The sequence below is a fragment of the Amia ocellicauda genome, chromosome 21 (assembly GCF_036373705.1).
Source record: "Amia ocellicauda isolate fAmiCal2 chromosome 21, fAmiCal2.hap1, whole genome shotgun sequence".
Taxonomy (NCBI): domain Eukaryota; kingdom Metazoa; phylum Chordata; class Actinopteri; order Amiiformes; family Amiidae; genus Amia; species Amia ocellicauda.
Window position 1 is genome coordinate 12966569 of NC_089870.1, and position 53992 is coordinate 13020560.

At 37.4% G+C, this 53992-nt stretch overlaps 4 protein-coding genes across 5 annotated transcripts; 2 read left to right on the forward strand and 2 right to left on the reverse strand.

Annotated features, from left to right (window-relative positions):
• Window positions 1-101: 101 nt before the first annotated feature.
• Window positions 102-9726, reverse strand: pth2 (parathyroid hormone 2). Its single transcript, XM_066694612.1, has 3 exons — window positions 9682-9726; window positions 4609-4718; window positions 102-554 (listed from the first exon to the last, which is right to left on the reverse strand). The coding sequence occupies exons 2-3, from the start codon at window positions 4713-4715 to the stop codon at window positions 158-160; spliced, it is 504 nt and encodes a 167-aa protein (XP_066550709.1). The 5' UTR covers window positions 4716-4718; window positions 9682-9726; the 3' UTR covers window positions 102-157.
• Window positions 9727-26176: 16450 nt separating this feature from the next.
• Window positions 26177-31931, reverse strand: gmfb (glia maturation factor, beta). Its single transcript, XM_066694465.1, has 7 exons — window positions 31779-31931; window positions 30375-30471; window positions 29650-29699; window positions 29270-29321; window positions 28848-28928; window positions 27897-27970; window positions 26177-27625 (listed from the first exon to the last, which is right to left on the reverse strand). Exons 1-7 carry the CDS (start codon window positions 31779-31781, stop codon window positions 27554-27556), a joined length of 429 nt encoding a protein of 142 aa, XP_066550562.1. The 5' UTR covers window positions 31782-31931; the 3' UTR covers window positions 26177-27553.
• Window positions 31932-34361: 2430 nt separating this feature from the next.
• Window positions 34362-42451, forward strand: lgals3a (lectin, galactoside binding soluble 3a). 2 transcript variants are annotated; one of them, XM_066694466.1, is made up of 6 exons: window positions 34362-34524; window positions 36317-36334; window positions 36537-37592; window positions 40164-40252; window positions 40537-40693; window positions 41001-42451. In XM_066694466.1, exons 2-6 carry the CDS (start codon window positions 36320-36322, stop codon window positions 41154-41156), a joined length of 1473 nt encoding a protein of 490 aa, XP_066550563.1. In that variant the 5' UTR covers window positions 34362-34524; window positions 36317-36319; the 3' UTR covers window positions 41157-42451. The 2 variants fall into 2 exon arrangements, with proteins under 2 accessions (XP_066550563.1, XP_066550564.1); XM_066694467.1 differs by lacking the exon at window positions 34362-34524 and adding an exon at window positions 35109-35269.
• A 1472-nt stretch (window positions 42452-43923) lies between these two features.
• Window positions 43924-51876, forward strand: lgals3b (lectin, galactoside binding soluble 3b). Its single transcript, XM_066694468.1, has 6 exons — window positions 43924-44092; window positions 49034-49053; window positions 49375-49875; window positions 50367-50455; window positions 50946-51114; window positions 51525-51876. The coding sequence occupies exons 1-6, from the start codon at window positions 43939-43941 to the stop codon at window positions 51681-51683; spliced, it is 1092 nt and encodes a 363-aa protein (XP_066550565.1). The 5' UTR covers window positions 43924-43938; the 3' UTR covers window positions 51684-51876.
• Window positions 51877-53992: the final 2116 nt, after the last annotated feature.

A 53992-nucleotide genomic window follows, 5' to 3' on the forward strand; every position in this document is an offset into this window, starting at 1 on the left:
AAACATACCGAAGGACAGTTATATGTCTGGATTTCATTAGGCAACTCAGTGATAAACTGTGCTTCATTTTATTAGTTGGCGAGGACATCACACACTAAATCAATAAGGACTGAACATTTTTTTTTATCAATTTTATTAAAATGGCAAGGCGCCATTCTCACTGGGAATTCACCACAAGCAGTTTCTGCATGTAAGAATTGAGCCATTTTTGTCGCTCCATAGCGGTCAGTAGTTTACTCTTTTCCCGAAAGGCTGCGTCATCTGCTACAACAATATTTCTCTTCTCTTCGTTAGTGGTCTGCTCTGACCAGCTTAAGGGCCAGCTCCCCTGTAGCTCCGCCTCCTGCGCCAGCGCCTCCATCTCAGATTTGCTAATTGGCAGCCAAGCTCTCTCTGGCAGCAGGCCTGGTTTTCGTTTAGTGGTGGCGAGCTCTGGAGATGACATCAGCTTCATGCTCCAATCTCGGAGAGAGATAGAGGGGTAGAGGACGTCCCATTGGGGGCGTTGTCTGGAAGAGTGCTCTTGACCAATTGCTGGAGAGGCAAGTCTGGAGCTAATGAGAAGAGAAGGCAAGATATATTTCCAATTATTTAGTGGTAGAAAGATGGGAAAGTCAACTTTAACACACTGAGGTAGCAGGAAGGGTTCAAAACTCGAGTTCTTAAGATATGTTGTTTAATATTCCAGTAAAGCAGATTACAGTGATATAAATGGAACCTTAGGAAAAAGTCTGATCATTTTCAGAAAATTTATGTTTTCCTAACTGTCACATTGGTTATGATAATGATTGCAACCAATGGCAGCTTATATGTGAGTTTCAGTCGTGCCAAATGTTTTGCTTGAATTGACAAATTGATATGGGTAACGCTGAATTACAATAGTGTTACATAGACAAATCCCTTACCATTTTTATCCAGATGGGCTTGCCGTACCACTCACTCATACTCAGGCATAAGGCATTAGGCTCAAACATAAGCATAGTAATATATCACCATGTTCTATGTATAAACACTTGTAATTCAGCCTTATACATTTCAATTTAGCAATTAAAGTACTACATTTGGAATGAAACTTGCATGTAAACACAGCCATTGAAGGAGATCAGTATTATAATCAGTTATAGAAGCAGAAATTTAAACTGACGCAAGCTAAGACAAATGGGTTAAAAATTTAATAAATGTAAACATAACTTACAAGGGGAATGTGTTTTTATTGTTTTCATAGGATCATTCACAACTTGAGCAACAGTTTGCTGTTCTTTAACCTTAAAGTGAAAGACATTTTAACAAGTATACTGAGCTTTGGTCATTTATATAAACTGAAAGAAAAAATAATAATAATAATAGCTTAGCAATACAAAATGAAATTAGAAATGTTGGCTGTATTAACTGGGAATGCATTTTTATTTGCTCTTGTTTTGTGCTTGGCACACAATATTTTTGTATTCATGAGACATCCAGAAAAATCCAATCTGTTTTTTATAAGAAATAATTGCTTTTTTTCCCCCTTATTATCTTAAATTGTTAGATTTTGGATAAATTGGTGTCTTCAACCGTTGCTGTTTTTTTCAAGCAAGAATGATATTGGAAAAAGGCTAACTTTATGCAAAACATTTCAAATAAGTCTGAATACAGCAGATGGGACATTTGTGTTTATCTAGTTACCAACAGAGACTGCATAATTCTTTGTAAAAAAAAATACAAAAATAAAATGTCTTATTCGTGAGTGACATTAATCTAAACCTGCATCATACAGCTTCATATATTCAACATCACTGTCATATACTTATTATTTTCTACTTGACAATAGTAGATATATAACAATGTAGCTATACAAGTGTAGCACAGTTTTGGTCTTGGAAGGCCAAAATCATGCTCAGATTTTGATTCCATCCAACTACCGAATTCCACTAAATATTGGCTTAATTCAACCAATTATACAACATTTCTGATTCAGTCAGGTTAATTAAACCTGTCATATCACTGATCAATCACTTTTGCCCATTCTAGGCATTTTCAACATTTTCCTGAAACTCTCCCCACATAATCACCTTCTCAAAGAAAGGTTTTCCTTCCTCCTTTTTCCTTTAATGTATAATTGAAATTAGCAGCAACCTGATTGGTGGTGGGGAAAGAATGAGATTTTCAGATATTCACAGTATCTGTTTTGTTAGATGATTTTTTTTCAGCCACCTTTGACTGCAGAACTGCTAGTTGTTCTTTATCTGTGGACTGTGTGTATTTCATATTGCCAAAGGCAATTTGACTTTTATGGCAATCACCCACCATTTTCTTGTGAAGGTTAAAGATTGATACATGATCATCATATTTGACATTTTATAGAGCTATGATAACTAATTAATATAGCATGCTAGTAATGTGTCTGTAGTACAAGAGGGAAGCGGTTTGCTGAAGTAAATAATTAAAAAAGAAGGTTATTGTTTAAAGGCACAATATAATTTAATTATTTGTTATCGCTTTCTTATTTAATATACTCTTCTGGCTGAAGGGTGTTAACAATTTGATGTTAACCCAAACACAAACTGACTAACTTACATTTTTCAAATAATCAAGAATAAAAAAAAACAGCTACAATGGTGTCATTGGTTCACCTTAATTCAATCTATGGAATGAGTTTGGTGAGATAGTGGGAATCACTTTATAATAAGGTTACATTGATAGAAGTTAATAAGCAATCTATATACTAGTATGCATGCAACCATTAAATAATAATAATAATGTTGTAATATGTAAATCATATACACTGCTGTAAAAGTCTGTTTTTTATAGCAAGATATAATTTAGAATTGTTATACACTGCATACGCATTGAGGTTTAGTTTCCTTATGCATCAGAGTAGAAAAGTACTAAATGTATCAGTTTTGCATAGTTGTGAATGCTCTGAGGAAGCTGTAATTGATCACAGAACCCTCATCTTTGTGTTTTGATACTTCAGCTACTCTAACCTGACTTAAAATTCAGAAACTATTTTTGAAACATTTTTAATTGTGATTTATATGTTGATTCTCTGTCCGTATTAAGAATAGACAGTGTCTGCAGTGAGGGGAATTTCACCAGGACCCCTTTGACCTGGGTCCCTGTGTTCTTTGCAAATGCAATTTTACAAGCACTCCCAAAATAAGAGCAGACTATATTACTCATCAGCTCCAAGACAAGATTACTCCCTATATGCAGCTTTTCATCTATTCCTAAACAACTTTAACTACAATAGTATATATTCCTCTGTTAAAATCTGCTTTGTCTGCATGCACAGAGTTGCTTTTATTAAACTTTCTGTATAAATGTGTGTCAAATGATTATCTAAATTCCAAGTTAGGGAGGCAAATTCTCCTCTGGGCGCCCTGGGTCTCCAAAAGCCTGTTTAATAAACCTGCTGGTTCTTGACTGTGGACTCTGACTCTGTATTTGAAAAGAAAATATGTCTACACACCATTAGCTTACTGCCTGGAGGGGAGGCAAACCATTGGGCTTTGGACCCCCAGAGATGTATTTTTCTCCTGTGGAGTTTTTAGTTTTCTCTCCTCTGTGCTTGATGGTTATATATTGACTCCTATGCTCACAGTGACTGCATTGTAATTGTCCTTGTCTGTTTTCAACCTCAGAAAGTGTCCTGTGACAACTCGTCGCGAAGGGCGCTATATCAAATCAAATGTGATTGATTATTACCTGCTATGGATGTAACCTTATTATAAAGTGTTAATGGAAAGCGAAAAAGAGGTAAATGTGCCCTTGGAGTTTACTAGGAATAAATACATAGAGATAAGATGCTAATACTTCCCTCAGGTTATGTAATAGAATAGGAAGGGTATGCAGAGTTGTGATGTGCATGGGAAGATATTGTGATGATGTTTGCAATATGTTAAACAACCTATTTCCAGAATTTGAGAAAATGTATACATGTATGTTTCCATACCTGTAAGGTTTATGCTGACCCTTTCTCATTTAAGTTCAATAAACATGCCCCAGTGTATTCATGTTATGAATTACAGTAATTGTAAAATATGTGAAGGCTATGCCCTGTGACTCTGTGATAGCTATATACAGGTTTTTAAGCTCAGTCATTCTCTAATTGTCTAGAGTATTGTGTGATATTTTGCCATTACATCAAAAGATATTATTAATTAGCATTGAGAAGAATAACGCTACCAAGCTAAGTCATCTGAATTATTCAGATGTCTTGGAAAATTGCAGTATTAATATCACCACAACAGAGAACAATGTAAAGCACCTAAATGCTGTGTTAGTGTCTGCTCTGGGTGTTATTAATCTGAGTGGTGATGATTATACATTGTCATTGTATGCAAAAATATGAAAACACAAAAATATAATTAAGGACTATACATATTACAAACTGTAGATGTTTTTAAGTTGCTGCATTTTCCACAACATAGCAGTTCAATATCATAAATGTATTGACTATAATTTGATTAGCACAAGATTTTTTTTTTTTCTTTCCTGTGATACACCTGATGACAGGACGCTCAGCACCCCCAGTTATGTATGATAGTTGGGAATAATGTAAATGGTTGGGAATCGAATAAGAAAGGACACACTTGTGATGTTCAGCACACTATGGGATTTTGTTACCTTTGCAATCTGTGTAGCTGAGGTAGGGTGTAGCCAGAAGACAGCAGCGGCGATGCTAATAGAGCCAGGAAGAGCAATGCTGAGCGAAACAGGGAAACTGGCTTCATAATCTACAAAAAAAGGTATATATGATTTAGGAAGTACCTATCCAGTGAAGAGGAGGAGCTGTTGAACAAGAGACACATATTTTATAACTCTACTTTTTTATATGTTTCTATAATCCCTTTCATCACCTGCTCTTATATGTAATGCCATCATAAAGCATGTATATGTTAATTCTGTCAGGCAGGTTTTAATGACACAGCAGGAGACAAATGGTGATCCAGTGTCTGCATATATTCAGTAAATGTAAAATGGTACTGTAATTCATACAAAAGCAGGGTCATGTCATCCCCAGGAGTTTAATTTATTTCAGTGGATTGCTGAACAAAGGACTATAGCTGCAAGAATGGTCTCCATTCACCATAAAATGCACTCCTTCAGTTGCAGATTCTCTGCATTAAATGCCACAGCCACAGAAATCTGTGAATTATAGAAGTCAACCTTTAGAAAGCTTACATCTGTGTATGTTGTGTATGTTGTGTGTGTGTGTGTATAATATACAGTTGTAAATGTATGTTGTGCAGTAAAACGAGGAGGTGGAAATTTGAAGGAGTGTAATTTAGCAAAGGTACAAAAATATTATAAGTAATTTAATTGAAAACATACTATATCCTTGTATGGAAGTGACTTGTTCATTTTTCAACCCAACCATGATTACAAACATACAAGTGCATACTGTTTAAATAAGAAGAGGGAAAGAAATAAAAAGTAAAATAGCAGTTGAAGTAATATACACTAGCCCTGTTGTGTGACCTTAACCCAACTGAAATGTTATGATATGACACTGTGATGAATACAGTTTGCAGTAAAATACCAGCAAAACAACTGTCACAGTGTCTGCATTACACATGCGTACCCCGTGCCTTAATAATGCATGGGCACATTAACCTTGCAAGATTTCATGACAAATTTTGGCAATGGACTTTATGTCCAATGTAATTGCATGGTATAAAGGTCAGTCTGCAATTCTGGCAATGTTTTGCCTTTGCATGAATGCATTTGGCAAAACAAATATATATATATATATATATATATATATATATATATATATATATATATATATAATATTATTATTATTATTATTATTATTATTATTATTATTATTATTATTATTATTATTATTGTAAAGGATCCATGTCAAATTATTTAAATCTGAAAGATCATATATGTATATTCATTTAATGAATATACCTATGCACAAAGAATATACATATGCACATGTCAGATGTTTATTTAGTTATTTAACAGACCACATTCTTAGCAGTAGGGTAGGGCAAAATACATAGTTACATTTTCAATCATTTCTAGTAGCTCTGATTGAAACATATGTGAAAAATACCATTACAAGTTTGTTCCACCTTTGCAAATAGTTTCCAAAGTAGTATTCAAAAGCAAAGTAACATTATTAGGTTTTCTGCTATAAACTATTCCTGGAAGACATCCACACTTATTAAAATGTATAAAAAAGTTTAATAATACATTAATCAAATCTGTTATCAGTAACTGACTGCTCAAGTTTCTTCAGCCATCAATATTTAGGTGTATCGTTTTGCAGGTATTCCTTTGTGAAGCAAATTCTCTCCTCCAAAGATATTTTCTCTGAACTAAAAAAAGGAGGCACAGTTGAAAGGCAGCTCAGGTTCTGCCTTCTTATTTTGCCTTTCACAGACCATGCTTAATTCATTTTTAGAGAACAGCAAGTGTCCTAAATCTCATGTATTTTCATTTCATTGTAATTTGTCCCACACCTAAAAGCTGTGCTGAACTTCATTAGCATTTTCCTGGTCCTTTGAATATCAGTGGAAAGCACACAGTTGGACAAGGTGTTACCTTTCCAAATCCCCATCTCCCAATGTCACTGTGTATCAGACACAAATACCATAAAGCAAGGTTACACAATAGTGTGTACTAGCATAGCAGTAAGATAAATAAAGAAAAATATACACTGAATTATTGATATTTCGCATAATGTCAGGCTTTGAAAAGAAGAACGTGTGAGTAAAGAAAAGCGCAGCTAATATTTCTGGTTCAATACTAAAAACCTGTCAGGCTGCATTCCTTCTTCCACTATTTGTCAAAGACCAGGTTATTATTGTTGTCCTTTATTTTTGTTCAGTCTTATATTTATTGGAAACTCTATTTTTAACATAAACCATGGGTATATTTTTTAAATATAATTTAAAACAGTGGTTCCCAACCATGGTCCTGGAAGACCCCTGTATCTGAACTTATTTCAACCTTGTCAGTCATTTTCAGCTCTTAACAACATGGAGATCATTCAGGTAAGTGGCTGAAAACTGGGCTGGAATGAAAACCAGCAGACACAGGTGTCCCCAGAACCAGAGCTGGGAACCACTGATTTCACTGTACAATACTTATAAAATAAATAAATAAATAAATAAATAATAATGAATCTTACCTTTTGAAGTGAGACTTGTCCCCGCTTGTAACGTTAAGCTGCAAAAGTGTGGCCAAGCGCAGTACCAAATAAAGTGTCTGTCTTTTATAACTCCTCTTATATACGCTACCTACCACACATCTGTCAAAGATGGGGTGACGGGAAGTACTGAGATTAAAAGATTGAATGTGCGTGTGTGTGCGTGTGTACGTGTGTGTTTTATATTTATCTTTTTAAGGAATCGGTAATGAAACCTGTGGCCGTCTTGTTTTCTCCTTCATTTAGAAATGAGACTTGGAGAAGTCAAGGGAACCAAAGAACGGACTAAGTTTGTGTTTGGGAAAGTTCATGCATTTAATGAGGTCTTGGGCAAAAAAAAATGATTCCAGTCAATCAAGAAGGATACTTGTCAGACTTTTTTCCTTTTATATCAGAAAATGAAGTGTTAATGATTACATATTGAAATCTCCCCCAATTCCCCTCCTATGTTTGTTTGTGACACACACATGCGCAGACCAAATGAGCACATTCTGTCAAACCCCCTTTAAACCTGTGAGGTTAAATGTCAGCTACTGCTTAGTGTGGATTAGGCTTTAAAAAAAGTGCCCAATTTGCAAGTAAATTGATCCTGCCATTGCCTGTGTCTTCCTACGCACGCACTGAGCAGGAAAGGAAAGGAAGGAGGCCTCGTTAAATTTGAAAAGGCCGTTAAGAAACCTGTCACAAGACTGATATACATAGGAATCAGTGGAAGACATCAGAATGGTTGGCGCATTTTTTTTTTGTATATATATATATATATATATATATTACATACACACACACACACACACACACAGTATATATATAATGATTACTGAGAAACATCTTTTCGCGTAGAGCTCCTGAGGTGACACACAGCAGGTAGCGAGCTTCTTGGAAGTAAATTTATTGCATCTCAGACGGAATTGAAAAGTTTAAACTGCTTATTAAGAGATACGTCACAAGCATTTTAGTTTTAATGTCTCTTGGTGAATGGTCATACTTACAGGCCCTCAGGTTAAAGAAAGACCAGTCCCCTGCTTATTTATTGAATAATCATTCATTTACAATACTGAATTATTGCAATGGGGGTTTGTATTCATGGATTCAAAAGACACTAAAGGCTATATTTTCACAAAAAGACAGACAAATCTATATCACAGTTATATATGTAAAGCTATGGTGACATCCAGGTTTTACTGAACATAATCTGGTTGGTGGTGTTGGGGGCAGCCGAGCGTCCAATAAAAGTGAAATGGACACAGTAGAATACGAAACAAGTCATTCAATTTTAAATCAAACCTACAATAGCAAACTCTTATTATTATTACTGAATTCTTTATTCTTTTTCTTTTACTTTTTTTTCACTTACATGATGTAATGTTTTTCACTTTATTATCTCAGCAGGTTTATTGTTTTGTCACAACGAACATATCCACTTGTTTGGGTTGAATTACCTTTGTTCACTTTTTATTATCACGTATTTACATTTGGTTTTCTTCAAATTAAACTTATTATTATTATTGATTGTATCATTTTCACATTATATGTATATAATTGCAGAGTTATAACCAAGTCACTAAAACTGAGACTGGAGTCTGATTATCTGATTATTTTATTACAGGAAGTCATCTATCTATATATACAAATATCTGTGCTAAATTGGGTTGGATGTACAGTAATGAATAATTGCAAAATTAAAAAAAAATTCAAGTGACACTAACCTATAATTATTTCAGACACTACATGAAAGGAAATTTGGTGGCCAAGAAAAAATAGAAAAATCAGGGTTGTACTTATACAACATATCTTTTTCTCTCAAACTTCTTCCCCATCATTAACTTTTTTTGTACAAGACTGTCAGTATGTGTGTCTATTACTGTGTGTGTGTGTATCATCATGTGTGTGTCTGTTATTATTATTATTATTATTATTATTATTATTATTATTATTATTATTTATTCCTTGGCAGACACCCTTATGCAGGGCAAATTACAGGATACAAGAGCAATACAAAAGTGCCATAATACAGTACAAAATTAAAAATTAAACATAATACAATTACAGGTTTTACAGAAGTGCATAGGTGAATGCAGTTAATATAAAATACAAGTCCTACCTCCTAGTTTCAATACATTACATTATTTGTCATTTAGCAGATGCTCTTATCCAGGGCGACTTACATTTGTACCCATTTATACAGCTGGGAATTTTACTGGAGCAATCTAAGTGCAGTACCTTGCTCAAGGGTACAAGCTTCCTAATAGCTAACAAGTGCAGACAAGATCCACTGAATATGTTTGTATCAGTAGTGCGAGTGTGTGTGTATATCAGAATCTCTGTGTGTCTGGAGTAACAGAAGTGAATGGGAGCTGCATAGTAAGAGCCAGTTAATTTTTTACTTATGCGCCTGCTCTTTCTCTTTCTCTAATGTTAATTGTTATTCTGCACGTTGGTAGAAGCTATTCCCGGGTTCTGGAAAACAAAGGAGACTGTATCAGTATACGCAACCACCCAGCAGGATCTGCATGCCCACCCAAGTGGCAACTTACCTGCAGTTAGCACTCCTACGGGCTCACCCATCTTTAAAACGGTTGCTCTATTGATGAGCAAGAGAGAAGGGAGTGTCGAACAAAAGAGTGTTGAACAAAGACACGCCCTTTGGACTGTAGGAGGATGGTCGGTGTATAGCTGTGGGAAAGTTATTACAAGTCAGCATTTTGTTTTGTTTGTCCTGAGTACATCTGATGTATCAATATGTGGAAGCAGGGCTGCTCTTTTTTTATATAACTGAAGAAAAACTATCAACATAGCAAAGTCCTGTTGTATACAGCATCTGCAGAGAGAGAGAGATAAATCATTGGTGCTGATAGAGGGCATTAATGCATGCAGAGATGAAGACTCACCTGTTCTTCCAGTCTGGCGTGGCTCTGCTGAATCTGCTTTTCTCCTGGAATCCTAAACTGGAGTCCCAGTTACCCTGAAAGAAGCTCATTAGATATGATAGGAAGGGACCTATTCCACACATGGAAGGTATCTGGCTCCTGGTCAAGCAATACTGAACCCCGATGGGAGAGAGGTACCTTGGTCACAATAGGAAGGGATGTATCCAATCCCAGAAAGGAATGATCACATGAGTGCTTGTGTTGCATGTCTGTAGCCAGATTGATGATTTTGTCCTGCTGTAAGAGTGCTCTAGACATGTGGGCCTCTTCTAAACACTCAAGTGAGACATGGCTACAGTATTTGAAGAAACCCTCTTAAAAGGACGAAATGGCAGCGCAGGAGCTGTGGTGCAAATGGAAAAGAAGTCTTTATTGTAGGCCAGCCCGTTATGAACAACAGAGCAAACATGAGGCAGTCTTGTGTTCAAACAGCTTTCTTATAGATTTCTTCCGGGTTTTGCATTTTATACAGTTCTAAACAAAAGGTGCATAATGTCCAATCAGCAGAGGGCAGTGTCCCAGATGTGCACGTGGACTGACTCAGCCCTAGCCTCTCTGCTTACTCTTCCTCCTTTGGAGGGAAGGGTTACCAAGCAGCGGGGGCGTTGTTTCCTCCGCAAAGCATTCTGGGATGCGCAAAGGACTGTAGGGGGAGAGAAAAGTGGCTGTGCAGGGGGAGGGGAGAGAGAGAGAGAGACAAAACTGTACAACACAATATTTTACATATTATATTCAAATAAATATATACAAATATAAATATATATACATTTATTTATGCAGAGAAGATATGTATTTTATTGTACTTAATTTTCTGACAAGACCTCAGGTCTTTGTTTTCATAAGTTGTGATATGTATCTCAATTAAATTGATAGAATATTTTAATTATATAACTCTTTAGTGGAATGAACCTATCGATTATAATGATTTTATTTAACTTTTGAATCTTCCAGGCAGCCTATTGTGTAACATCCTATAGGTGTTGCAGAACAATTCAGGGTTCATAAAACTGACTCTGCAGTCAGTGCCTTATTTCACCAGACTTTTTTGTTTTAAATAAAGTTTGGATTTATAAGGAAGCAACACAACTTATGTATGTATTTATTCACACCACATTCTCAGACCTCACACTGTTCCACTGGCTGCTTTCTTGTAGTTCCCTATGTCTAGCCAAATTGTCATTTAGAGATATCCTGAAATACAATTTAATATATCTTAAATTGAACTGCAGATATCTCAGACTCCATTTCAAGATATCTCAAATTGGAGCTTCAAATGAGATCTCAAATGCATTTCAAGATATCTCAAATTCAGTTAGAGATATCTGAAATTAACCCAAATTTCAGGATTTCTCAAATTTTAGCTTTTAAAGCAGGTAGCTTCACCCCAGTGAAGGAGTGCAGGTGAAAAGAAACAGTATGAATGGGATTGATGATCCAGGCCAGGTGTGTTCAATTTGTTGACTGTGCTCAAACACATGCAATTAATTAAATAACTAACAAGTGCAAATCATTCAAAAGCTTGAAATATATATATATATATATATATATATATAGAGAGAGAGAGAGAGAGAGAGAGAGAGAGAGAGAGAGAGAGAGAGAGAGAGAAACTTTAAAAAGGAGCATTGTCACCTTCCATGACACTAGGATCTCTTTTGGCTGAGTTTTATGTTCATATTTTTATTATTGTCTCTCATTTATTGCTCTAGAGGATAGCCCCACTTAAAGTCAATTTTATTTTACTTTAAATATTGTTAGTTTTAGTCATTCTCCCTGTAATAGGTTCACTAGAGATCCTCTTGATAGCTTATTTTATAGGCAATGTGTGTAGACTTCATGCCCTAAACTAAAGCATAGCCATATGCTTTGTGTTTTATGATGAGAGACAAGAGTACAGTGAAATTGCATAAATTCAAAATTTGTTCTTGCCTCCCGTGGTGAGTGCGGTGCCTTGGGGGAACCTGCGACCTGATAGGGGTACATAGGGAGTGTTGGAAGTTTGTAGCATATATTTTAGAAGTCTATAGACTCTCGAAACACAATGTATTATAGTATGGTTTCAAATTCAAATTTTGAGTTTCCCCCATGACATGTGTAACAACTCTACATCCAACTAGCCAGAAATGTTCTTCTGTTTTTGTTTCTTTTCAGCTTCTGATGCAAGTCGTCATCTGATGTCAATACTGCAAATAATTTGGCTAATTTAAAAATGTAATCACTGTGATCTAATTATATGAAAAGCTTTACTCTTGGCTTAGATATTCTAAAACATGTATGGGACTGAGGTATGTGTATGTATGTGTTAAATTCTGTTTGAAGTCTGTTAATGAATTACATATCAGCCTTACACTTGTTATTCAATGTTCTTCATTTACATTTTTTACAGTAATGTATTCCAAAATTAATTATGAGGTGTATATATATTAATGTTTAGTATAAAAACGAATAAAATCTAGTATATTAAAAATATGTATTATTTAAACAAATATATTGCATATCCACATCCATTTCTATAATATTTGTAACATATATTATGCATAATGCATAGACATTTTCCTTTTCTTATTCTCAGAAATATATTAAATATGTATGTACTGTATTGGTATAGGGACACTGATGTCCCATGACCAAAATTGATCTTGACTTTCATAGACTCAGAAAATTAAAAAGGAATAGTGGCAAACAGTGAAGCATCAACAAGGAAAAATACTGGAAGATAGTATCAACCCTACATACATTTAAAGATGTATATGATGTAAAGTTCAATTAACAAGATTTCTTCAACTAAATGAATCACCAAATTATATAATTTCACATGAAGGTTGTGGATATTTTCAAGTACAACTGTACATTTCCATCTCTTTTTATCCAACATTTACATCTACATGTGTCAGTTTAAAAATAAGCACCACTGGAGATTCAACTAAAGCGTTTTTTTTTTTTTTTAGTTGACAGTTATCTTTTTCATCTTTGTACTGTTGAACATTTATATATCTATATATATATATATATATATATATATATATATATACACTTGGTATGCACAGTTTGTGTTCAATCCCTCCATTTAAAAACACTCTTTCATCTGCATTACTTTGCTCTAACAAAACCCTCTGAAACTTGAATGCTAAGTTGTGTGTATTTGTAGATGTCCTTGGGGAAGGACAGACAGAGAATGAATGAAAACTGAGAAAAGAGAAAAAGACTAGAGGAGTTTCCAGGAACTGCGACACTTGCTACTTCTAAAGTGGCAAAATGTGTTTGTTTCATATTGTTTTGTTTGTGGTATTTTTCTGTATTATGTTGCACTCATGTATACCTCTTTATTAAATGGATTTCATCTCTCTACTTTGTAGTTTTGAAATGTCTTGGTCAGAAAATGTGTGGAAAAAACCCTGCACTTTCTGAAGGTTATTTTCATCATTTAAAATAATGGCTGTACATTTTGAGATGGCTCCTGTGAATTATCTTAGGAATGTGAATGATTCTACTTGCTCGTTATTTTATACAAGATCGAAATAGTATATGAGTCCACAAGAGATAATTATTTCAAAACAGGTTAGAGAGGTTTCAGGTTATGAGTCATTGAAGTGTTTAAACAAATGCAAAATCTCAATGTTGACCTGCAATGCCCTTACGAGTCAGTTATATTTAATGAAACTGATATTGAAGTTCGTAAATGTGTCCATAACAGTATTTTAATATAGTTAGCACAGATAACTCGTTTAGGATTCTGATAAAACTGATTTTAATATAGTATAAGGAACTTGATGAAACTGCATTTGATCTTAAAAGCTAACCCTTATGGGAAAAGGTATGTTTAATAATATATGTATGTATTTTAAATCTATTTGTGTTTGTACTATTTCCCTCTGTAAGATATATTATTCTCATTTGTATGAGCATATACCTAATATGGGCATTTGAAATTATTTCATTATTCCAATATCCTGACAATTTTGGGGGAGATATTAGAATATCTGAATGTGGAAATAAAATGCAATTTAAGCTATATAATACATGATCATAATGTGCCTAAAATAATCTGTTATGAGCAAAAACATAAAAATAAATCTATTATCCTTTAGAAACTGCAAATACTTGTTACTACAGTTTCCTATTTTTAGTTGATGATTCAAAAACAAAAGCAAATTCAATCTGATATCAATTTATTGAACATAAGGGATAGGGAAAATGATAACATCATTATCATCACAAAACAACATGACAATTAATTTAATTAACTTTTGGGAACTGGGGAATGGAAACAGTCTTACTTTAGACATGTCACATTCTTGTGCAAAAGAAAACAAAGAAATTCAAGACAATAAATCAGGTTAGAGGCTAGCTAATTTAGAAGCAGCTCCGCTATAGAGAAGATCCTCTCAGCTGGAACAGAGGTTGCTTTGACAAAACATTAAGTTTTCTTAGCATTGCTTGTGGTTTTCCACAATTACAGTGGGCTCTTGAGGGGTGAAATGCACGGCTCACTGAAATAACTAATATTTCATTGTGGTTTCCATGGTAGTAGTTTTCCCCAAACGGCCTGTTGAAGGCTGAGACGGCAGTGTTTTGGGAGGTCATTGCTGGCTGCTCGTTATCCACGTTCATAGCATTTGTCTGGTGCTGGACATCATCAGTGCTTCTGCTTGGTTCAGGCAGTCGGTCACATAAGCCGGCCACAGCTTGTCTCAGAGTTCTGGCTCCACGAAACGCATGTGTTTGGGCCTGGGATCAACCGCATCAGCTATGAACGCTGCCTGATTTTTTTGGCAAAGTATTTTTATAAGATGTTTTTTGCCAAGCCTTTCCAAATCAGTATATTTGCAGGTGGTAGAAATAAAGGCCAGTGCTTCAGTCTGCAAAAGACCTAAGGCTGGGATGGAGATTCACCTTTCAGCAGGACAATGACCCCAAAAACACAGCCAAAGCGACAGTGGAGTGGCTTAAAAACAAGAAAGTGCATGTCCTAGAATGGCCCAGTCAAAGCCGGGGAGTTGGTGGCAAGAATCTGTGGCAAGACATCCAACTTGACAGATCATGAACAAGTTTGCAAAGAAGAATGGGCGAATATTGCACAATCCAGATGTGCAAACCTGGTAGAGACTTACCCCAAAAGACTCACAGCTGTAATTGCTGCCAAAGTTGGTTCTACAAAGTATTGTAGATACAAAAGGCATTTCAGGTTTATTTTCATTAACTGTTTGTTAAATACACAGACGTAAAGTTCCAGAATCTGCACAGAACAATGTTAAAATGAAACAATGTTATAAAAAATACAATTATATATATAATAGATATCACAGTTATTATTTTATTTATTTATTTTATTTTCCAAAAACAAAATCTGGACTTGTTTTTAAAAGACTGATGTTTTTTCCATGACTAATATATAGAACACTTTTTTGCCAAAAATTGCATATTCACTATGACCATTCCCTCTTTGAAAGACGTCATTGAAAAAGAATCAAAAATAGCAACCACCTTTTTATTTGTTTACTTATTTTTCTTTTTTTTTGGGGGGGGTGATTCCATGGAGGGAGGGGGCACATCCTTTAATCAAAAACACAGAGCGAGACAATACCTTGGCTGTCAGGAGGGGGAAGCCAAGAAGTAAAAGGTTTGAAGCAGCCTGTCATCTCCTGGGTTGTCTTTGAACACGCAGAGAAGCAGGTAATGGTTTGTTGGTATGTTGAATACATTTTTAACGAGGTGTGACGTGGCGCAGAAGTGTGGAGTAGGCAGATCAATCAAAGACCCACCAGGTTTGTATAGAATGCACTGGAAGCAGTGGATTTCCGAACGTATGCTGTTCAAAGTAGCCCATGTAGACTCCTGGTAGTAGAGGATGCACCATACAGTTTTCTGTACTCTACTGTGCCTCTCAAGCTGATCAAGATGGAGCTGTGTAATAAGCCAGTGTCCCTGACTGACTGCACTCTTCTTATGGCTTTTTTTTTTCTCAAAAAGTAAAATATATTTGAATAGTATGGCATTTCCTTTAACTTGAACACCAACTACATACATTACTCCAAGTCAGTAACATAATCAGAATACTTTTAGATTACTTTTGGAATACTTTTTTTCCTTTTATTAAAAAACAAAAGCAGCTGAGATCAAGAAGTGAAACAAAATGTACTTCACATTCTAATATGGATGACGTATTGAAATTGTTTGTTTTTATCCATAGTACAATTAAAATGGTAATTACGATTGCATTTTGTAGTATATGCATTTTTAAACAAGTGAAACTGCATTTTGATACCCTTTACATTTTTAGAAATCGACATCAATCAGACATATCAATAATGCGTTAATGTCAAAGGTGTATCTCATTCACTGTCATTTTAATGCAGGTGCATGGTTTGTTTTCTGCTAATTAGTGATATGTGAAACACATTTTCTTGAAAACTTAAACAGGTATCTTCTCTAAATCGTAACTACATTAAATGCTTACAAAGTCTACAGTTTATTTTGTTCTATCTGTGTATGGCAAGCCAAATTATCTGCAAAGATATCTGCAAATCTATTAGAGATATCTGCAAATAATTTAAAGATATCTCATTTAAAAGTACATTTAGAGATATCTCTAAATCATTTAGAGATATATGCAAATCATTTAGAGATATCTGCAAATCATTTAGAGATATCTTCAAATGACTTCCTGTATGTAGCCCAAGATTATCACTTCCTGTTAACTGTTTATTTCTATGTAACTGAATAAGTAAACAGGAAGTGATAATCTCAGCCAAAATACAGGAAGTCATTTGAAGATATCTCTAAATGATTTAGAGATATCTTTAAATGATTTAGAGATATCTTTAAATTATAATTTGTCTTGCCATAATCTGTGAAGATACACGGATCAAGCAACTTGCTACAACAAAGGGGATTTAAATGCACTGCATTTTTCTATCCATGAGAAACGCAGTCACAAGTTTCAAATCACCAGCACCAAAAACACACATTGAAATAAATGCAATTAGGGCGCTATTTTTTAAGTATCAATTAATATTATGCATCTTGTTTCTGCAATTAACACATTATTGATGTCTTACCTTCTTTTAAGTGATATCTATCGGTTTGTAAAAGTTTAAAGGTTTGACATGTGAGGATCCTCTGTTAAAGAGCACGGCACAGCACTGGTTAGGACGAGTTATATGTGATTCAGTTTATGTGATTTATTTTATTTTAGACTATTAACACATTGTATGTTGTTATTTTGGTATTATATTAAGTATTTGATTGTTACGATCACAGAACCAGCTGGATGCACAGGAACTATTTGTAATGTACATGGATTTATCTTAAATTTGGATAGGATAGCGTATTACTGCAAATGCAAACTATTGATAATGCTTTTGGTTATACTATGCCTGTTTTGCCGTTTTGCTTATTATGCTTTCATAAAAGTATGTAATTATTAAAACGTATTTATTATCATTTTTATTAAAATGCGTATTTTCTACTTGCATGTCAAGTATAATTCTATAAATCCCTGTTAACACACAATGTTGCCACAGCGTTGTAGAAACCTAATTATGTTGGCACAGCGTGGCAGAACTGTGCGTCACTTCCATTCTGCAGCCTGTTGTACAATGGCGCCGAATCAGCCGCTCTTTGGCTAGAGACACGTACATAGAAACAATGGTGCAAAACTACTACATGGTCCCTTAAGATTCGTGCAATTTCATTACACTTGTAGACTTTCATGTAAATGATGTACACTCACCTAAAGGATTATTAGGAACACCATACTAATACTGTGTTTGACCCCCTTTCGCCTTCAGAACTGCCTTAATTCTACGTGGCATTGATTCAACAAGGTGCTGAAAGCATTCTTTAGAAATGTTGGCCCATATTGATAGGATAGCATCTTGCAGTTGATGGAGATTTGTGGGATGCACATCCAGGGCACGAAGCTCCCGTTCCACCACATCCCAAAGATGCTCTATTGGGTTGAGATCTGGTGACTGTGGGGGCCAGTTTAGTACAGTGAACTCATTGTCATGTTCAAGAAACCAATTTGAAATGATTCGACCTTTGTGACATGGTGCATTATCCTGCTGGAAGTAGCCATCAGAGGATGGGTACATGGTGGTCATAAAGGGATGGACATGGTCAGAAACAATGCTCAGGTAGGCCGTGGCATTTAAACGATGCCCAATTGGCACTAAGGGGCCTAAAGTGTGCCAAGAAAACATCCCCCACACCATTACACCACCAGCAGCAGCCTGCACAGTGGTAACAAGGCACGATGGATCCATGTTCTCATTCTGTTTACGCCAAATTCCATCTGAATGTCTCAACAGAAATCGAGACTCATCAGACCAGGCAACATTTTTCCAGTCTTCAACTGTCCAATTTTGGTGAGCTTGTGCAAATTGTAGCCTCTTTTTCCTATTTGTAGTGGAGATGAGTGGTACCCGGTGGGGTCTTCTGCTGTTGTAGCCCATCCGCCTCAAGGTTGTACGTGTTGTGGCTTCACAAATGCTTTGCTGCATACCTTGGTTGTAACGAGTGGTTATTTCAGTCAAAGTTGCTCTTCTATCAGCTTGAATCAGTCGGCCCATTCTCCTCTGACCTCTAGCATCAACAAGGCATTTTCGCCCACAGGACTGCCGCATACTGGATGTTTTTCCCTTTTCACACCATTCTTTGTAAACCCTAGAAATGGTTGTGCGTGAAAATCCCAGTAACTGAGCAGATTGTGAAATACTCAGACCGGCCCGTCTGGCACCAACAACCATGCCACGCTCAAAATTGCTTAAATCACCTTTCTTTCCCATTCAGACATTCAGTTTGGAGTTCAGGAGATTGTCTTGACCAGGACCACACCCCTAAATGCATTGAAGCAACTGCCATGTGATTGGTTGGTTAGATAATTGCATTAATGAGAAATTGAACAGGTGTTCCTAATAATCCTTTAGGTGAGTGTATAAGTAATCAGTAATCTCTTTCTCTTTTTAAAAAGTATTGGTAATCAGAACGCTCGTCTGTCAGGAGTAACTGTAACCGGAATACAAGTATCAAAATTCTGTAATCTGATTACATAACGCCGCTACTTGTATTCCGTTACTCCCCAACCCTGTTCATAGGAATATTTTTTTAATAAGATCTCATCAAGGGTGCTACTTTTTTGTGGTGACAGAGAGAATGTAACTCTGATATACATATGTAAATATTGTGGCACCATTTGTGGATGAGGAAAACAGATACAAAGGCAGAGATATGGTGCAGATTTATTATATTTACGGTGTTCAGGTGGTTAAATAAAAAAATGTAATAAAACCGCCAACTCCCCTGCTCAGTCCCTCTCCACATCAAAACACCAACACACACACACTAAACTCACAAAGCAGAAATCGTAATTAGTCAAGTCCAAAACAAAAGCTCAGTTAACAGTTTTCTCGTATTCTTTCTCTGTCACATTGTTTCTCCTGTTCATCCTCCTACAACACCAACCAACAAGGTTGTGTTTTTTCAACATGGAGAAAAGGTGTGGTACCCCCAGGTATAAACATTGTCATCTTGGGAACTTTTTGGGGTGACCACTCCAAATTCACATTGGTTCATAAAATTACTTTTAACAGTTTTACGCCAATGTGCCAAATTTGTGTATGGTTACAATTTCATAAAATGTTTGTTCATGTGATAAGAAAAGACCCTGATGTCACAGTGGGGGGGAGTTGATGGTAATGTGTTGGTAAATGACATGAGAAAAATTTGCAGTCAAAATTCGGGATTATTTCTGGCTGTACATTTTGAATACCACAAATGTGACCTCCACATATGTGTTGCTTTTCAAGTAGGTAGTTAGTTTTACTGGAAAATATGCTATTTAAACAAATGCTACCACCTAGTGACAAGTTAATATTGATCATTGTGGCAATCAACACAATTTTGGGGGGGCTAATATCTAAAGATCTGACTCTGATGTATTGCAGGATTTCAAGTTTATCTAAAGATCATGACATTATATCTTCTAATATTGAGAAAAAGTACCCTAAGATCACCACTAAGGAAAGATCTGTTTATTTGGGCTTGGCCTCAACCAGCAATCGTAGCAAGTGTGGTGCCAATAGATGCTGTTGAGCTGCTATTATCAGCACATCACTCTTGCATGATCAAAAGAGTTTGGAGTCAATCTTAAGTCTGCATTCTCTCACAGTGCACTGCATTCCTGCATCTGGTTTGCTGCAGTTTCTGTATCTTGTATTGCATTTTGCTTCACTGCATTACTTTTTTTGGTCCATTTTTGTGTTCTACATGTATTTTGTTAAACCACTCCATACCATGTACTTTTTATGTGTTAGATAATATAAATTCACATTGAGACATGATTTGGCAGAAATATGGTTCCTTTAACCTGTTTAGAAAATAATTCAAATTTGGAGAACTCGTACACAATAAGGAATTCAGTCAGCAATATGAGAAATTACATTCATGCTGTTACACAATGCCCAACTGTCTCAACTGGAATCTTTTCAGTTTTCTCTAGGCTTCAACAAACTCTGAAAGTAGTTTTTAATAGCAATTCAGATATGCACCACTACTGCCATCGGGTGGACTTAATCAGCAGTGCTCTTTTGACCAACAGTATTTCATACAAAAGTGCACCAAGAGTCACATGTGTAGCTACTAATAATGTAATAACTACCGGTAATGTAATAACTGCTAATAATATAATAACGTTTGCATGTTTCATATAATAAAAAAACAATACAGTAATAAATTGTCATTAACATAATATATTAATACATTTATATATACAATACACAGCGATTAACATTACTTTTACAGATCTATCCACCCCTTTGCAAAACAATAAAAACACTTCACATCGTCTCCCTCTTTTAGAACATAACATAAAATAAACGTCTGTTAATCAAATTTTCTGTAATCGGAACTGTCAATAATTGTATATTAGTTATTACAGAGCATTTTTCCATACACATTGCATTACCACAAAATGGAGGATTCTTTACCTTGTTCAAAAGACATGCAAACAAACAAATGATAAATCAAACAACAATTTCCTCAGCATTTCTATGGAGGGTAATCCATGCCGAAATTCAAATATAAATAAATAATTAATATAATAGGAAATAAATATATAAATAAATACATTTAAAAAGGAAATAAATAAAAATATATTTATTTCATATTTTATTTATTTATTCTTTTATTTCATTATATATGTATTTATTTCATATTTTATTTATTTATTCTTTTATTTATTTCATATATATATATATATATATATATATATATATATATAATTTCCTTTTTAAATGTATTTATTTAAAAAAACTATTTTATTTATATATTTATTTATTCCATATTTTATTTATTTATGTTTTAATTTTGGAACGGATTACCCTACATACATTTCTGGCTGCTCAAATTCCCAAGATTTCGAATTAATTTTGGTTGTTTTTAATTTTTTTCATCAGTAAACACATATTACAAATTAATTTAGTTTCAATATTATTTGTTTAAACATAAAAATATAACTCACCAGAAAATCGTTTCACAGCGCCCAGGATCGATCACCTCGTTCCCCGGGTTGCTTAAAAAATATCTATAACTTTATTCGTAGTTATATTTATATACATTTATTTGGAAGGGCCCCTGAACCGCCAGTTGCCGAGGCAGTTAACTGTTTGTGATGCTGGACTCAACTGTTTTACACTTATTTTTAAAACACTTATATTATTGGCTTATTTAAAACAAGGGCTACACATGGTTAATTATTGAAGACATGTGTGCACTTTCCAGTAGATGGCCCATGATAGAGACGTTATACAGTCATGTGACCCTTACCAAAATGTTATATTTACCAAAACTATATAATTACGGGTCAATTTGTTTCTAGTGATTTGTGCAACTGCACGACTAGAGACTGTTTAGAGATGAAGAAATATGTACTGAGACATGAAACAAACGTGCAGCCCTACATGTTTACTGGTGCTGGTGAAATACTACTAAAATGGCAGCTGCGCCAAGTAGAGTGAAGAGCAAGGCGCCCAGGCAAAGCAAGGCCGACAGCAGAAGCAACATGAACATGCACAGATTGCTCTTTTCCTCAATACTGACATTGGCACAGGAAAGGATATCAGTGTGGATACAGCTGAGTGTTCAAAATGGATTAACTTTAAGTGGGCCAAAATATGCATAAACACATATTTACATGCCTTGTCCATGTCATCCACAGTCACTGAATCTACTTTGAAACGGGTCCAGCATCCACTTTAATGGGTATATGTTTAGAAATATAAATACATAGATAATATACACTCTTAGAATGAATGTTAAATTGAACACACTCTGTGTTTGTTCAAGGACAACACAACTTTGTGTTACAATTTACCAAATTACAACACAATGTGTTTTTCCCACACATACTTGTGTTTACATGGTTGTGTTGTGCTTTGGTGAACTGAAACACAAAATTGTGTTGTCCTTGAACAAACACAGATTGTGTTCAATTTAACACATTAGTTTTAAGAGTGTAATCAATCGTTTGTGAGAAATGCTGCACAGAGACCCTACAAGAGCAGTCTTAACAGAGAATATAGGCCTTTAGCATTTGTGTTATGCTGCAAAACTACTGAAAACATAAGTACACTTGTACAAAAAAAGAAAAATACATCCAATATAAAATAATGGAAACATGTTTGTTGTTTTTGATCTGCAGATTTATTTTAGCATTCGGTTGCATTATTTTTACAGAACATGGCAAAATACAAATACTTCACATACTCAGGTCCCAACATCCCATTATAAACATTTTCACAGACTAAAGGTTCACCGGGCAGAGAGACGTCTTCGCCAAACACAGCGCTGTTTGGAATTATAATTAAGCATGTCATTTCAAAAAGCAGAGAGTTGCTGCAATGTGCAAAACTCATACAGGAATAATAAAAAAGTATTCAAAATACAAGTAGACTACAGACTAATAACATTTACCAAGTCAGAAAAAAGCTTTATAAGTGCGTGTGAATGCAGATGACATCACATATACCCATGTGTAATTCACCTTTCTTTTCAAAACCATGGGCCGGATTAAATCAAAACTGTGACCCACCCTGCTAATAGAAAACTACAGAGCTGTACTCAGTTGTGGCTGCATTTTTAGTAAGATGCCACTTTCTTCTAATCATAAATGTAACCACTATGATGTACAGGTTTGTAGTTTGCTATTAGCGGGTGGGTCCAAGTTTTGATTTAATCCGACCCCATATTGCAGTTGAGCTCAAAGCAGCATAGACAGTTGTGTCCTATTGGTCATCTTGAGATAACCATTGAATTCAAATATAGCAACTAGAAGTAGTCAAACTGCCAGCTGGACATTGGCATTCTGTTAATTACTATGAACAACTTAACTAAACTGACCAGACCTACAGCAGTTCCCTCTTTCTGGTAATTTAATCAAAACTTTCTTAAATGGCTCCAGGAGGACTACATATTTAAATTATTGCTACCATTTAAGCTATGATTATATATAAATAAATGCTGGAAGTCTGGTGCAACAGCTGTATAAATGAGGCACATGCATTCAGATACTGGAGCATATACATTTAAACCCTGTCTTCCAGTTAATATAATGAATGGACACTATAAGACATACATACAGGTATACACAGCAGACTGCTGCAAAGATTTTTTTTTGACATGACATGACCTTGAGGATAGGAAAGGTTTACACAATTTAAAAAATCACTGACCATTTTCACAATTCCAATCTTTACTCTGGTTGTTGCTTCTGGAAGCCATAATAAAATCAAAGATGGTTAAGTATGAAAATAATGAAGTGCAACTTAATATTACAACAAAAATGTATTTTTTATATAATAAACACACACTATAGCACAAACAGCTGTTTAATCCACCTTTTTGAATTTGATCTAAAAGTTCAATGGCATTTCAAGTTTCCTATTTAAAGTGATGAAGCAAATACTCAATTAATGTTTCACATGCTTTCTCCTTGGTGATACAAAATGGTTGCTAAGTGAAAAAAGGAACATCATGATTTAATACAGCAGTCATAACAATCCTGGTTTGTCATTTATTATTTTTTGTCAAATGTATTTACTGTAGAAAACTGCAGCATCTTAAATATCCAGTGTGATTTTGTTTTCAGAACAACAAAATAACAAACAGAGAGATTATCATATAACCCTGTTAAAGGCATGACTAATTAAATTCTGTTGAAACATTTGGTTGTTGCACAGCCATAATTTTAAGAAACCGTATTTGACTACTTAATTTGGTCCATATGGTTCCCTTAATCAAGGAAAGAAACATGACAGCAAACTTAATACCCAGCCAGATGAAGAGACTTAATTTGTATGACCATTGCCGTAGGGCTGTGCATTGTTGTGTGTTCTGTCACTTCACAATTACCAAGTAAAGCCTCTTTGAGGTTCTGTTTATAAAAGGCTTTAAATGGACTTTACAGTTTATTTTAAACTACATTCATTTTCTCCCAAAATAAGAGTTCTATTTTTGCATTACTAAAATCAGTACTTTATATAAGAAAGTGCATACTTTATGTAAATTCTACCCAATTTAGTCAGGAGACAGCCCGCACATTGTTTTTTCAGTCTGTGTGTGCGAAAAACCCAAAGAGCTCTAGGTTTGGACCGTGCCCCATGCACCTTTAAAAGATTTATATTAGCTAAATTGTGCAACTCCTCATAAAAAACATTCCATGAACAAAACAGATATACAAAGCACTGCTGTTGTGATCTTCCCGGCTCAAGTTAAACTTTTAATTTCTTTAGGCCTTGCACAATATACTTCAATCTGTTCTTGGTCGTTATTGAGTATGATATTAAAAAGCAGTTTGAGGATAAACAAAGTAGTGTTTTATATAGTTCATGGATGTTACAGTGCAGGAGGTCAAGAGGTAGAGTTATTATGTAAACAAACCCCCTGGAATCTCTCTCCCATCATCTCCCTTGTTCTAGGCTCTTGTGTCTAAACTAAATAGAGCACATTACGCTGAATCAAATTATTACATTTCAAATTATAAATACAACAATAATACATTTTAAATTATTTTACGTTTTGTGAATTACCCGCTTTCCTTTTATGCACTGCAATAACTAAGCAAAGCTTCCTATCCAGGCACAAAGAGGTGCTGCTACACTGGTTATAACATACACAAATTAAAATGCTGAAATGCTTTTGAACTTTAAGTTGCAGGTCCATCCCTGAAGCTCTCAAGAGTATCAGCACACATGCATGCTTTATCAATAGGCAGTTATTGTACTGGAAAGTGACAGAAGACTACCTTTTTTATATGCACACATCTAAAATCAATCAAGACCACTTATTTTCTAACAATACCAATATACTGGATAATACAAATACACATTTGCTACACTTTAGAATAAACTATAATAAAGGTAACAAGTGCTTTAATGGGGTATTACTTGTATTTCCCCTTTTTGCAGGCTACTTTTGCAAGGTTTTATGTATTTTAATGTTGGGATTATAAATTTCCCTTCAAAGAAACATCTAGAAAATGTTTAATTTTATTGTCCATTATATTCAGAACTTCACATTTACGAGGTCTCTGTACAACTATGTAGAAGCTTTTCAATTAGAGATGAATTGTGCCATTCTTCCAAAGAAAAAAACATGAATTAACATTCCTCTGAATATTTTATTACAAGGAAGGAATTTGATAAAAATAGAACAGAAGTGTAACTGAAAACCTTTTATACAATTCAATGTGTAATTTATAGAGACTGAAAAAAGTTTCCTGTTCGGATTTCTTGATTTAAAAGCTCTAGTAAAAAATAAATGATAGTAAAAATAGGGATCCAAATATTTCATGAATATTTTATAAAAGCAAAGTTAAAAAATCTGATTTTTGTTTCCCTAATTAAAAAGATTGTGCAATTGTGCGTTAAATAACATAGAGGTTTCCAAAAAGGCATTGCTAAATGGAAGCTCTATACGAAATATTTGCCTGTATGTTGCTTATATATGATCAATATATTTTGATAGAAACATAATATTAGTAATTTTAATTGGCTTTGTAACTCTCAGCAGGTAACAGGAGATGGTACAATCATTACCACAATTATAATTTTACTTTACTTTTTACTTTATTAATATGGAATTCTAACAATACAAAAACAGAACTGGTTACTCCAGCTTTTTATCAAAATACTTAAAAATATACCAGATGTTTTGTGTTATGAACCTGGAATACTGCAGGTCCAGTATGTTTCATTAATTCCAGAAAGGAGAGGAACACTAAAATACCTTTTCACTGCATTTAAGTGGCAGCAGTTTGTTAAGAGCAAAAGAGACAATAATAGAATTCAGCACATCCCATAAATATTGTCTCGTATGAATGGGTTCATTTACTTAGTCATACAGTTGCTGGTGATTTAGCAATGGAAGACAGCAGAGGGAATATCACATGTTTACAGCAGATACTTCACAGAGTGTTTTCACAAAGCTAGTTTTCTACCAGGACATGGATAGAAATGTAGGGAGAGCTGTATATCCCATATGGTTTCCTATCATCCTATGGCAGCACTCACCCTAGAGCCACTGAGATTTAGATACCCCTTCTGTGGTGACCAGATAACCATCTCTTCAGCGTCTGAGAAATCTCAGAACAACCAACATTTTTACACACACCTTGACAATACAGTTTCAAGTCATGTAAGACTTAAAAACAAACAAATCAAGAAAAAAAAAAAAAAAAAACACAGCACAGAACTCTGGAACCAACAAAATGAATGTAATTGGTCAGAAGGGAATACTTCCCAGCCTTGTAACCCGGGACTTTGACCAATGAGCTTTTAAATTTAATAATTTAGTGTTTTCATTTCGTAGAAAAGGAACCTTAATGTCATAAAAATACATATTGATGGTTATCAGTCACAGTTATAAAGATAAAACATTGCTAAAGGAAAAGAAGATCAAACATGGATATTAAAAATAGCCAAGTGGCATCAGCTTATGCATTCTCTCTCACCAGGCAGCGACAGTAAACCGTTTTGTTTTTGGTCTTTGCAGGGGGGAAATGTGTTGTTCCCTAACCAGCCTGCAACTCTCCAATGTCCATGGTACCACAATCATTAGATATATCAGTATTGCAAAGCTGGGAATATTAAATCAATAGCTTACGTTTTGTCCAATTTAATTCGCAATGGCACTGGTATATGAAACAAAGATGGAATGACTTTCACTATGATTCAAAAACATTCTGAATCCCGGAAGGAGTAAAGCAATGCACTCTTCAATAAAGTGATCTGCTGTGGATTGTTTTTAATGATGGGGCAGAGTGCAATTATTTTCTTCTTTAACATGATAGGGGATTGCGGTGGATTGTGATCACACACAAATATGGAAAAGATGCAGTAAGACATTGACTATGGTACTTTCCCTCACTAACACGCATGCTGCCACAGCTATCTCCCTGACATCTGTCAAGCTGCATGAGGGGCTTTTAACGGAAGAACCCCAGTTTCTCCCGAAGCCACTCCTCTGTCAGGTCCTCCGTGTTCCGGATCTCAAACACCTGGAAAGGAAGAAGGAGCTTCACAATCAGAACATGGTTCCGGACTTCCCAGCTGCAGTCAGTAATGGATATTCCAAACACACCGTGGAACAAATGTACAGTTTACCCCCCACCTCTTTCAATCTTTCATTTATATACTAAATTATTTTTTTGTATGTATATCGTTTTATTTTTAGTTGCAACTCCTCCACTGAAAGCATATTCAGGTCTTTATTTACCACGACAAAATGAAAGCCTACACCGCAAGAATGTAGATTAGCGAATGTCGTACCTTCGTCAATTCCACAGTCTGCACCAATTTGTTCTTGCTTCCTGCATACATCATTTGCTGCTCAGGTTTGCATCCTGAAAATAGGAGGGAAATTAGTCATCTGCCCACACACAAACCCAGCCGCTGTCCTTGGTCATCTTGATTCACGATGTATCTGTACAAGGATTATTTTGGGGAAGGCGACTAATGTTTTGCTTAGCCTTATTCCCATGCATATCTTCAGCTTTTATTGATATTCATTCTGTGAAACATTCTTTGAAAGTGTATTAATATTCAAAACCTGCCAAGGTCCCCAGCGCATTGAATCTCTTGGTCTTTGAAGGATTACCATGTAAGGATGTATTGAAAAACATTCATGGAGACAAATACATCACAATTAACAGGCCTACCTGGGGACAAAGGCATTCACAAAGCATCTCTTGACAAAGAAAACCTGGTTATTTAAAGCTTTCAACATGCAGTTAACCTCACGTGAAGAGTCGAAAAAAATGCTTGTGGTTATACCGTCACTGGTTTTGTACATGATTCTTTCATACAACGTTCCTCTATAGCAAATGAGATATCGGTATTCTCTATAGTAGCTTCACTGACCCACCCAACCTCAGTGACAAGGTGTTATTCTGCAAGCAAAGCTTTGATTTTGTTCAGCTATAGAGTCCGCTTAATCCATCAATCTAGTGGCTTGCTATAGAAATGGGGATTAGCAGATGCATATGGGAATGTGTTCCCACTGTTTGCCCCTTCTCTTGTTGATTTACTAGAACAATTTATCAATATACAGTTATTTGGTTTAAGATGGGAAATGGTGTTGAGCAAGCACTTTAAAATAAACACTAATAAAATGCCATCGATCCAAATGCATTCCCTCATAAAGACAAGGTAAACTAAAATGTTTTAAAAGTTTTCATTTTTGTTTAGACAGTACAATATTTAAATTAAACATTTATTTACCAACTGGGCTGGAAAAGATGAAGCAGAGCGGGTAAGAAACACGTCCGTCATCGTGCTGGTATTTATAACTGTAGACAACGAATGTGCTCATGGTTAAGGAGAAAAGCAGACTCCCAGGAAAGCATCATTGAAGTGTAAATGAAATCCAAGTAACCTTTCAGCTCAGTTCTTCTTCAAAGTTATAACGTAGAAAAAGTTCTGAAAAATCTACGAAACACTAATGTATAATGATGTCGTTATGAATAATACAGAACTGATGTGGTAGAAACATCTTGTTCCTGTGACCTATTTTAATGATATAGGTTGAAATAAATGGGACAAAAATGTGTGGTCACTTTCATGGGGTTATAAACTAGTTCACAGCAACCAAAACAAACAAGCTTCCAGCACAGAGCAGCAGTCATGCATTTTCTTCAAAGGATATCTAGGCTGTCGCTCAGGCAGTTCGTCTTTCAGATCGTCTGGAGAAATATCCTAACAGGGAGGAAAAAAAAAAAAAAAAAATGAAAAATAACTGGAATCATTTGATGTGTTAGAAACATGGTGTAAGTTATCAAATTACACGTTCAAGTGATAAGACTGCATTGTGGAAAAATCTCATTTGGACAAAAAGTTGTTAAAATTGAGAAAAGTATTTTAATCACAGAAAATATAATTATGAGGGTATAAATCCTCTTTTGACATTTCTGTTACGTACTATACGATAAGAACAGTCTCAGTCATAAAACAAATAGACCCAGGGCATAACAGCAACCTATGCACCTGGTCCTTTGTTCACTGTTTTATCAGTCAGACAACTCACCTCATGTTCCTCATCCAAAATGACTAGTTGTCTGTCCTTGTCAATCTTCACTGGAAAGGGGGGGAAAAACAGCAGTTGTGAGCAATCCGTCTGTGAATATCTGTAAACATAGGCTACATTTCTGACAGAATGCAAAGAAAAGCATATAAAGATCTCTCCAGATTACTTCTAGTCCAATCTCATTATCAACAGAACCCACATGGGCCCTTCAGATGTCATCATTCACCACAGGCCAGGTTTGCAGTGCTTTCTACTGAATTCAGTTCTTTGGAAACTGTCAGAGCAACTTTAGTAAGAATATACCGGCTCTAGTTTACTGTGAAGGTGGTTGTCCCAGGCAAATATTTGTTTATTAGCAAAACATGTATACAATTAAACTTCAGTGTAGATGGCTAAAGAAATCACTGAGAAAAAATACAGTTTCACTCTGTCATCAAGGATTAATGCATATTTGTCAGAGCTCTGCTGATGAAAATCTACATAAAATATCACCCGGGAGAGTAGCTTTACCCTTTCTATACAATGATTTGATAGGAAGATTAATGATAGAACTCTGCAGTCCTGTTTTAATAGCTCATTACCGATATCAGAAAAATGAATAAAATATCAAAGTACAGGTCAATTCATAAACTGTGTCATTCTAAATATACAGTACTTGGCTATAAGGGATGGAAATTATCAATGGCCAGGTGGTTGTGGGCCTGGAAAGTTGTCCCCCGACTTACTTATAATGGCAGCATTGTTGGTTTCTTTCCGGAATCGAAATTTCCTTAGCTTTTCTACTAGCTCTCCATCGACATCGCACACAACCAGTGACTCACTCTGTATACATACAAAAAAAATGAAATAAGAATGAAACCAATACAAAATTAAGCATTCTGCTTAACATTAGATAATGTTTTATATACCCAAAGGTTTGTGTAAAGCATAATTTAAAAAACTTTTATACTTTCCCTTACACAAGGGCATCAAACATTGCTAACATTTGATTTTGGGCATAAACAAAATATTGATATAAGTTTTTTAAAACCACAAAATCATTTAAATGTATTTTCTAGGTCTAGGAAACTCCAGTTGACTGAAGTACACTATTAAGCAAAATAATCCTTAATTCTCTTGTTTTGTAGTAAACTGGGAGCATAAATACATTTCTCCTGGGATGTTCTGGTACAAGATTTTCTCCTGGAATAGCTGACCGCACTACCACAATATTACAGCCATTCCAATTCTAATCTCACTTGACATGGGATTATAAAAAAAGAGGGAATTAACCAGCAGAAGCATCCTTTTTTTAACTTCTCCTTAAACATAGTAAAAAGAGAATAAAGCTGAGAAAATTTAACATTTTCAGTGTTATCTACTTTAAGGTCCATAAAGAAGAACAGAAATAAATACTTGGCTATTTTAGAATAGCTTCACACTAATGCTGAGGACTTGTTGCTTTAGATTAGTAAAGCCACTGCTACACAAAAATGCCTCAGAAATGAATGTATCGTGTTATGTGGGTCACTGTTCAGAGGGTCAATATTCTGAATTTAATTGCGTAAAAATGTACTACAATTAATGCAAATATATCCCTGCCAAACCGTGTAAACATTAGAAATAGTTATAGAGTGGTATTATTTAAAAAAATACAAAAAATAACAATAATTAACATCATACAAGGCAAATGGCAGGTACTTAAATTAAATATCTAATCAATGGTTAAGTGTGGCACACCAAGAAGTTATCAATGGGCGTGTAGCTAACCGTGCCTTCAAAATAAAAAGCTTGCTATGTACACCTGGGGGAATATCGGGTAATGAATGGGAACCTGTCCGGAGAATAATAAAGGGACAGTGACCGCTTAAAATATGAAGCATGCAAACTTTCTAGAAGTCCAAAAATGTAGCAGTAATGCACCGCAGACTGGCAGGCTGCAACCCATCACAATGGGTGGAACTGCATATTTCATCTAGTGCACAGCGGACACAACACTGCACGCCAACTCAGACAGCCGAGCCCATTCCCAGACCAAACCCACACTGGCACCACTGCGCCTGGACACCCCTCGAAATAGATACCTTGTGTTCAAAATGTAATCATTTCATGAAAGTGTAATTGTGCCACCCAGCGCAGTAAACACTCACCATTTTCGCTGAAGCGCAGATGCAGGATTGCCTGGACACTCCTCGCTCGCTCTTTCCTCCCGGAATCTTGTGACTCGAAATGTAGCCAATCACAGCGCGCCGGTTACCCTCTATGACGCGCCATGGAGACAGCGAGCCGGCAGCCGTTTGATCGCTGGTCTAGGAACTGGGAGAAAAGGAAATGACAGCGGGGAAGTGCATGAGCACAATAGGCTGTGCATGTGTGGTGTAGACTATTTTCTGCTCTAACATATGAGAAGAATATGTTCATTAGCTATTGCCACTGTCACATTAAGTAAAGACTCATGAACACATTTTATAATACAGAAACTTAAAAACAGGCCCACCTGACACTTTAATCCACCCACATGACAGGAGCTGTACTGCACCTTGCACCACAATAATGCACTCACTTCTGTAGGAGTTTATCCCTGCCTCTATGCCACATCATATTTAGATCGAGTCAGTATTATGGTAATGGTTGTCATATCTTGAAATGCTTATTACTTTTAAAAAGTGACATCTCTCCTGCTCTTTCGGGTTATATCACACACACCATAACACATTTCACTCTCCCGGTCAGGCCGCAGAATGAAAATAATGAAATTAAGTTCATTTTGCTGTTCTGCTGTGATGCAGCTGTTTATTGAGCTGAGCCCTGTTCATTGCAGTGCAGCAGCTGAGCATCAGTCTCTTGTTAGGAATTGAGGGCTGGAATGAAACAGCTGCTAAAACCATGTGCGAAGAATTGCTAATCGAAAGTCTCAAGCATTTTCACTTCTAGTCTGTGGAAAACGAATTAAGTACAAGTACAAGTAAGGCAAACATCACCTAGTTCACTAGTTTGTGTACTGCTGTGTGGTCAGTCAAATGTGACTTTGTCTTTTAAAGTGAAAAACAAAGACATACTGACAAATGTTTTCACATGTTCCTTTTTGGTCTGACATGGATCAGATTTGATATAGTACTTAATTAGACTGATGTATGTAAAACACTTAAAGGGAAACTGGCACGGTTCCCAAAATGTTGGTTTTATGTGTCTTTATGTGTTGCTATAGTGTATAATTAAGCTCAATACCACTCTTCCAGATTATACACTAAATTATACAACTATTACTTAAATTACAAACTAATCCTGATATTTACCTGTATACTACCATAACAATATTACATGTCATCATATTTATCATGCAAAAAGTACTGTTACATGCTTTTTGTGTTTTATAATTCATATGCTTTGGTCACAACATGTGTGATATGAATACAATTTCAATTATTTGCTCATTTAAAAAATCTACTCTAGAAGCAGGGGAAGCAATTATATGGTAACATTTCTAGTGAGCAAGGAGTTTCAGTGGGTTAAAATAGCAACCATCATCTTATATTAGAGGTATTTCAAAATATAGCAGGATTGTTATTTTTTCATTGTATGTCGTTATTTATCTTTAATTAATGTGATATAAATGTACATTACCCCCTACCCTTTGCCAAAATTGTGATGTTAAAATGTAGCATGATTTATATGAATTTGACCACATCGAAAAATATACAATTCTGATTTTAAAATGTTAAACACAATTGTAATAGGCTGGTCAATATTTTTTATTATTTAATAAAATAAAGCTTTGTTTGCAATAAAAATATTAAGGCTAACGTAGACACTGTCAATATACCAAAAGCTTTTCCCCCTGACAAAGATGGCGTTTCCGTCCAAAAATGCACTTTGCTCCCAATACATCCGCTTTGTTACTTTCCACATCCGGTGTTACATATCGTTAAAATAAAAACATAATTTTACATTCCATAAAATAGTATTGCCGTTTATTTTATTTTATTTTATTAGTAATTACTAACAATCAATGAAGCAGTTTATGATTTATAAAGAAGACAGGAAAGCCGCCGATGCAACGTCAAGCTGTGATATCAGAGGGGCGAAACCAAGGGCGTGTATTTGCCTAAATAGAAACAGACGTGTTCGTATGGAGTAATGTGGGTTTTACTCGCATTAATCACAGACACATTCATTTCTACATGGTAAAGCCCGATAGGTTTAATTGTACATTTGAATTATAATCTATGTTTTATTGATTACTTGATGTTAGGCTATATTAATTATGTATACATTCAATAGTAGTTCCAGAGGCATGGTATGTGTGTGGTATAGGGATCATCTTTTAGTGAAATGTTCACAGATAGAATTACGATTAAAATATTAAGTGGAAATAACGGGGGGCATGTGCTCCCTGTGCCCCCTGGTATGACGTCACTGAACTGACTATTCAACTTCAACAACTAATGAACAATTATAATTGTATGGCAGAACGGGATATTTGGTGATTTGCAGATATATAATTTCCCAAATAATAACAATAAATCAATTTAGAAAGCTATTTAAGTGGGTTTATTTGGGGAAATGATCAAATATTCCGTTTACAATACAAGCATCACAAATATAGAAAAAAAGGCTAGGATATAGTTACGTTTCTATTGTATTGAAATGCTAAGTTTAGCAGAGATTTCTAACAACTTCCATAGTGAACGACACTATTTTGCAATGAAGATATCAAGCGTACAGCACGCATGTGCAGATGAAATCGCCTGCGCACAGTAATATCAGAGAATAGCCCTCGGCCGATGATACTGTTTATGGCATAACATCGGCACTTCCTGCTGCCGTCTTTCCCTTTACTTTCTCCTCAGCTGTTGGTAACCGTATATCTGACTTCGTCCCAACACTTTACTCTAGGTAAGTTAATTACAGTCCTACTTCTGTGAATAGCTGCTGTTGTAGGATGATTCCTCGTTCGATTTCGGAATGCGAGCTCCTGCATATTCCAGAACCCTACAGGACTAATTAACAACTTCAATTGAATACACGATCTACACTCAGGAGTTCGTTTCATGGGTGAATCAGAGTACTTTTAAGCCAATGCGATTGATAACGACGAGTCACAGATACAATAAGTGCGTAAGGAATTCAAATCTCTCCTTTGCTAGGCGTGTAGGATAATGCATGCGTAACGCCCCTTGTGTTCTCTGGACTTAAACTTCCCTTGTTTTACGCAATACGTGCCTCGTTGTTCTTTTTTCTCTTGACTTTTTTTTTTGTAAGTAGTTTCAAAAGGCCAATCGTTGGGTTTTCCTATTCTAGTACAGTATCTATCTCGATACAGATCTGTTTAACTTAAAAAAAAAAAAAAAAACCGTCGCGTTCGTGTAGCGCAGATGTCCGCACTTCTGAGCAGATCTGCGCGGCTCCACCAATGCGATCGGCGGGAATGTGCAGATCTGCGCAGCACTGCGGAAATAGCGCAACAAAAACGCGACCAAAGTGTCCCGGGATACTACCCTTATCTGTCAGCATTGCGTGTAACACAAGCCCCGAAGTAGCGCAGCTCCAGCACTTCCTGCTGTTGTCTCATTTCATGTACTTTCTCCTGAGCTGCTGGTAACCTTATATCTGACGTCTTCGCAGCGATCCTCTTTCTTACGTGAGTTAATTACAATCAACATAGTGTTGTACATGAACGATTGTTAATTTGAATTAGCAATGCCAGGTTCTGCAAATATCCCTAAACTGACAATGCAAAAACTTTCTAAAACGACAATTTAATTATGCGTAGGGGTTAATGCGATCGTGTGTTTGAGATGTACACAGCTGAGATTTAACTAAGTCAGCTCCGCAGGGTTGACGATTCATTTGCATTTGTTTCCTGCTTTGGAAATTCAGTGACAGGTTAACGATCGCTGGTTGGTGCCTTGAACACGTTGTGAGAGATTATACTAATGTAGTCTCGTATAAATATAAGTATCTTTTCGATGTATGTAAATATGAATGGAATGAATTTGTGTCTTTTAAAAATGAAATCATGAAGTTGTGGAAGTTTCCCAGTCCTTCCGGCAATGGGAGGGGATTATGGAGGCCGTCATACTACATTACAACATCCTCTTTAATGTATTTTCCGTGTAGCACCAATACAAAATTGTAAGGCCTAGCATTTACATTACTTTTACCACATTTCTGCAAATTTTTTGTGAGTTTTTATGTTTCTTTTTCTGCCACATATGCACGCAAGCCACATATTACTGTGAAGAAATACAGACACACACATTTTAATCCTGTTGTGCACATTTTGCCATGTTTGAATTGTAGTCCTACATTCTCACTAGTGCTCTGTCCATGTTATCCTCCCTTGCTGTGTATGTGTAACCGAGCAATTCAAATTTGTACTGTATTCTATATTTGTGATGAAACCACTTTACAGTATATAACCTTGACACTTTTTAGATTTTAACATTTTGGTTAAATGTGAGAGGCCTTGTACTCTATGCATAATAATCTATATAAATGTCTATTGTATGCTGTTATTTACAGACAAACTATTGACACCCTTATTTTAACAATGTTCTTGTGTTCATTTAGATTACTTAATTGATTACGAAGCTATACTTATTTATCAATTAAATATTTTAGATTTTACAAAATTGTAATACTATGAATCAGTGTTAATTGGTTAATTTGTTTTATTTCTTTGCAGGACATGGATGACTTTTCGGTAAGTGTATTAAAATAATTATTTATCAACCTGATGCCTCTGAGGCTTTTCAGGATAGAACTGAGGATGTAAATATTATTAAATTCCTTCTTTTTGATATGTAGTAGTCTGGTCTGTAAGCTCTCTGTAATATTTGTTCATCCATATGATAAGGAGGCAATTGCAGATTTCTTGCAATAATATTTACTTCCTCTGTGTGCAGCTAGCAGATGCATTACAGGACGATGGAGCTGGTAAAGCAGCCAAAGTAAGCAACACCAAACCATCTGTCCCCGCCAATACTGCTGCTCCTGCCAACCCAGGGTGGCCTGGCTCAGCCCCTGGGGCCCCACAGTTTCCACATTCAGGCCCTTCTGCTCCCCCTACTGGAGGTCCTGGTCAGCCCCCTGCTCCAGGGATGTATCCAGGGGGGGCACACCCTTCAGGCCCAGGTGCACCAGGGCACTTTCCTGGTGGTCCATCAGCTCCAGGACAGTATCCTTCTGGCCCAGCCCCTGGACAATATCCCTCTGGTATTGGAGCACCAGGACAATACTGTGGGGGTCCAGGGCCATATCCTTCTGGCCCTGGGGCTCCAGGGCAGTTTCCCTCAGGTCCTGGGGCCCCAGGGCAATATCCTGCTGGAGGAGGAGCCCCAGGACAATATCCTGCTGGAGGAGGAGCCCCAGGACAATATCCTGCTGGAGGAGGAGCCCCAGGACAATATCCTGCTGGAGGAGGAGCCCCAGGACAGTTCCCAGGAGGAGCCCCAGGGCAATATCCTGCTGGAGGAGGAGCCCCAGGGCAATATCCTGCTGGAGGAGGAGCCCCAGGGCAATATCCTGCTGGAGGAGGAGCCCCAGGACAATATCCTGCTGGAGGAGCACCGGGACAGTTCCCAAGAGGAGCTCCAGGACAATACCAACCTGGAGCTCCTGGCCCATATCCTTCCGGACCTGGAGCCCCATCAGGGCCCTATCCTAACTTTCCCTTCCCTGGTGGACAGCCTCCAACAGGACCTGGTGCATACCCCTCTGCTTCAGGTTCTGGCCCCTACCCTGGCTTCCCTGGAGGATCATACCCTCCCATTCCTCCTGGTTCCTGGGGTCCCCCCAACTCTGGGCCATTCCCAGGCCAGCCTGGCCACCCTGGCCACCCTGGCCAACCTGGCCAACCTGGCCACCCTGGCCACCCAGGCTCTTTTGGCCCAGGATCTGCTGGCCCCTATCCCTACCCCAACCCTTCGTTCGGTGGTCCTCCTGGATCGGGGGGAGTTCTGGTGAGTACCTCGGAGATCACAGGTATTGCACTGTATAGAGAGATGGAAGAAACTCAGCTGCTGATTAATATTTTTGTGTGTGCCAGAAAAGGCAAACTAAGAAATCATGTTATTTTTGCATTATTTGTATATAAGTTTCAAAATTATACGTCTCATATAGTGCCATAGATTAATTTCAAATTGAAGATTTCTAGTAGTTGAGTTCTTCCATCACTGTATGTATAGTGCTACAGCCTTTCTTATCAACATCTCTATGATGAAATGCAGTTCTTTAAACAAATTAGCATAAGGTGTGGCATAGGGTAAAATATAGTCACAAATATAATTATGTATTATTACAGTAAATCCTGGGAGAATATAGATTTTGAAAAAATTTGATAAGTTTAAAAGTTAATGAATTATTCCTATTAAAAAAAAAACTGAAAGAAATGCATTTTAATCATTTTCTAAAAGGAGTCTCAATGCTCTAAGCTCTGATTATTGTGGTGTAGTACTAACAAAATATACATGGTTGGGAAATTGTTCCTGTGCTTTAAACATTCGGACAAAAACTTGGTACTGGAGTCCACTGGCGTGCTTGCTCTTGATGTCCTGGGGTGTGGGCATGACTGGCTTTCTGGTCTGCGTTTTCCGTTGGCATGGTGAAGGTCTGGAAGATTCCATGTCATTTGAAGCAGCTGTGGCGGTGGGGCTTGTGCCATCGAAGACAAACAGATTCAAAAATGTGTATTTTTTTCTTTCAGCCCAGAAATAACCCACCCTACATTTGATCGCAGGGATTTCCTCTGCAGTGTTTTGGATGAAGACTACACTCTTCTGCTTAATTTTTCTTTTTGTTACACGTGTGAAATTCTGCCGGGACAGTCTGGTTTCTGTTCACTGCTCAGTTTGGCCTACCAAAGATGATGCTCCACTCTGCGAGTGATGAGGCTTGATGAATATAAGGGGCGTTTTCTCTGAGTTAAAAAATCACCATGTAATTATATTATGATGTGTTTGTACATTGTTGTACAGAAATCAGTATTTTTTTTGCATGTGATTTGTGAGGCCCTCTTTAATAAAAAACAAACGGCGGTATGATAGAAAGCCAAATATTGGTATGGCTTCACATGCACATACTGTGTACTTGTACCAGTACCATACTGCACTGCTTCATGCTTCTCACTACACAGTTAGGCTAAGGGGAAAAAAACACAAAATGAGACATCTATAAAAGTAGAAACAATCTTGATTGAAACTTGGCACTGTAAATGAATTAAAAAATGTATCTACTTAATTACAACACACTCCTGTATCTGTGGTATTTTCCTTCTTTTGTGTGTAATTTTGTTTCTGCATCCAATAAAATAACATTTTACTCCCTTATGCACAGGTATGTCTGCACTCTGATAAAGCCTGATATACCTATGCTATAAAATTAATATGTGCCTTCATGATGGCAAACCCTTAAATGGAGTAACTATGTAGATTACTCTTCTCCATCTTTTAGGTCTCATAAAATTATAATCGAATGCAAGAGCACTTTGACAAAACAGGGGAAACAAATGTTTTGTAATGTTGCTCAACATTTCCATGGAAAAACATTGGATTCAGTTTTATCTGAGCTGAGACAAAAACAGAAGTCTATAACGGTGTTCAGAACAGCTGAAAAATATGTTTGTCAACTGGGAAACTGGGAAAATAAACTCTTTACCAATACTATTTAAACCCTATGCTCTTAAAATAAAAGCAAATGGAAGATGCTAATATTCTACAATTGTGCATCAAGCTCAGTTGTTCAGAATGGATAGCACAGCTGCTGGAAAGTTTTGACATTCTACAATTAACATCCTAACTGGTTTTTCAACATTCTTTTTTGATGATCATTAAGGTGTTTGTTGCCAAAACAAAAGCACCAGTAAACCAAAGAATCTTGCTTACAGCTCACTGGTGACTTCATTAGACTATTATGCAGTTGCATGTTTGTGTTTGCGAACATCAAACTACACAAACAAAGTGTTTATATATCGCTGCTCAATCAGTAGGATTTCTGGGTGTCCATGAACAGTCATGAAAGTTTTGAAAAACAGAATAACGCTAATATATTAAACATGATATGATGGTACAGAGCTGTAAAATAGATTCTGTAACTCAGTAGGCGGAGTCATTTTTACAGCTACCATATCTTTCGTTGAAAGAAACGCCTGTGACTTAGATATTGTCACAGTACACAGAAAGCGTCAGCCTAGATCTGTGTTAATTTATACTTCACAAGCTATTCAACATGTCAGGTCATGTGTGTCATAATTGGGACTGTAATTACAAAAACACCCAAATGACATTTATATCACATGATAACAAAAAAACATCTGCAGAACAACAGCTGTTGTGAATGATTGTAAAAAGAAAAAAGAAAGACACGGACTGGATATGTAAAGAAGTACTTTTGATGTCACAGTGGTTGCAAACATCACAAACATACATCCATGGATGTTCCTTGTGAGTAAGTAGTGAGATGAATGGTCAAATAAGTGTAATTAAGAAAATGGGTTTCTGATTGACATTTTAAAAGCTGCCTTTTTGTTGTTCCAGACCGTTCCCCTTCAGTTCCCCCTACAGGCTGGGGTGATGCCACGCCTCATGATCACCATCATAGGAGAACCGGGGAAGAACTCTGAGAGGTACGGTAACACAGACACCAAACTCATTAAACAGAAGTCATGCGGCACAGTGATTTGCAGACTGTGACTTAGTAGGCTTGGTAGTTTTTAAATCTTCATTTTACAGAGAGTGTACGTTATTGTGCCCCTCTGAAATGCTCATTGTCTGTATTTTCATCCATTAGTCAAACTGTGGTGCAAGAAAAAGTACAGTAGCAAGCACTCTGCATCCTTTCTTGGCAGAAAGCTGTTGGACTGCAGTAGAACTGAGGATGGCGCTCACTGGTGCTGCTGTTGTTTTTCAGGTTTCATATTGATTTTGTACGTGGCAAAGACGCCGTCTTTCATTTCAACCCGCGCTTCAACGAGAAAACTGTTGTCCGTAATGCCTATTTAAATGGGTGCTGGGGCCAAGAGGAGAGAGAGGGAGGGTTTCCCTTCACACAGGGGAAGCGCTTCGAGGTAAGAGCGAGAGAGAGATGGCTGATCTAGGCCTTCTGTCCTTTCCGCTTCCTTCAAGGTCTTCCATGTTAACAACCCATCACTTAGGTGACCGAAATACCTTGGTTTAGGCTTCATTTCCTGGCAATCCTTCATTTATTTGCAGATGCCCTTATCCAGGGCACTTTACAATAACTTTACGATTTATAATCATGAATATTCGTATGTGAAATGTTTTGCATCGTTCTGTTGGGAGTGTGAAAGATGCTTTGATAATAGAAACAAGAATGAGAACAATACTGCAGTGCTGTGCCGTTGCTCCCTGCAGATCCGGATCCTGTGTGAGGAGGAGCTGTATAAGGTCGCGGTGGATGGGGCTCACCTGCTGGAATTCAAGCACCGTGTGCGGGCACTGCAGGAGGTGACCATGCTGCGTGTGGAGGGGGACGTCACTCTAACCAGCGTGGTGCCCAGCATGGTGTGACGGCCCACGCCATGGCTTTCTACAGCAGAGCTGAGGTCCATTCCTGTTCACTACCAGTTCGGTTCTGGAACTGGAATATAAAAGTATCAAAGATAGAGAATTTGAATTGGAACTGATCGAATTCCGGTGCAATTGGAATTGACGCCAGCTCTGTACTACAGCACCAGCCAAACCCATTTCTTATACAATACACCTCAGTACACTGTAGTAAAATGTAGTTTTGGTCATTACTGCATCAGAAGCAATGTTATGTATCAGCGGCCATATAAATTTAGTTGAATGCCTCCTGACAGCCATAGAGACCTGTCAGTGACTCTTTCATTCTTAGCTCTGTCTCATATCATTTTGCTGTTTTTTCCTCGCTATAACTATGCAAACGTTTTATAATGATCCTTGTTTACATTTAAATATATATATATATATATATATATATATAGACAGTATAGTTTCATTTACGAAGAAATGCAAATGAAGGATTTTTAGTATATACTGTTTCTTTTTTATTGGGTCCATCACATATTTGCTCAAATGAGCAACATGTGGATTCATTTCAAAGGCCTTGAGGTTCACAATAGAATATTCCATTGCCTACACTAAAGATTAAACACAGTCTTCCAGCATTTAGATCAGCCTTCAGTTACTGCACCAGAACTTAGGATCTTGTGTAATCTGTTTGCTGGTATCAAGTCATTAATTTAGTGGTGACTGAAAATAAACTACATGTGCCTTAAGAGAGTATCTCATATTTAAAATACACACATGCTGTGGAAATAAATACATGAAAGTCTTGAAGCTGCAAAATGTTTAAAAAATAACAAACAGTAACTTCTGCCATTGGACTATGCAAATACCCATTAGTGTATTACAATTTGTGGTGCTGGGATTAATGTTTTAAGATGTTGTGTAAAAAAAAAGGAATCTAAAATGCAGTCAATCAACAATTCAACCTCTGAACTACTGCAGTATTGTGATCACACATAGTAAAGCATCCTTAAGGGAGAGTACCACTAACAAATAACCTTTAATCTAAAATATGTCTGCTCTCATACATCAGGTCATCTAGCTAAATACCACAGGTAGCAACCAGACAGCTCCTGCTGTATTGAATCCTTGTATATCTGAGTCACCCATAACAGTATTGCCCATATGCTAAGAAAATGAATGCCACATGCAATCCTGTGAACAGAGAATAATATTGTACTTTTCTTTCAGTGAAGCAGACTCCAAAACCATTGATGTTTTTCAAGATTAAAAACCTGATTTGTTTTGTAATTAAAATAAAAAAATTGAATATACAGGACATTTTGCATGATTTGTGATTTAAATATAGTTATTTCTTCCCAGCTTCTACAGGCTTTTAACAGTCAGGCTTTGGTTTTTATTTTCTTAATTCTTTAGCAAAACTACAAGTTACAGTGTTTTTTGTTTTGAATATGTGTGAGTTTTTTTTCCCAATAAAATGCACTGAAAGTTGCCAGGCAGGTTACGTCAGCCTTGCTTATTGCCCTGGCAGCAAGCACAGTGGACAGGACCCTGACCACAGTGCTCCTTAGTGTGGCGAGAGATGACATTTCCAGGGTGGGGAGGGTTAGGTATTTCCTTAAATTGGAGTTATGCAACAGCACATGCTCTGTTAGTGGTTCCCATGGTGATGATTTCAAAGACAGTGCATATAGTCATCAAGTCGGGGCGTGTTTTTTCTTTCTTGAGTAACAGTCCCATGACTGCAAGTATTGTGACTGGGTGTGTGTATCGCCCTATGAAGTTACACGAGACAAACCACATAGCAGTACAAATATCATCCAGCAATATTGAAGGAATTTGATGTTGGATCAGAGGTATACGTATATTTGACTTTTGAAAAACAACAACTGTAATTATGTCCAAGTCTCAGAGAGTTGCAAAGTGTATATTCTAAATTCCTGTTGATTTGTGCCTAGTGCTGCCGTTGTAGCGTTACTTGTGATGGAACTTTGGCAGGACCCCTTCTTGTATCCAAACAAATGCCTCAAAAGCATGGTCTTGTTTTTCTGGAAGGAAATTCCACCATATATATTTTATTGTATGAAATGATAGTTCTAGTTGCAGTGGGTTGTTGTGGAATACATTCAATCACCCATGAGAAGCTGTGTTGTTTGAATAGGTGTCCTTGATTTCAAATAATTACAAAAAAAAAAAGAATTAAGTTGAATTTTCCATGGTAAATATGTTTTGACAGGCATCTTTAACTTTGTAGTATATCACACACAGGAATGCTTTTGTTCCATTGTATTTCCTATGTGTTTTCTCCACACCTCTCTCTCTCAAGTCAATGCATTCGGTAAGGAATCTTGCCCACTCCTGGTTTCCACAGCAACAGCCATTTCTATCCAGTTACAGTCTTTTCATATCATTGCTTATTCTGCACATCCGAATCACCAGGTATATACCCTTCTGGTTGAGTTAAAGCTGAATAACTCACTTATGAGGCTTTCTATTTAAAGCACAGGTTGTTTTGCACTTTCCTGTGAGGCAGAACCCTTACAAAGGTTTACTGTAGTAATGTGGAAACTGTAAATTGGAGGAAAGCAAAGTAAAAAAAAAAAAAAAAAAAACAAGTTGTGTTCATTTATTGTGAATATGTTTGTCTTTCATATAGTCAGAATATGTGGATTGTTTAATAACAAAACGGAGACATTGTATCATTGAAAATCGTGCTTAATTAAACAAAGAAAAACAGAAACATACGAAATAAATAAATCCTTGAAAGGTTACAGGTAGTGACGTGCAGTACATTGAATGAATGGCTGCACAAGACTTTCTGACGAACCGGCCCGTCCTGTCGGGGTGTGGCGCGGAGTGGGCGGGGCCGTATATCTGCGCTTGTGCGGGTGCGGGAGCTCGACTCCACCTTCACCTGCGCAGAGGAGAGCAGGAGCTGTCACTCCGGCAACCAGGTAGCTGTCTGTTCAATTTTAATGTATACCAACCTTTTCTGTCTTTTCCTCATTTGCTCTTTATTATTATTATTATTATTATTATTATTATTATTATTATTATTATTATTTCTAAATGCATGCCAATTATAGACTTTTTCTTCAAAGGAGAAATACTTCATCGGCTTGCAGTTTTCCATAAGGAACAATTATAACGATAATGTTTTCGTGCCGGGGTTGGATCATGTATTGTTTCTGGAAGGAAAGTGCATCTCGAGAATAACGTATTTAAAAAAAAAAAAAAAAAAAAAATGCAAGCACGTTATATTTAGTTTTAAGCAAATTAAGAAAGAAGTGCTAAGGTGCCCGCTTGTGCAAAAACCTCCATTTTATCTTACAGATCTGTTTTATATCAAAATGTCTACATTTCAATATTTTGTAGCTGAAACTTTCAACATCTGTGCTGCAACTTCCAGTATTCAATATCTATGCGTCTAGTATGCAGTTGCATTTTATGATTCTTATAAAGAACTTTCAACTTTTACATTATGACTGTAAATATAGTTTTGTTTTTTTCAGTTGAAAACTAAGAACTTGCCTGAGCTGTTTTTCAATGCTCAATTCACTCCAGTGATCTGCTGATCTGAACTGACCCAAAACAAATCGCTCTCCTAGCTGCACTGGAGACATCACGTGTGCATTGTCTCATTTATATGCATGTTAATGTTGTCATTTCTAATGCAACAAATCTCGCATTGCTACATTAGTGTGCATGTACATACAATTGTTTATCCTAGCCAGGACCCCATCATGTACATAGTTTGCTGTTCTATGAAAAAGGTGAAATTGTGCAGTGGAGCAAAAGTTTGCTTCATCTGACACCATTTGTATTACTGTATGTTTCAATGAAGCAGGAAGTTCTCATGAACCAGTGATTTGTCTGTTAATTGTCCCAAAAAACATGTTCAAAATCTTGCTTCAAATGCAATCCGGCTCCTACCATAATTTATTTCAAGCTATTTCTTTTAATATCCACACTGAGTTAATTACTAGCCACTTTTATATTTGTTATAAATGTATAGGGAATTGAAACCCCAGTAGCTTTCGTGAGTGTGGTAAAGCACTTTTTTTTTTTTTTTACATGCTGTTGAAGGCTTGGGGTTTGTGGGGGGGGACATCCGTTCTCGTTTGATATGGGCAAGAACACCATATTATTAGTTAAAATAATTGCATGGTGAGACTGGAGAAGGTATTAGTGTTTAGTAGATCAATTTCCTTGCAGTCTTTTTCCCCAATAGATATAGGGCAGCCCCAATGTATGACGTGCCATACAAAGATATTACAGCCTTTGCCATCACACAGTTTTGAGTGGTGAGACTGGATTATTTTGAGGAAACTATATTGTGACTTTTAGCATGTATCTGCCTTCAGAACCAGTCCTTGATTAGCACCACCCTAGAATTTTATTCAGATGTGCACGGTGAGGGACATAATATGTCTGTTCATGCCCAAGAGCTGTGATAATCCCTGCCTGCCCGGCTACCCATTTTTGTGGGTTTGTGTAGGTGGGGATTGGTTGCATGCAAACACTCCTCAAAATTAATCACATTTCCACTCTCGAAAAAGACAGTAAGTCCCAGGTGTGGGGGTTGGTGTTAATCTTTCTACTTAAAACCTGCTCAGATGCACAGCTTTTGTCAACATTAGCTGTGCAACTACATTTGTTTAGTCCTGAACTCTACAGCATAGTAGTTTCTCATGGATTATTTTCTGGTAGCTCCAGAATTTACCTACTCATCTTTATCTAGTCTGTTGAGATACATTGCAGTGGACCTATACTAAACAGTCCTGCATGTTGTTTAGACACTATTCTCTAAGGAGTCCACATACAGCTGAACTCTTGAAACATTTTATTTGTTTTAAACTAATTCCCATTTTTAAAATAAATGTAATATGCAGATACTTCATAACAGTCTTTGTTTGTTGTTGCTCTAGGCCCTTGGGAAGTGTGTTTGTTCTGATGAGGACTCCACCCAGGTTGAAAAATGTTGTGAGGGTGTAATATGATTTGCTGTGTGAGTCACCTCTGTTCATGTTCCCAGCATTCCTGGCACGCTGTGCGCTCTCTGGAGCCCAGGGGTGTGTCAGGGATGCCTGGGTGGGGCCGGACTTTCTGGTTGCTTTCTCAAGTTTCTACCAGAAGTGACCTCAATAATATCTGGATTAATGAATCGTTAATACACGCTGCTCCCTGTCAGATGAACATTATGATCACAAAATAACAATTAGGACTGAAGTGTTGCAGATTTTACACACACAAATCAAGCTTGGCTGGTCTGATTCAGTCTTTGATTTATTACACTTTTCACAATTTACTGTAATACGTTCCCTCACAGTGGGAAAACTGGCAGCAACAATTGGCATGGCTATTCTTGCATTTCTCTGTGGACAAATGTTATCCCTCTCAGTGTAAATGTGTCATTTTTCTCTCTGTGGAAACTCTGGTTGTGTTTGTCATGGTTAGCCACGCCCTGTTCCTGGAGAGCCACAGTCCAGCAGATTTTATACGTCACTCTGAATTGTCAGTTGCTGGGAAGTAATGGGAACATACTCTCAAATCAGCCCAACAACTGAGTCACAACAACTGAGGATCCTGGACAAAAACAAATCCCAGAACACCCTGCAGCATTCTAGAAACCATGCAGACCAAATCTAACACATGCAAATGACTTCCTGCCCATTTTAAGATCTGTACAATTCTATATACAGTGAGGGAAAAAAGTATTTGATCCCCTGCTGATTTTGTACGTTTGCCCACTGACAAAGAAATGATCAGTCTATAATTTTAATGGTAGGTGTATTTTAACAGTGAGAGACAGAATAACAACAACAAAATTCAGAAAAACGCATTTCAAAAAAGTTATAAATTGATTTGCATGTTAATGAGGGAAATAAGTATTTGATCCCCTATCAATCAGCAAGATTTCTGGCTCCCAGGTGTCTTTTATACAGGTAACGAGATGAGATTAGGAGCACTCTCTTAAAGGGAGTGCTCCTAATCTCAGCTCGTTACCTGTATAAAAGACACCTGTCCACAGAAGCAATCAATCAATCAGATTCCAAACTCTCCACCATGGCCAAGACCAAAGAGCTGGCCAAGGATGTCAGGGACAAGATTGTAGACCTACACAAGGCTGGAATGGGCTACAAGACCATCGCCAAGCAGCTTGGTGAGAAGGTGACAACAGTTGGTGCGATTAATTGTAAATGGAAGAAGTACAAAATAACTGTCAGTCTCCCTCGGCCTGGGCTCCATGCAAGATCTCACCTCGTGGAGTTTCAATGATCATGAGAACGGTGAGGAATCAGCCCAGAACTACACGGGAGGATCTTGTTAATGATCTCAAGGCAGCTGGGACCATAGTCACCAAGAAAACAATTGGTAACACACTACGCCGTGAAGGACTGAAATCCTGCAGCGCCCGCAAGGTCCCCCTGCTCAAGAAAGCACATGTACAGGCCCGTCTGAAGTTTGCCAATGAACATCTGAATGATTCAGAGGAGAACTGGGTGAAAGTGTTGTGGTCAGATGAGACCAAAATCGAGCTCTTTGGCATCAACTCAACTCGCCGTGTTTGGAGGAGGAGGAATGCTGCCTATGACCCCAAGAACACCATCCCCACCTTCAAACATGGAGGTGGAAACATTATGCATTGGGGGTGTTTTTCTGCAAAGGGGACAGGACAACTGCACCGCATCAAAGGGATGATGGACGGGGCCATGTACCGTCAAATCTTGGGTGAGAACCTCCTTCCCTCAGCCAGGTAATTGAAAATGGGTCGTGGATGGGTATTCCAGCATGACAATGACCCAAAACACACAGCCAAGGCAACAAAGGAGTGTCTCAAGAAGAAGCACATTAAGGTCCTGGAGTGGCCTAGCCAGTCTCCAGACCTTAATCCCATAGAAAACCGTCAGCCTCGAAAACCTTAATGACTTGGAGAGGATCTGCAAAGAGGAGTGGGACAAAATCCCTCCTGAGATGTGTGCAAACCTGGTGGCCAACTACAAGAAACGTCTGACCTCTGTGATTGCCAACAAGGGTTTTGCCACCAAGTACTAAGTCAAAGGGGTCAAATACTTATTTCCCTCATTAACATGCAAATCAATGTATAACTTTTTTGAAATGCGTTTTTCTGGATTTTTTTGTTGTTATTCTGTCTCTCACTGTTAAAATACACCTACCATTAAAATTATAGACTGATCATTTCTTTATCAGTGGGCAAACGTACAAAATCAGCAGGGGATCAAATACTTTTTTCCCTCACTGTAGATGTAAAAACTGCTAGAGCTAGAATTACAGACTTGTTACAGATTTGTTGAAATTAAAGTGTTTGTCTTCCTAGTGCTGATCAATTAGTATTCTTGCTTGCACATTAATTTGGCGATTTATCATTGTTAGAGCACTTTCAAGAACAACCTGTTCAGAAGCTGGTTATGATAATTAATTGTAGTTCTATTTTGTGTTGTTAATATTGAGTAGCCTTTTCTTTCAGATGATGCACTTTTTATGTCTGAACTTGTACAGCAACAATTCTTACCATGACACTTTGCTGCATGTGACGTATTGAGGTCATGTTTTGTCAGAAGTGTATAAATCCACCACTAGCAGTTTAGTTTTAGTTTACCACTAGGAGATTCTCCCTCTACCTGCAAACTGCACACCTTGCTGAGTCATACATTATGTCACTGTAGTGTGAGTCTGTGGGTCTCTCGCACACTGCAATCCACGCTGCTGCCAGGCGGGGCTGCCGACCTCTGGGTATCAGTGGCTGAGCTTGCTCATTCCCAACACCCTGTTCTAGCACCGATACACAGACAATTGGAATATTACATTGATTTATTTTCCTACTGAACTGGCATATGATGTGACATTTACAATCTTCTCTTTCTTATTTGCAGAGAAAATGGATGACTTTTCGGTAAGTTACCTTTTCTTTTACTTTTATTCAAGGTCTTGCTGCCATTGTATTGATCACTTGAGGCTATTACTCACTGAAAGGCATTGGATTGAGAAATTATTTTTTATATTTTCTGTTGTCTGTACATGATCACCAAGCTGTCTCTGTAAAATCTTAACATAGGGCTGAGTTGTTTGAAACCCTTTTCTGTTTCTGTTTTTATTTAAAATTATTATTTATTACAACAATTCAGTGTCTAATTTTGGTACATGCACCTTCAGTTGGTGCGCCTGACAACTGCCAACAAATCCCCTCCTGTACCCCTCTCTTCCTTGTGGACAGCTTGCAGATGCTGTGGGTGGCGGTGGACAACAAGCTGGTAGTCAGCAGACTCAGTCCACTTGGCCCGGAGGTGCACCCGCTCCGCAGGCCTGGCCTGGACAGCCTGGACAGCCCGGTGCACCCGCTCCGCAGGGCTGGCCTGGACAGCCTGGACAGCCCGGTGCACCCGCTCCGCAGGGCTGGCCTGGACAGCCTGGACAGCCAGGTGCACCCGCTCCGCAGGGCTGGCCTGGACAGCCTGGACAGCCCGGTGCGCCCGCTCCACAGGGCTGGCCTGGACAGCCCGGTGCACCCACTCAGCCAGGCTGGCCTGGACAGCCCGGTGCTCCCGCTCAGTCAGGCTGGCCTGGACAACCTGGAGGTCCACCAGCTCAGCCAGGCTGGCCTGCACAGCCCGGACAACCCTCCCCCTCTGCCCCCCCAGCATGGCCACCCCAGCCCACTCCACCTGGAGGGCAGCCGCCTTCTGGATTTCCCACTGCTGCTTTGACTGGGCCACTGGTGAGACTGGAGCGATTTTCTAAATCAGGGCTTCTCCATTTTGGACATGGAGACCAGCTTTGTTTACTGGTTTTCATTCAACCTGACCTTTCTCTGTTACGTAATGACACCTCTTACTTGAATTAGTTTTTGAATTGTTTTTGGCTATAAAACCAGAACTAAATTTATTTTTTAAATAATACAGACAAATGAAATACTCTAGTGTAATTACTTTGAGGTGTATTATATAGGAAGATTACCTGTTTCTGCACTTGATCTGATCTTCTTTAAAGTTAAACCCAGAGTTTATACTGTTACAACGCATATGGTGGTTAATAACAAATGGGTATAATATCTGCCAAAGTACTTGTAAAGTTAAAACTTCTGAGGCCAGTTCGAAACCGACACACTAAAGACTAATATGCACTGTGTGTTGATTCTGTGTATACAAAAGTAAACTAAAGGATCTTCCTACCTCTTCTTCTCTCCCCCTCTTTCCTTCCTTTTGTCAGACTGTGCCCTACAGCATGAATCTGCCCAGAGGCATCTATGACAAGATGCTATTAACCATTGACGGGGAGGTCAAACCTAATGGACAAAAGTCAGTACTGATGTCCGCCTTTTTATTTTCAATATGGAGCAGTAAAAGTAATAAAAATGCTATTTTACATAGAAATGCTAATTATTTCCCCCCTTGGATAAGGGCATCTGCTAATAAATACATCATAATTACTGTTCAGCATTTTTTGAACAGGAGTGTGTGTGTGTATATATGATAATTGTATTTATTTATGTTTTACTTTATGCAGTGAAGTGTGGTATCACAAGTTGATTTGGAAGGTTTGAGCTTTGTCTCTTCGTAAATTACTCGGACAAATTCAGCAAAAAATACACATGGTATCTTATATTAACGGTGAGAAATTGAAATGGTTGAAGAAATAAAGCATGGTGTTTATCAGGGAGGAGAGGCTCAATCCACAGTTAGTGTCTTGGACAGAGTTTAAAATGAAAAGCCTTGTGTGTGTAACATAGTCCTGATGATCCACGTTTTGAATCCTTAATATAAATCAATTTATCATTTGCAACTACAGGTTTATCATTGACTTCAAAAGAGGCAAAGACATTGTTTTTCACCTCAACCCGCGCCTCAATGACGAGGGGAAGAAGACGATCGTGAGGAACAGCATGATAGGCAACTGGGGTCAGGAGGAAAGGCACCTGACAGCCCAGTTCCCCTTTGTGCAGGGGAAGCCGTTTCAGGTGAGTCTTTCATTTCTTACTCAACTAAGAAAAAATACTATTTTTTTGGTTGAAGTATTTTACATTACGAAAATTAAAACACACAATTTTAATACTTTTGATAAAATTTTGTTAAAGGAAACAGCTAAAACTTTTAAAATCAACTAAGAAAAAAACACAAACTAACATCTGATTAAGTACATTATTCACCTTTTTAAGGGTGGAAATGAACACCAGCTGATAAGGCTGTTCTAATAGACACAGGGGTTCTGCTGGACTAGGGTAGAAAAAAACGGATTTAAGTCCTGGAGTACCTTGCATTCTGGGTAGTTGGTTGAACCAGCAGGAGCCGTGAGTAAGTGACTAGAGAAGCGAGTACGTTTGAGTGCCAGGTAGCCTGAGGCTGATCTTTTTGTGTTCTTTCTGGGCAGATGAAGATCCTGTGCACCCCAACTGAATACAGGTTGGCAGTCAACAAGGCCCATATACTGGAGTTCAAGCACCGCCTCAAAGAGCTCGCCAGCATCAATGAGGTGTCCATTTATGGAGATGTCACATTGAAATCCGTGAACTTGGAGACACTGCCCTGACGTGCCCACACTGGACCAGAGCAAACAAAAGAAGAAAATGCACATCACTGTAATTCTAAAACTATGTACAGAACAGCTCTTCTTCTCAAACTCAGTGCTAGCAAAAAAAGAAATTGTCACAAAACACTGATTATGATTTGTAAATACTGTTCTGTCTTTTAAACCCAATAAAAGCTGTTACATTTAAGAAGAATGGATTTTTTTATATTTATATACTTTTCTTGTATTTATGGTATATACAAATGCAATGTGAAATGTCCTTTTGTCACGAACACAATCAAAGCGTAATTTAAACAACAATCCAATACAAATACTTTTTGTATTGGTTTCAATACAAAAGCATTATTTAACAGGTTTTAGTCTCTCACCTTTTTATATTCTTCAGAAAATTAATGATAACATTTTTTTAACATAGAAATGCGAATGATTTCCCCCTTTTGTACCATCCATTTGGAAATAGACCATCAACCACATTGCCTATGGTAGCCCTCACATTAGCCAGGAAGACACAGTCCTGTGACACTGCTGCAAAGCTAGTGTGAGCCAGGAAGAAGAGTATGTAGGCATGAAAATAAAACCATATACAAAACCATGATCTATATACATACTTATTTGCTTATGTTTGAATGTAGGGAAATAGTCTGACTGGAGAAGGCTAGAGGCATTAACTGTCACAAAACTATTTTTCCACATTCCCTATAGCATGCAAAGGTTAAGATTGCCCCACACTATTCCCTCCCTCTGTGCTGGATTTATCAGAAGCTAACACTGGCTAGATTAGGACTAGTGCAGTTTACGATTGGGAGCACTTCTGTGTTTGTTTTAAAGACAGTGTGTTGCTGTGTAAAGGTAGATGAAAATTGTTCCAATAACAACAGTTAAATAATGCATCAATATGAAGACCAGACGGACAATCTTCAACTCTGTACAGCCCTTCACAAGTGTACCATGTGATTCTTTAAAGGCTGGGATGATGCTATAACACTGGAAGAGGGTGCAGTTTTATTGATTTTCACAAGAGGGCACCCCAAGATAAAAGATCTGGAAAAAATACAGGAAGCTTGTTTAGTGACAGCAAAAGAAAATAACAGGATATTTATAACTTCAGGAATTGAAGATGGGTTGATATTAGTCTTGACTGATCTGCTAGAAGCTTGTAACCCTCTTGTAACACCTTTACCTTGAGGCTGTTCAGGCCAAACATAGGAGATGTAAAAACTGGCCACTTGAAAAACTAGCCAGACTTGATTAAAATAAATCATTCTCTTCACTCATGTTGTGCCCTTTTATTGTATTCTCTGCTTAGCAATGGCTTTTAATTATTTAATCTGAGTGCCCTTCTGCTGAGCTGATTGGATCAAAAGAATCCAGAGTCGAATAATGGTTTTCACAACCTGGTCGCTCCAATCTGACACTACAATTTCTAGACTGCATTAGCTGCAAATTGTTATTACCACACTGTAGGCCTGAAGGGCTTCCCTCCTTTTCACTGTTTTCCATCACAGAGGGCTGGATGATTGGGCCTCAGACCACAAAAACCACATCTTTAGTCACTCACTGTTTTAAGCATTGAAACAGGGTATGGGGGGTGTTCTACAGCCATACATTTTCTGAGAGAAGGTATAATGCTCACCCTGCACACTCCAGATCTTCATAGGAAGGCCCACACGATCAACACACACCTGCATTTTGTCTCCCTTGGAAGTAAGGCGTGGAGACACATGAAAGGGAGGCATTAAAAGAGTTGCAGTGGTTTCCTGCCTGCCGCAGGTATTGACTATAAACATCAAGCCAGCCCTGAGCCGCTCTAATATTGGCCACTTCCTCCTGTGTAGACCACCTGTGGAGCAGTCCATTGTGCTTTTACTGAGGGACACACAACAGCCCCAAACTCTCCAGCTTGCCAGACTTGATATGTGGGTCCAGCTAGACATGATCTCACCAAAAACCATAAAGGAGCCATGTTATACACTCACCTAAAGGATTATTAGGAACACCATACTAATACTGTGTTTGACCCCCTTTCGCCTTCAGAACTGCCTTAATTCTGCGTGGCATTGATTCAACAAGGTGCTGAAAGCATTCTTTAGAAATGTTGGCCCATATTGATAGGATAGCATCTTGCAGTTGATGGAGATTTGTGGGATGCACATCCAGGGCACGAAGCTCCCGTTCCACCACATCCCAAAGATGCTCTATTGGGTTGAGATCTGGTGACTGTGGGGGCCAGTTTAGTACAGTGAACTCATTGTCATGTTCAAGAAACCAATTTGAAATGATTCGTCCTTTGTGACATGGTGCATTATCCT

Bases quoted from the DNA above. Each gene is read 5' to 3' on its own strand.
- pth2 (XM_066694612.1), bottom strand. From the start codon at position 4,715: ATGAAGCCAGTTTCCCTGTTTCGCTCAGCATTGCTCTTCCTGGCTCTA. The intron at 555-4,608 runs GTAACAAAATCC...TCTTCTCATTAG, and splicing joins CAGCTACACAGATTGCAAAG to CTCCAGACTTGCCTCTCCAG.
- gmfb (XM_066694465.1), bottom strand. The intron at 28,929-29,269 runs ATCCTTTGAAGA...CCATGAGCACAT, and splicing joins GCCTGAGCGACAGCCTAGAT to TCGTTGTCTACAGTTATAAA. The intron at 27,971-28,847 runs GTAAATAAATGT...TCCTATTTTCAG, and splicing joins CATCTTTTCCAGCCCAGTTG to GATGCAAACCTGAGCAGCAA.
- lgals3a (XM_066694466.1), top strand. The intron at 37,593-40,163 runs GTGAGTACCTCG...TTGTTGTTCCAG, and splicing joins CTGGATCGGGGGGAGTTCTG to ACCGTTCCCCTTCAGTTCCC. The intron at 40,253-40,536 runs GTACGGTAACAC...GTTGTTTTTCAG, and splicing joins CCGGGGAAGAACTCTGAGAG to GTTTCATATTGATTTTGTAC.
- lgals3b (XM_066694468.1), top strand. From the start codon at position 43,939: ATGGCTGCACAAGACTTTCTGACGAACCGGCCCGTCCTGTCGGGGTGT. The intron at 49,054-49,374 runs GTAAGTTACCTT...CCTTGTGGACAG, and splicing joins AGAAAATGGATGACTTTTCG to CTTGCAGATGCTGTGGGTGG. The intron at 50,456-50,945 runs GTCAGTACTGAT...TTGCAACTACAG, and splicing joins GTCAAACCTAATGGACAAAA to GTTTATCATTGACTTCAAAA.